The sequence below is a fragment of the Lepidochelys olivacea genome, assembly GCF_965140295.1.
Source record: "Lepidochelys olivacea isolate rLepOli2 genome assembly, chromosome: 25".
Lineage (NCBI taxonomy): Eukaryota > Metazoa > Chordata > Testudines > Cheloniidae > Lepidochelys > Lepidochelys olivacea.
Window position 1 is genome coordinate 6,216,320 of NC_140435.1, and position 71,927 is coordinate 6,288,246.

General features: G+C 49.3%; 2 long non-coding RNA genes across 4 annotated transcripts in view; one reads left to right on the plus strand and one right to left on the minus strand.

Moving 5' to 3' along the window:
* Positions 1-299: 299 nt before the first annotated feature.
* LOC311513096 lies at positions 300-42,481 on the minus strand. Of its 2 annotated transcripts, XR_014709652.1 has the most exons (4): positions 42,110-42,481; positions 41,460-41,732; positions 9,343-9,444; positions 300-449 (listed from the first exon to the last, which is right to left on the minus strand). It is a non-coding gene; the product is annotated as an uncharacterized lncRNA (long non-coding RNA). The 2 variants fall into 2 exon arrangements; XR_014709651.1 differs by lacking the exon at positions 9,343-9,444.
* A 20,650-nt stretch (positions 42,482-63,131) lies between these two features.
* The window catches only part of LOC311513191, a 15,552-nt gene continuing 6,756 nt past the window's right edge, over positions 63,132-71,927 (plus strand). The window contains exons 1-3 of one of the 2 annotated variants that reach the window (XR_014709688.1): positions 63,132-63,237; positions 66,502-66,642; positions 68,027-68,130. This is a non-coding gene — a long non-coding RNA (uncharacterized lncRNA). The remainder of the gene's footprint in view (positions 63,238-66,501; positions 66,643-68,026; positions 68,131-71,927) is intronic. The other variant, XR_014709689.1, reaches the window with a different exon arrangement.

Below are 71,927 nucleotides of genomic sequence, written 5' to 3' on the forward strand. Positions count from 1 at the left end.
CTATTAATTATTTACTCAGCTGTACTGTACATAGATACCCACCCCCGAGCAGGCGCCTCACTCAGGATGTGTGTGTGGGGGGGGGGAGAGAGAGCGTGACACACACACACACACACACATATACGCTGTAGACACAGAATATTTGGTGTTTTGCAGGTCAGCCAGCTAGAGCACTCGTGCAGTGCTGGACACAAGTAATTCGTCCAGGATTGCATGAAAAATATGGATTTACTTTGTAGAGTAAATTAAATCTGCCTAGTTGTATTTAAGTTAATGTGAAAGACATGATTGCAGTCAGTATGGCTTTTATTTAATAAAAATCAAAAGGTACAGGATGGGGTTGTTTACATCACTGCTCTTCAGAGGGGTACAGCTTACGCTGTCTGGCCTAGGCAGGCTCCATCTGTTACTCATGGAGAATTGGCAGGGACGGCTTCCATTGTCATCCGCTGTGTAACGAGAAACAATCATGGGTGAAACAAGCAATGTAATTAAGCAGGACTGCAGTAAATTGTGAAATGCACCCCCACTTGATGGAGAATGTGAGGGAGCTGCTCCAGGAACCTGTTGGGGAGCTTTCCACATTAGCTTTGGAATCCATCAGCGCTGACTTGTTTTATTCTGCTAACTATACACAGAAACAAACCCCATCATCATAGACGGGATGCCAGGGGAGCCTTTCCCTAGACCTCGGGGCAGGTGCAATGCCAGCCCCACCTGCCCATAAAGCTATTAGAGCCAAAACCTGTGAAGGTCACATCATTTGCCAATAATACATTGTGAGTTGAAATTAATATCAACCGACCAACAGCTATGATCCTATGTAGCATCTGTCACCCTACAACACCTCACAAATCACATGCAGGATTCACTTCCCCTACTGAAATGCCACTGTCTCTGACATGAAATATGGCAGTTGTTTCACAGTGCTCAGGAACATCACGCAGAAGTTTAGAACCGGAAGTGAAGAAGGGTAATGTATTAAATTGACAGCAGAATGTGCCTACCAAAACCAGAACTTGGCCAGGGCTCTGGGTTCAATGACCCGGCTCTCACACAAAGTGCTCTCAGATCTTTAATGATGATGAATAAGGAGGGCTTCCATCGCATTCAAAAGATGGCATGGCCAGCAAGAGTGAGGCCTCTAACCTCATGCTGGGGTACTGCACGACTCACTAGGCAGAGTGCCGCATTCTAACCCTAAGCAGTACTTCCGGCACCGCCTGCCGTAGATTTTCCTTGCTGGTCTCCCAGCCAAGTCCTTACCCAGCCCACCCTTGCTCATCTTGTGAGATCTGACCAGATTAGTCCAATAAAAGAGTGCTGTTAACTCCTCGGTAATCTGCCCATAGGAGAAGAGTTCAAAAATTCCTGGTGATCTGATCATTAGCAAACAAACCTCTACAGGCTCCCCTGGGTTTGATTTCTGGGCCCTCTTTGGCTTCAGAATATTCAGAATGACTCTATATTGCATGCAAAGTCAGTGAGGTGTGTGAGAATTGTGAACTAAAGCCTGCATGTTTGGACACACAACACAGCCAATGGGCAGCTGGGTGACATTTTGCACACACACAAGCATGGAACATGACCATGGATTTCAGTCCTGCACAGCTCTATTTTCCACCAACTCTCTGGATCAGCTTCTAAAACGATGTCAATGGTGCAGTAATTCAATTCTGAGCGCTCTCCTTTGTGGGCCTGGGTTCTACAGCCCCAGACGCTCCTTACACTTTAAGATGTTCTGGGTGTAGCACTCGGGGCAAAATGGGATTCCTCTGACTTTATTTTAGGAGCATTTCTCTTAACCAGCGAACTGAGCCATGGCTGAACCGCACCTATTCACTTTTGGGTGTGTTAAAATAGCAGCAGATTGGTCTAAGAGGAAATGTGGGGCTTCTGGTACAAATGGCAGCAAAGCCAGAGCTTGGGCACGCTCTTGCCATGGATCTGAGTGTAGAATCATAGAATATCAGGGTTGGAAGGGACCTCAGGAGGTCATCTAGTCCAACCCCCTGCTCAAAGCAGGACCAATCCCCAATTTTTGCCCCAGATCCCTAAACAGCCCCCTCAAGGATTGAGCTCACAACCCTGGGTTTAGCAGGCCAATGCCCAAACCACTGAGCTCTCCCTGTACCTGTGTAGGTACAACGCACTATCAGACATCTGAGATTTGGAAGCTGGGCATTTTAAATCCCATCTTTTAAAGTGCCTGTGGCATTACCTCTCAAGAAGAAGATTTTCCTTGCACGATGGGATTTAAAATGCCCAGCTTCCAAATCTCAGATGTCTGATCGTGCGTTGTGCCTTTGGAAATGTGCCCCCGAGAGGTTGGTGCTGGTATGTGGGAAGGAGACCAAGAGACTGTGGGATCAGAATGAATGTACAGATTAATGAGTGGAGAGGTAGATGAACAAGTAAGTGACTGTGAGCAGGGTACGAAGTCAGACTCTTACCTAGAGCTGGTGGGAAATTGGAAGACCCTTCCCATAGAAAAGACTGCTATTTTGACCTTGATTTCATCCACAGGCGCCAGTTTCCTTTGGATCCTGGGGGTACTCAACCCCCTGCTCTGCCCCAGACCCTGCCCCCACCTGACCCCTTCCCCCAAGTCCCTACCCCCACCCTGCCTCTTCCTGCCCAGTTCCTGCCCTCCCCCAAGTGTGCCCTGTCCCCACTCGTCCCCGTCCCCCACAGCACCTCCTGTACATGGCAGAACAGCTGATCCATGGCAGGCAGGAGGCCCTGGGAGGGAGGGGGAGGTGTTGATCAGTGGGGAGGGGGAAGGCACCGCACCCACAGATTCAGAGCCTATGGTTTCATCTCCATTTGTGATGAAAAACTGAAATATTTCACAGAATGGAAAATTACAACAACAAGAATCAGTACTGTCCTGGTGCTAAAGGCCAGAAGGAAGCACCAGACCATCTGACCACCTGCAGATCACAGGCCACCAGCCCCACCCAGCCCCCATGCACCGAACCCGACAACCGACATGAGACCACGGTATTACGGCTCACAGGAGACTAAACCTCTCCGTGCCACAGGCAGAGAACAGGACCGGGCCAAGGGGCCCCAGTGCCCGAGGCCCCGGAATGGCAGGGAAATGAGTAAGTGAGAGGTACCCAGAGAACCCTGGCAAGTTACCCGCACCCCCACACTGCAGAGGAAGGTGAAACTCCCCCCAAGGTCACTGTCAGCCTGACCTGGAACAGAATTCCTCCCTGACCCACGCTGGGCGATGAGTTAGCCCTGGACATGGGAGCAAGGGCCAGCCAGCTGCACACTTGAGCGAGAGCTCACGGCCCTGTCCTTGTCCCTCCAGTGACCCATCCTTGAGGCTTTAAAGGAGAGAGAGAAAGAAAAAGAGAATACACTGGGCGGGAAAGCCCCATCCTGACCCCTGCTGGCAGCGGGTTGAAACCTGGAAGCATGAGATTTTAGGAAAATCAGCGATGTTGGGATGTTTTGTTTAGGCTCACAGTATTACCAACTGCAAAAGTTCAAAAAACACAAGTCAGACCCTAAAAATCATGAGCTGGGCCCCAAAATCTTGAGATTTTTAAACCAGAAATGTTATTTTGGTCTTTTTGATCCCCACCATCCAACCCCAGTGCAGGGTCAACAGAACGGCGGGGGGGGCGGGGCAGAGGCCCATGGCCCTCCCACCTTTTTGTCGGCCATAAGGGTGAGCAACAGCAGGGAGCAGTTGGAGAGGAGTGAGTGAGGGACAGGTTTCTGGGGGGAAGAGATGGTGCGGGGGGAAGGGGCGGTGCAAGGGCAGGGCTCAGGGAGAAGGCGTGGTGCAAGGGTGGGGCTATGGGGAGAAGGGGTGGTGCGAGGATGAGACCTCGGGAAGAAGGGGCGGTGCGAGGGTGGGGGTCAAGAAGAAGGGGCAGTGCGAGGGCGGGGCTCAGGGAGAAGGGGCGGTGTGAGGGCGGGGCTATGGGGAGAAGGGGTGGTGCGAGGGTGGGGCTATGGGGAGAAGGGCAGTGAGAGGGCGGGGCTCAGGGAGAAGGGGTGGTACAGGGGTGGGGCTTTGGGGGCGGAGCAATGCAGGGGTCAGGGCTACAGTTCGAGCTCTGGTGGCTCCCCGACTTTTAGGAAGCTTCCGCCCCCTCCTGCCCCAGTGTGTATGTGACAATGACTTGTTGCCAGTTCTCCCAAATGTGCTGAGTAAGATCATGCAGGAAGCTCTTGCCGGATCCAACTGAGATCAAATTACACAGATTTGTATAAAATGTTCCCTGACCGTGTGGCTCTGTTGGAGCAGTCAAGCTAGGGTTGCCCACTTTCTGATTGCAGAAATCGAACACCCTTGCCCTGTCCCCTGCCCTGCCCCTTCTCTGAGGCCTCACCCCCTGCTCACTCCATCCCCCCTCCCTCCGTCGCTCATTCTCGTCCGCCCTCGCTCATTTTCACCAGACTGGGCAGGGGGTTGGGGTGTGGGAGGGGGTGAGGGCTCTGCGAGGGAGTTTGGGTGCAGGAGGGGGCTCGGGTTGGGGTGCAGGCAGCGATTACCTCTGGCAGCTCCTGGAAGCGGTCAGCATGTCCCTGAGGCCCATAGGCGGACGCGCAGCCAGGAAGCTCTATGTGCTGCGTCCGGCCGCAGCACCGCCCCTGCAGCTGACTGAAGCTGCCAGGGTCCCTTTTCGACAAGGTGTTCCAGTCAAAAAACAGACACCTGGCAACCCTAAGTCAAGCAGTCCAGCAAAGCAACAAGGGGCAGAGCAATTTATCTTGGGATCATCCCAAACTGCACAGCTAGGGTTGCCAATTTTGGTTGGACACATTCCCGGAGATTTCATCACATGACATAATTTTTAATGAAAGATTCATCTTTAATTCCTGGAGACTCCATGACAATCCTGGAGGGTTGGCACCCCTATGCACAACTCCTCTGAAAATGGGAGTTGTTATAACCAGAGGTGAGTAACCCTGGATTCTGGTTAGGCAATAAAACCACTTTGTCTGTTCTTAGACGCCTCACAGTCTCTTTGCCATCCCCCTTCTCCTGCAAGCACATTCCCAAACAACAAGAATGGTGGTTACGCAGAATCAGCTCAAGCCCCCACGCAGTAACATGGGAAAATTCCACACCACCCCGGGAGCCTCTGAGAGGCAATCCTTCCCCACTCGCAAGCACAGAGTTTGAGTGTAGAAAAGAAACTTTTAATGAAAGGAGGGAAGCCACCCAACATTAATTAGGGAAAATGCTGCAAGCGGGATTCATAATCATAACACTGTGAGCAGGACGCTCACCCCAGAGTGCGTGGGGCAGAGCCTTCCACCTTGGGTATCTGAGTCCTAAAACCAACAGTTCCTTTCCTGTGCCCCCTCTGCTCCCTCACCGTACCCCACTCACAGTCATTGTCCTTGGTCAGTGAGGACCCAGGGTTCAGAGGCGCATCTGTGTGAGTTCCCCTCCCACCTGGGGAAGAAGGTACCTTGCTTGCTCCACCATCTGAGCACTTGCTCTGGCTGGCCGTCCCACCAGCCACGGTTCCTCTCCACTCACCACGCTGCCAGCCGCTCGTTCCTCTCTGCTGGCCGCCTCGCCAGCCACAGTTCCTCTCCACTAGCTGCTCTGCCAGCTGCTCATTCCACGCCACTCCCCACCTCACCAGCCGCAGTTCCACTCGCTGGTCACCTTCTGCCACCTACTTCTCTGCTCTGACCTCTGCAGGTCAGTCTCTTGAGGTTCACCCAGCTCTTCGTGATTGTCAGCTCTGAGACTGGGCAGAGACACTGTCCCACAAGCACTTACAGTAACAAAAGGCTCCTAATGGAGACCATTTAGCTCTATCTTTGCACAGCGGGGAGGAACAGGTTAAACCAGACTGGGGACTCTAAGGGCATGTCTACACTTACCTCCGGAGCGATCGATCCAGCAGAGGTCAATTTATCGCCTTTAGTGAAGACGTGATAAATCGACCCCCGAGCGCTCTTCTGACTCCACCGGAGCGAGAGGTGCAGGTGGAGTCAATGCGGGGGCGTCAGCTGTCAGCCTACCACAGTGAAGACACCGCAGTAAGTAGATCTAAGTATGTCGACTTCAGCGACGATAGTCACGTAGCTGAAGTTACGTAACTTAGATCAATAGCCCCACCCAAGTGTAGACCAGGCCTGTCCACACCTCTTAGCTGGGACACCTGTTCCCACCCCTCTTTGCTTTCACAGGGGTCTGGCATTTGAGCCCGTGGCTTAACGAGGCCCTTTCAGCACAATTCTGCTCCCCTTTAGTCATACAATAAAGACAACAACATTGATAACAACATTTTACTACCTCTACATTCAGCACTAACGTGATTTGTAACCCAACACCAGCCAAAGCTGATCACTTGGAGCCACACAGTTCCTGTCTGCTGGGCACCTATGCGGGGTAGATTTGTTCATGTACATCGAGTTTGCTCCTGAAGTCTCTCCCCCATCCCCAACTAGCTGACAGACTCTGCTTACGTCTGTGCCATTAATAGCAAGGATGGAAGGGGCCCTCTCTGTAACCTGCTTCCTGAGTGCTACTGAACTTCACACCGAGTACAGCACAGAAGACAGATCAGTCTGAGATACCTACTGCAGGGTGAATGCTGCAATGCTGCAGGAAGATTGTATTTCTCTCATGACAGAAAAAACTTTTTGGGTGGTTTCAGTTTAGTGGAAAGTTTGCCTGCATTAACTTTCCCCTGAATACGTGAGCTAGCAGCTCAGGGCTTGGTCCCTCCATTTGAATGAAATATCACCCTCCTAAAATTCTCCCTTTGCATGAGACAGTGGAAGAGTCTTGGAAAACATCCCCACACACAACCCTCTGCCCCTCCCCTAGCAGCCATAGGTTGGAATGGAGCTCCGGTTCTCAGCACTCTGCAGCCTACTGTTTCCTGGGAAGCAGCTCACTGGCCCATCCCAGCCCCTGCCTTGCAATTCCTTTTATTTGTGAACATTTAGAATCACAGAAGATTAAGGTTGGACAAGACCTTAGGAGTGATCTAGTCCACCCCCCTGCTCAAAGCTGGACCAACCCCAACTAAATCATCCCAGCCAGGACTTTGTCAAGCCGGGCCTTAAAAACCTCTAAGGAAGGAGATTCCACCACCTCCCTAGGGAACCCATTCCAGGGCTTCACCACCCTCCTAGTGAAATAGTGTTTCCTAATATCCAACCTAGACCTCCCCCACTGCAACTTGAGACCATTACTCCTCGTTCTGTCATCTGCCATCAGTGAGAACAGCTGAGCTCCATCCTCTACGGAACCCCCCTTCAGGTAGTTGAAGGCTTCTATCAAATCCCCCCTCATTCTTCTCTTCTGCAGACTAAATAACCCCAGTTCCCTCAGCCTCTCCTCGTAAGTCATGTGCCCCAGCCCCCTGATCATTTTCATTGCCCTTCGCTGGACTCTCTCCAATTTGTCCACATCCTTTCCGTAGTGGGGGGACCAAAACTGGACACATTACTCCAGGTGTGGCCTCACTAGTGCCGAGTAGAGGGGAGTAATTACTTCCCTCGATCTGCTGGCAATGCTCCTACTAATACAGCCCAATATGCCGTTGGTCTTCTTGGCAACAAGGGCACACTGGTGACTCATATCCAGCTTCTCGTCCACTGTAATCCCCAGGTCCTTTTCTGCAGAACTGCTTAGCCAGTCGGTCCCCTGCCTGTAGCGGTGCATGGGATTCTTCCTTCCTTAGGTGGGACTGATACTAGCCATGCAGGAGCGGGGGGGGGGGGGGGGACGATCGCTAATCCACTACAAGGGAGTTTTGGGTTGTACTGCGTTAATTCCTACCGCACTCTTGGCACAGTACTGCTCCTTCACTCCTGTAGGGTGTGTCTACACTTCAAACACTACAGCAGCACCGTAGTGCTTCCGTGCCAACCCTACCTACAGCTAAAGGGGGGGTGGGGGCTTTCCCACCAGCGCAGTAGGTGAGCCACTTCCCCGCAGGCTGGTAGCTGGGGCGACAGAAGAATACTGCTCTTGACCTAGCACTGTCTGCACCAGGAGTTAGTTTTGCAGAGCTACGTCTCTGAGGTGTGGATTTTTACACGCCTGAGAGACGCAGCTATGCTGCTGTAAGTTCCCCGTGCAGACCAGCCCTGAGTTTCTGTGTGGGGTCTGTAAGCCCCATCACAATCTCCACAACAAAAACATCCTTTTTGAGATTTGCATGTCCTGTAGGTGGCATGGTTAAAAGGAATTTCCTCAAAACCTCTTTGTTGAACCTGTTCGTTCCAGAGACCAGTGGGCTGCATTTCTGCATTAAACCAGAGCCGTTAAGCAGCACGCAGTGCCACAGACACTAAATGGGGGATCTCAAGCCTTGCAGGAAATGCCATTTCTTTGGAAAATACTATGAAGGGTCCTTTGCAGATAAAGCTAAATATGGTTTAAACACAGAACTTAAAGGAGTTCTTTCAAAACACAGCCAGAGCTGGAAATCATGAGAGTGATGTCATATGCCAAGGGAGGTGTGGGTGGAGGGGGAAGATGACATCACTTCCTGTCTGATCTTCTAACACCACAGTAAATGAAAAAGAGATTGATCTGAAGCATGTCTCTTGCTGTCAGGACTTACGGAAATGTGCTGTCTGGAGCTCCCAAGGGACAAAGTTATGCAGAACAGCTGCATTCCTGACATAAGACATTTATTATGGCATCATTTTAAGGGGCAATGAACATGAGGAATCTGAGGGAAAATGTCTAGGTGGTTTTGGCTTAGCTGGAAGCCTGCAGAATTGTTGGCAGGGCCAGGTAGGGGGAAGCAGATGAGCTGACAACAGCTCTCTGTAACAAGGAGACACTGTGCCATAGTGTGACAGTCCGTTCCAGACCAAAACAATGTTCAGCACTTTAAAAAGGCAGAAATGCCAAAGCTAACGTTGCACATAAAACCTTAACTCTGCCCCCTTGTGTGCAATAGAATGATGTGAATAACTGATTGTTCAGTTCACTTGCACAGCTAAAAAACCAAAAATAAAAAAAACACCACCACAAAACCCAAAAAGTCATTTAGACCCAAACCAAAACCGTTTTTCAGAATTATGAGCGAATCAAAAAAGTTGGAATTTTTTTTAGCTGAATTTTGAGCATTTTTAACTTTTTTTTTTAATAGACACAAAAGAGCGGGGAGGGATAGCTCAGTGATTTGAGCATTGGACTGCTAAACCCAGGGTTGTGAGTTCAACCTTTGAGGCGGTCATTTAGGGATCTGGGCCAAAAACTGGGGATTGGTCCTGCTTTGAGCAGGGGGTTGGACTAGATGATCTCCTGAGGTCCCTTCCAACCCTGAGATTCTATGAAATGAAGGGCTGGAGTCACAAAGGAAGAGGTGCCCCTAGAGCACTCACTAGGGATGGAGGAGACCCAGGTTTCAATGGTGTCACTGGACTGGAACTCAGTTTTGCCTGGTCCTAAGGAAATGGTCCTTAACCACCAGGCTGTAGGCTATCCTGGAGAGAGAGAGAGAGAGAGAGCGTTAGTTTTAATCAGCACTAACCCAGTACTGTGTTTAAACTGAGCTGTTCAGGTAATTCCAGTTTTAGTAGCAAAGTGTTGTATAGTGATCTCTTACATTGCTTCACACTGACTCAGACATTCTAGGCTTCAGAGGGATGTTTGTGGTTGTTGAGTGTGGGTTGAGTTGTGCTGGAAAACTTGTCTTGATTTGTGTGGATGGCGAATGAGGGGGTATGCTGCCATGAGGGCCTAGGAGTATTTGGGATTATAGTGTATGCTGGTTGTGATGTTGTGTGGGTAGTTGTGTTGATTTGTTTGTGATCTGTGTTACTTTGCATGGGTGGTCATTGAGGTGTGCTGCTGTGAGGGGCTACATGCATTGTGTGTACACCTTCAAAAGACAAGCCTGGGAGCTTAAATTCATAACTAAGCATCAAGGACTGAACAGAGACACTGGATTTGTGACTTATTACAACAATCTGTAACCCACTAGCTCCCCTTTTTGTCCTATGACTACAGGGGTGTTAATGGGCCACTTCACCTGGAAAGGTCCCTTAGAATATGTGGTTTCAGAGTAGCAGCCGTGTTAGTCTGTATTCGCAAAAAGAACAGGAGGACTTGTGGCACCTTAGAGACTAACCCATTTATCTGAGCATGAGCTTTCGTGAGCTACAGCTCCCTTCGTCGTATTCATCATAGCAGATCATCATTCATCATAGAATATGTGCTAACTCCTCAAGCTAAACTGTCTGTTCCACCTTGTATTTAGCTGGGACTCTCTGAGCACCTTTCCCAGACCTGAAGAAGAGCTCTGGGGAGCTCGAATGCTTTTCTCTCTCCCCAGCAGAAGTTGGCCCAATAACAGGTATTACCTCCCCCGCTTTGTCGTCACAGCCATACTGTGTAAGCAGGGTCTGGATGAATGCTTCCCTGACAGCTAGCTGGGAGGGGAAGAGACTATGGGTGTGTTTATGTGAACACAGTTTGCTCCTGCTGTTTACATATTCATCAGATACTGCTTTGGCTGGTGTTGGGTACAAATGACCTTTGTACTGGCTGCAGGGGTAGTGAAATATACTGCCCCGCCCCGCCTCCACTCTACCCCTTCCCCCAGCTCCCACCCCGCCTCTCTCCAGCTTCCGACCCCTCCGCTGAGTGACTCTGGCTGCGGGGAAGGGTGGGGGCAGAGCAGAGGAGGATGGGCTGGGGCCAGGTTGCTCAATACTGCCGGTGCCAGGGCCCCCGCTGACCTCTCAGGCCACCCTGGACCTTGCGTCCCCCTGAAGCCTCCCAAAGCGCAGTAAGCCCAAACATTGGTGGAGCCGGGTCCACGTTCCTAAATATTGGTGAAGCATGGGCACCATGGTCCCATATGACTTGCCACCTATGGCTTGAATGTCAGAGCCCTGTGAAGGTGAGAGGCGGGTGGGCAGGCAGGCAGCTGCACATCCTTAAGGGTCTCCCCTAGACTGGTTTAACCTGTTCCTCCCCATTGTTCAAAAAATAGAGCTAAATAGGCTTCATTAGGAGCCTCTTCTGTTATTTTAATTGCTCAGTCAGAGCTGAAACCAGTTGTGGCAGGACTGTGTTTCCTGCACAGAGCTAAAATCACTCAGGGCTTGGCTACACTTGCGAGTTACAGCACATTAAAGCAGCCCCGGGTGCCCTAGCTCACTCCCCGTCCACACTGGCAAGCCACGCAGAGCGCTCTGACTCCCCAGCTAGAGCGCTCCTGGTAGTCCATCGCGGCGAATGGAATGACGTTTTGTGCACGCCTGCTGGAGCACCGCGGCACCAGTGTGCACGCCCTGGTCCTATAGTGCGCTCTGATCGGCCTCCAGACGTGTCCCACAATGCCTGTTCTAGCCACGCTGGTCATCACTTTGAACTCTACTGCCCTGCCCTCAGGTGACCAACCGTCAGACCCGCCCTTTAAATTCTCTGGGGATTTTGAAATTCCCCTTCCTGTTTGCTCAGCCAGGCGTGGAGTGCTCCCAGCGCATCTTCCCAGGTGACCATGCCTCCACGGGCCAGATGAGCCCCAGTATGGAACGATGGCGAGGTGCTGGACCTCATCAGTGTTTGCGGGGAGGAAGCTGTCCAGTCCCAGCTGCGCTCCAGCCATAGGAATTACAATACCTTCGGGGAGATATCAAGGGCCACCCTGGAAAGGGGCCAGGATTGCAGTGCAGGGTTAAAGTAACGGAGCTGCGGAATGCCTACCGCAAAGCCCGCAAGGCAAACCGCCGCTCCGGTGGTGCCCCTGCGACCTGCCATTTCTACACTACTTGGGGGCGACCCCACCTCCACGCCGAGTACCACCATGGACACTTCAGAGCCCAGTTCAACAAGGCAGGGGGAGGAGGAGGAAAGTAGGACTGAGGGTGCTGAGGAGGACGGGGACAGCCCGGCATCCCTAGATGCATGCAGCTAGGAAGAGGGTAGCCAGTCGCGGCGACCGGTGCTTGGGGAAGGGCAAACACCAGAGGAGGTTCCCAGTAAGCGGCTTTTGTTTAGGGAAGGAAGTTATTCGGTGCAGGCTCTTGGGGCGAGGAGGGTTAGGCTGCATGCATGCCTAGATGTGGAATAGGGCTTTGATGTGCTCTCTCACATCACGGTAATCGGCCTCAGTGATCTCTTCAAAGGTCTCAGCCAGAACTTGGGCAATGCACTTGCTCAGGTTTTTTGGGAGAGCCACTGTTGTTCTCGTCCCAGTCAGGCTAACTTGTCCGCGCCACTTTGCCGTGAGGGGCGGGGGGGACCGTTGCTGCACACAGGCAAGCTGCATATGGGCCAGGGCGGAAGCCGCATTATAATAGAAAACCCTCCCTTGCTTCCCAGGTCACCCTCAGCAGCGAGATCTCTTCCAGGACGAACTCCTGTGGAAAATGTGGGGACAGTGTTCAGTATAGGGGCCCCGTGCTGCTGTTGGCTCTCCCCAAGGCACAGAAACCCAGAGAGCATTACAGCTGTGAAGCAATCAGTCCCCCTTGACCCTGTGCTTACTCACCATTTTGGAGCTCCCGTGGGTTATGTGCACTCGCTTTGGGACAGGCAAATTATGCTATTGTGTAGACTGTGCTTGCCCTTAAGTACGGGGGAATCATTGCTCTGTCTGGTGTGAATGATGCTGCCTCTGTTAAGCGTTGCATTTTGTCTTTACAGACGCAACCTTGAGATCTCAGCCGTCCGTGTTATCACCGGCCAACAGACTCCAGAGAATTAGGAAGAGGCCATGTAGAAGCAAAGAAGACATGCTACATGAAGTCATGCAGCAGTCCCTTAACGAGAATCTAAAAGCTCAGGAGTGGAGGGAGAGTGAAAGGAGGATCCGCCAGCAGAAGGAGGCGCTGTGGCAGCAAAGCACAGCTCGGCGGATAAGCATCACGGAGCACCAAGCAGACTTGATCCAGGCGCTCGTAGCCATGCAGGCAGAGCACTACTGCACCCCCTCACCCCACCCCGCAGCCCTTGTCCCAAAATTCTTTCTCTTGTGCCCCCATGTCACCTCCAACCCACTTTCCCCAACATCCAGGTTCTTACTGCCACCAGCTGCCTCCCACACCTGTAGCTTCACCACCCAGCCCTGAAAACTTACGACTCTTACCCACTGCACTCAACCCCCATCACCGTGCAGTATAGCCATCCTGAAGTGCAGCACTCATTGACAGCACTCCAGACAAGAAGGCTGAGTACGATAACAAGACATACGCAAATCTGTGATTGTACCGTTCCCCACCCCCTTGCCCTTTGTGTTTCCCAAGCAGCTGTGTTTCTTTTCAATAAATGAATTTTCTTTTCAATAAATGGATTTTTTGGCTTTGAAAACATTCTTTATTATTGCATAATGTAAAAGATACCTTAGCCCAGGAAAGCAACAGGCACTGCAAGTCACTGTATCATACGTAGCAAACACAGATTCCTACTAACCGTGGAACTACTGCACTTCACTCCCATGCAGGGCACCAGACATTACTGGTGGCTTTCAGACTCAGATTGCTCCCTCAAGGCATCCCTAATCCTTGCAGCCCTGCGCTGGGCCTCTCTAATAGCCCTGCTCTCTGGCTGTTCATATTCAGCCTCCAGGTGTTGAACCTCCAAGTTCCATGCCTGAGTGAATTGTTCACCTTTCCCTTCACAAATGTTATGGAAGGTACAGCACACGGATATAACCGTGGGGATGTTGTCATTGGCCAGGTCCAGCTTCCCATACAGAGAGCATCAGTGGCCCTTTAAATGGCCAAAAGCACACTCCACAGTCATTCTGCACCAGCTCAGCCTGTTGTTGAACCACTCCTTGCTGCTGTCAAGGCTCCCTGTGTAGGGTTTCTTGAGCCACGGCATTAAAGGGTAAGTGGGATCTCCAAGGATCACAATGGGCATTTCGACTTCCCCTACGGTGATCTTCTGGTCTGGGAGAAAAGTCCCGGCTTGCAGCTTCCTGAACAGGCCAGTGTTCCGAAAGATGCGTGCGTCATGCACCTTTCTGGGCCAGCCTCCGTTAATGTCAATGAAACACCCACAGTGATCCACAAGCGCCTGGAGAACCATAGAGAAATACCCCTTCCGATTAATGTACTCAGAGGCTAGGCGGGCTGGTGCCAGAATTGGAATATGAGTGCCATCTATCACCCTCTGCAGTTAGGGAAACCCATTTGTGCAAAGCCAGCCACAATGTCATGCATGTTACTCAGAGTCATGGTCCTTCTGAATAGGATGCAATTAATGGCCCTACAAACTTGCATCAACACGATTCCAACAGTTGACTTCCCCACTCCAAACTGGTTAGCGACCGATCGGCAGCTGTCTGGAGTTGCCAGCTTCCAGACTGCAATAGCCACCCACTTCTCCACCATCAAGGCAGCTCTCAATCTCATGTCCTTGTGCCGCAGGGTGGGCACACAGTCCCATAAAAGTGGCTTTTCTCATCCAAAAGTTCTGCAGCCACAGCTCATCATCCCAGACTTGCATGACAATGTGATCCCACCACTCATTGTTTGTGTCCCAAGCCCAAAAGCAGCGTTCCACGGTGGTGAGCATGCCCGTGAATGCCGCAAGCAATCTCATGTCGTATGCTTTACTCGAGTCGATATCATCGCCGGAGTTCTCACTGTCAGTTTGGATCTTAAGGAGTAACTTGACTGCCAAACAAGACGTGTTGGTGAGACTTGTAAGCATACTCCTCAGCAGTTCGGGCTCCATTCCCGCAGACCAAAAGGGAAGACAGAGCGTGCAGTACAGAAAACGTTGAAGGATGGTGCCAAATGTGGATGGAATCACAGGGATTGCTGGGATGCAAAGCAATGCATCACGGGGCATTTGGACAGGACCCAGAATGCCCCGCCCCCTTCCCACAAGCCACAGTGCCAGAACGGGAAGAGGGGCTCTGTGGGATAGCTGCCCATAATGCACTGCTCCCAGTGCCGCGGCAAGTGCCGCAAATGTGGCCACACCAGTGCGCTTGCAGCTGACAGTGTGGACAGACTGCTGCGCTTTCCCTACTGCGCTGTACAAAGGCTGGTTTAACTCAGAGCGCTCTACATCCGTTAAGTGTAGCCATGCCCTAAGAGACTGGCAGGAGCTTGGCCAGTGGAGCAAGCATGGTGGCGTTTACCCTCCTGCTCGTGGCGGGAGGAGAATTCACGCAGACGTACCTATGCACTCAGGGTTTGTTCTGACCAAGCACAGCAACTGTGCGTGGGGTGTTGCGGGGGGCACACTACAAGAACTTGAGCGTTGGATTCAAGAACTTGAAGCAAAGGACGCTGCCCAGCGTACTCTGGGGAGCGTGTCTTGCTCATGCTTTTATGTTTCTGAATACCACGTGTGCTGTTTTCTCAGACTGATGCTAGGTTCCTTTCATTAAAGAAACTCTTTCTACCTCTGAATCTGTGCTTGTGAGAGGGGAAGAATTGCCTCTTAGAGGCACCCAGAGGGTAGAGTGAACTTTCCCAGGTTACTGGGTGGGGGCTTGAGACAGTTTTGGTTATATTCTTGAAAAGAAACTCCCTAAATATTGAACCCGGTCCTTCTTGCTGCCTGGTCCAACTGGCAGAAGGGTTACACTGTACAAAATGAAACAGCAGGACCCAGAATACTAGCACTGGGGGGCAGCCTCCCCTTCTCCCTTCCCATGGCATCTCCAAGGCCAGCGGCCTTGCCTGCCTGTGGTAGGAGAGCCTCTGCTTCCCCAGCATGTGTGCCCTCCAGGGCCTCAGGTCAGCGTCCCAGCAGAGGGAAGCTCTGAAGCACCATTGTCTGGCCAGGAATAGCAGGGCTCGGCAGCTTTAAGAGGTCTGTTGATAAAACAACGGGCTTGTCCATCACAATGCATTGCAGTTTGTGCCTAATTTTTGTAAGCCGCCTCCACGCAGTGGAACCTGAGCCCCAGGGGGGTTATGTGACCTGCCCCAGGCTCTGGAGAGCATCACTGTCCCAGCCTGGTATCCCTGGCTCCTGGCCACAGACCACTAGGCCACACCTCTCTCTCTGTTGCATCTGCAGCATGTGCCATAGCCGCAGGGATTGTGGGAAAGCAAAGGGGCCGTGTGTCTAGCAGTGACTTGGCAGCAGGGGGCTAACGCTTATAGAAAGAGCTAGAAATAGGCTTTGGGTTGGCAATAGCACCAAAGATTCTCCTCTCCCCCCAGCAAGCCCTGGGGGTTCTCCTGATCTTATGGCCCTGCCACATTGCTGCTCCTTCCCCTGGAGCCCCAGGCACCCCAGAAGTTCGGCGTTTGTTCTGGGGCAGGCATAGTCCCAGGTGGGAAAACTGCAAGTAAGGAAATACTTTCTGTTTAGAAATGGCAGGTAAGAAAATCCGGTGGAGACGTTCCCAAATCACAGCACTCCTTGTATGAGCGGAGCTGGAGCATGCAGGCTTCTCTCGACAGGGAGTCTCCGGCCCAGAGGGGCCTTGCTGGAATGATATTTGTTGGGATCAAATTCTTAGCTCTTCAGATACAGCAGTTGTTTCAGTGACTTTGGGGAGATGCCAGGAAACGCACTCACCCCGCTGCCCGGTCTTGTGTCTCGCTCCCATTCTCACCCCCTGTTGCTGGGTTGTTGCAGGGATCTGGGCTGCTGGGAGAGACTGTCCATGCCAACAATCACTCTCAGGTACTGGGCTTGGCAGCGGAAGACATGCTTTTTCCACATTCTCCTCTTTCCTTTCCCCTCCTGAACTGCAGAGACCACCCACCACTCCGCTCCTCACACTGCTTCCGCTAGGCCGGAGCCTTTTCCGAGCACAGCCTGAGCCAAGTGCAAAGGCTCAGCAACCATGTGCCAAAAGTCCTCGCAGTTTTTCCTTCCCCTCCCCCTCCAGTTCCCTTGTTCTGCATTTAAGCGGGAATGAAACATTCATTTTGTCTCTGACCCTGAGCATTCTTATTCAGATGCAAGTCAAGCTGCTGTGCCAGACACTCACAGGCCAGAATCCAGAATGCACGTGCTTCTTACAGAGCAGATACTCCTCCTTTGCATTTCCCACAACCATAGGTGGGGATAGATGACCTGGGTCAGATGAACCAGGCCCTGGTAACACCTCACTCCACTCTCTTTGTGGTTGGACACAGTACAGATGCCGAATGATAACCCCTTAGGCAGACTTTTTAAAACAATGAAGAATTATCCAGCAGAATTTATTGCTACAAGGTAGCATGGAGGCCCAGAGCTGGGTAGGATTCACAATGGGATTGACCAGTTGCCAAGGGAGATGGCATGGCCGTGAGTCAACTCCCTTGTAGGGCAGACAACTCGTTTGTTTGTTTGAGCCTTGATTAATAATGAGACCAATTGCCCACCTGTGCTGATCTGACCAATCTGTCTGCACAACATATGAGTCCAGGTGGGTGTGATGAAGTTGTTACTATCCAACTGTGCTAACAAGGATTATGTCAAGTCCCTCCCAGACCAGGTACAATGGAGGGTCAATGGCTGCCTATTCAGCTGGCAGTCCCTTGGAATCATGGGCTGGCTCAAGCTGAGGAGAACCCAGTGGGATTTCTGACCTTCTTCTCCAGCGGATATGTTCCTGTTCTCTCTCGTTCCTGAAAGTGGTGGAAATGCAGACAGTACTGAAGGATGCAAGTCCCCACCTGCATCTGCAGAAGGCGCAGCACTGCCCTTCTGAGAGGATGGCCTCTTTATCTCGTCCAAGTCCCCATATTTGATGCCACAGACACACAGCAGCACACTGCCTAGTGGCCCGGCTCACTGCAGCACCTTTCGCTGCTCTGTGGATTTCGCTGTGAGCCCTGCAGAGTAGCCAGACTCAGGACATGGGGGAAACAGACAGGCAGCTCATACTTCTCAAGGGCCACAGAACATTCCTGGCGAGGTTTTAATGCCCCCCCGCCCCGATGCCAGAAGAAGCAGCTTTATGTGTTGGGTCACAGTATTGAGGAGTTTCAGAGTAACAGCCGTGTTAGTCTGTATTCGCAAAAAGAAAAGGAGGACTTGTGGCACCTTAGAGACTAACCAATTTATTTGAGCATGAGCTTTCGTGAGCTACAGCATCCGATGAAGTGAGCTGTAGCTCACGAAAGCTCATGCTCAAATAAATTGGATAGTCTCTAAGGTGCCACAAGTCCTCCTTTTCTTAGTATTGAGGAGGACATTGGCAATTCAGTTTCCTCAGCCCGGCCTCACTTCTGACCCTCACCAGGAAAACAATCCAGGATTTATTTATGTGTAAGAGTCACGTCAATCTCCAGGGCCTATGAGTAGAGAGAGCCCTGCCCAGCACTAGCTCCCCCCGAACAGGGGAGAGCAGAAGGCTGCCCCTTCCCCCGAGCTCAGGCACTGGCTGGATGGTCTGTGGTCCATGCTGAGTTCTTTGCCCTGTGCTGAGATGGGCTGCACCATTCTCCTGGCTTATAGGAAGATTCAGTCACAGTTTTCCTTGTTAAGAATGATTATGGGCTGGCCCCTCAGAGAGAAACGAGAACAATGGGCCTGCTTTTCAGTTGTACAGTGCTTCTGGCAGCATACAGGGGCATCAGAGAGGGACTGGGCAGGTCCATGTACAGCCCCAGAAGACAGTGAGTGTGAGGGTAGCTTAAAGACGCCTTAAGGCCATCCTGTCCCCACCCCCGCTACAACATGTCTGCCCCAAGGCCAGGACCAGAGTCGCTGAGAGTCAGACCCAATATTTTCTTTCTATAAAGGGCAAGCAGAGAAACGCCATCATTGCAGCATGTAACCACTCCGCTGGCTCAGTCTTTGGGAGACCAGTAGTGTCTGCACACTGCAGTTTATTTACTGGGGGAACGAATGCTGCCCCTTGGGATGGATCCAAAGCCAGTCTGCCTCGGTTTGTTTGTCATCGTGATCTGAGAAAAATCTGAACCACGCAGTTTAGAAAACCAGCTGTTCACACCCCAGCAAGCAAGACATTCAGTTAAGATCAGGCCACTGATCCAGTTGCCCAAATTTCATTGCTGTACTTTGGCGTTAACAAGTCCTCTGAATATTGCTGACTACATCGAGAAATCAGATGTCCAGGAGAGTAGCTGCCAGGATCGTACATAGAATCATAGAAGATTAGGGTTTGAAGAGAACTGAGGAGGTATCTAGTCCAATCCCCTGCTCAAATCAGGACCAACCCCAACTAAATCATCCCAGCCAGAGCTTTGTCAAGCAAGGCCTTTAAAACCTCAAAGGATGGAGATTCCACCACCTCTCTAGGTAACCCATTCTAGTCTTCACCACCCTCCTAGTGAAAAAGTTTTTCCTAATATCCAACCTAGACCTCCCCCACTGCAACTTGAGACCATTGCTCCTCGTTCTGTCACCAGCTACCACTGAGAACAGCCGAGCTCCATCCTCTTTGGAACCCCCCTTCAGGTAGTTGAAGGCTGCTATCAAATCCCCCCTCACTCTTCTCTTCTGCAGACTAAATAACCCTAGTTTCCTCAGCCACACCTCTTCATTCCCTTGAAAGTTGTTACAGTTCATTTTCTCTAGCCTTTCAGGCCCCTCCCACCTGGCTAGGATTATTTGTAGAAATAATTATCAGTGGAAAAGTGCATCTGCTAGCTAATGCGCTCACTCCTCTCTATAGAGGGTCTCAGTAGGACAGTAGGTTCTTATTTTCTAAGTACCCCTTCAATGTCAAGGTTCCCTCCTCACTCTGAACTCTAGCGTACAGATGTGGGGACCCGCATGAAAGACCCCACTTAAGCTTATTTCTACCAGCTTAGGTTAAAAAACTTCCCCAAGGCACAAATCCTTCCTTGTCCTTGGATGGGTACTGCTGCCACCACCAAGTGAGTTAGACAAAGATTCAGGAAAAGGACCACTTGGAGTTCCTGTTTCCCTAATATATCCCCCCCAATCTCCTTCACCCCCTTTCTGGGGAGGCTTGAGAATAATCTACCAACCAAATAGGTAAACCAGGTGAGCACAGACCAGACCCTTGGTTTTTAGGACACTTGTGGGGCAGACAACTCATTCGTTTGTTTGAGCCTTAATTAATAATGAGACCAATAATGAGGACACTAAAAACCAATCAGATTCTTAAAAAAACAGAACTTTATAATAAAGAAAAAAAAGTAGAAGAAGCACCTCTGTAAAATCAGGATGGAAGGTAACTTTACAGGGTAATAAGATTCAAAGCACCGAGGATTCCCCTCTAGGCAAAACTTTAAAGTTACAAAAAACAGGGATAAACCTCCCTCTTAGCACAGGGAAAATTCACAAGCTAAAACAAAAAATACTCTAACGCATTTCTTTGCTGGTTTCAGAGTAACAGCCGTGTTAGTCTGTATTCGCAAAAAGAAAAGGAGTACTTGTGGCACCTTAGAGACTAAATTGCTCAAATAAATTGGTTAGTCTCTAAGGTGCCACAAGTACTCCTTTTCTTTTTGCATTTCTTTGCTATTACTTACTATTTCTGTAAGTTAGATGCATCGTTCAGTAGGAGCTAGATTACTTGCTTGGTCTCTCTCCTTGTCTCCGAGAGAACACACACAAAGAGACAAAGAAAAACCTTCCGCCCACAGATTTGAAAGTATCTTCTCCCCTTATTGGTCCTTTTGGTCAGGTGCCGACTAGGTTATCTGAGCTTCTTAACCCTTTACAGGTAAAGGAGGGATTTTATGCTACCCTTAGCCATATGTTTATGACAGGCTCTGTATCAATAATGTTTTTGCAGGGCTCCCATCCTTACCAGTCATTCAAACTTCTTTTCTGTAGTTTGCTTTTTTAAAAACAGATTTTAAAAAGGCTTTGACAAATTAAGTCATTTTTGGAGTCCTCTGTAATTTCATTCTCTTTCTCATTTATTAATGAAGCTGGGGTCTCTGGCACTTCCTTTTCCCTTGATATGTTTGCAGCCAGGCTGACAGAATTAAATCACTCTTCTTTTCTGCTGTTCTTGTCTTTTCCCTATAAGCCTCAACTGACTACATGTTCTGCCTGCCACAAAATAAGAGCTTATCTAAACTGGGGTTTTAAACCAGATCAAATCAAGTTAATCTGGTTTGAAAATGCTTGCATACACATGAGAGAATCCACCATTGTGTACTAGTTCCATATTTACACCAAACACTGGAGTCCTCTTGCAAAGTGGACCAGGATTGTTTCAAATTGAATAAGTTTAGCCTTTTGTTCATGTGGACACAATTGCTGCATTCCATTTTTTGCATGCTTACAATAGCTATCCCATAGTGCTTTGCACGTTGCCTATTACTGACCAGTCTCTTTACCTGTGTTGATACCAGTCAGCTCTGTGTTTTGGGGGAGCCAGAGCACAGTATCTACCCTGTCTGACTCATGAAAGACAGCACCTCCCCCCTCCCCAGTCTCTGCTTGAACCAAAACCGATCAGAGAAAAGGCTTGCAGAGAGCAGTGAAGGGCGTTGGGAGACACACCTAGACCCCTCCTGACAAGGGTGACAAGATTAAGACATCGCCCTTAGCATACAGAATGAAGAACAGAGACAACTCCCCTAGCCTCATCTGCATGAAAGATGGGACAGGAATTAGCATAAAGAATGAAGAACAGAGAACCGCACTGAACTCTGAGACCAGAAAAGCAGGGACGCACTGCATCATGAGAATCTCTGCTCCAGATGTTAATGAACCTACACCTGCAGGTGGGGAGGGATAGCTCAGTGGTTTGAGAATTAGCCCACTAAACCCAGGGTTGTGAGTTCAATCCATTTTATGGATCTGGGGCAAAAATTGGGGATTGGTCCTGCTTTGAGCAGGGGGTTGGACTAGATGACCTCCTGAGGTCCCTTCCAGCCCTGATATTCTATGATTCTATGCACACACCCAGCTCAGCAAATATCAGACCAATTCTAGTAATAAATCCATGATTGATATCCAAAATACTGAAGCAGCCTAGTTGCATTGTGAGCTCCCTGGAAGGAAACACAGCTCCTATTGTCTAGCCTAAAGAAAACCCAGAAGAGTAACCCTAATAAATGAGCATACGCCAAAGTAACAGACATATCTGGTAGCAGTGTGCCCTTCCCTGCTCTTATGAGGAGAGGCTGAGGGAACTGGGATTGTTTAGTCTGCAGAAGAGAAGAATGAGGGGGGATTTGATAGCTGCTTTCAACTACCTGAAACGAGGTTCCAAAGAGGATGGATCTAGACTATTCTCAGTGGTAGCAGATGACAGAACGAGGAGTAATGGTCTCAAGTTGCAGTGGGGAGGTTTAGGTTGGATATTAGGAAAAACTTTTTCACTAGGAGGGTGGTGAAGCACTGGAATGTGTTACCTAGGGAGGTGGTGGATTCTCCTTGCTTAGATATTTTTAAGGTCAGGCTTGACAAAGCCCTGGCTGGGATGATTTAGTTGGGGATTGGTCCTGCTTTGAGCAGGGGGTTGGACTAGATGACCTCCTGAGGTCCCTTCCAACCCTGATATTCTATGATTCTATGAAGTTGCCGGCGGACAGGAAAACACTCCTGAACTATTATATGGATCTTCACTGGACGCTGACACATAGGGAATACTTCAATGTCAATGATAAAGACCTGTATGTCAAATTGGACAACAGCCATCCCATTTTGCAGTATGGGAAGCTCTCTCCACTCCAAGTTCTCCAATTCGTGCATGATGCAGAGCTAAAGGACACTTTTCGTGATGTGTGGAAAGTGTTGAGGATTCTGCTCACGCTGCTGGTCACAGTTGTGAGTCATGAGCGCAGATTTTCAAAGCTCAGGCTGATTAAAACGTGTCTTCGATCAACAGTGGCCAATGAGAGACTGATATGGCTTGCTATTTTGAAAATGCCACTGGCCAGTCTTTGGATCTCTCCGACGCTGTGCTTCAGTTTGCAAGGGCAAAGGCTAGACGAACAACCTTGTGAACTAAAGGACTAGGTTAACATTCTACGGCTGTCACCTATTGTAACACCAGCTCTCCAACACCAAGCCGTTACCCGCTGATCCCACTGCGGGTTACCAAAAGGAACGACCCCATTTGCTCAAGAAACTCCCTGAAAAAGCACGAGATCAAATCCGCACAGACACAGCCCTGGAACCCCGACCTGGGGTATTCTATCTGCTACCCAAGATCCATAAACCTGGAAATCCTGGGCGCCCCATCATCTCAGGCATTGGCACCCTGACAGCAGGATTGTCTGGCTATGTAGACTCCCTCCTCAGGCCCTACGCTACCAGCACTCCCAGCTACCTTCGACACACCACTGACTTCCTGAGGAAACTATAATCCATAGGTGTCACGGAGTCCCTGGGCGATGCTCTGGAACTGCTCCCCATGAAGCCAGTCAGGACTCTGGGGAAAGTCTCCTCTCTGGGAGCAGACTGTCTTCAGGACACACAGCTCACACAGCTTCCACCTTCCTGGGTCTGACCTCGGAGCATTCAGCATCCTCTGCCCCTCCATGCGCTTCCCCCAGCGAGTCCGCTCAGGCAGGGCTCCTGGGGAAGCCAGAAGGTCCGGCACCCCAACTTCGCAGTCAGACGTGACTCTCAGCCAGCCAGTAAAACAGAAGGTTTATTAGACAGGAACATGGTCTAAAACAGAGCTTGCAGGTGCAGAGAATGGGACCCCTCAGCTGGGTCCATTTTGGGGGCAGTGAGCCAGACAACCACGTCTGCACTTCACTCCATGTCCCAGCCAGCCCCAAACTGAAACCCCCTCCAGCCCCTCCTCCTCTGGGCTTTGTTCCTTTCCCGGGCCAGGAGGTCACCTGATTCCTTTGTTCTCCAACCCTTCAGCTTTCACCTTGCAGGGGGGGGAAGGGCCCAGGCCATCAGTTGCCAGGAAACAGGGTGTTGGCCATTCTCTGTGTCCAGACCCCCTGCACACACCAGCCCTCTAGGGCTCTGCAATGATCATACACCCTTACCCCACCACCTAGATACTTAAGAACTGCATAGGGGAAACTGAGGCACCCCCACAATATTCGGAGGAAACATTAAGAACAGGCCCACTTCGTCACAATAGGTGATCTTCCAGAAAACACCATCCTGGCCACTATGGATGTAGAAGCCCTCTACACCAACATTCCACACAAAGATGGACTACAAGCCATCAGGAACAGTATCCCCGATAATGTCACGGCAAACCTGGTGGCTGAACTTTGTGATTTTGTCCTCAACCATAACTATTTCACACTTGGGGCGATGTATACCTTCAAACCAGCGGTACTGCTATGGGTACCCGCATGGCCCCACAGTATGCCAACATTTTTATGGCTGACTTAGAACAACGCTTCCTCAGCTCTTGTCCCCTAATGCCCCTACTCTACTTGCACTATATTGATGACATCTTCATCATCTGGACCCATGGAAAAGAAGCCCTTGAGGAATTCCACCATGATTTCAACAATTTCCATCCCACCATCAACCTCAGCCTGGACCAGACCACACAAGAGATCCACTTCCTGGACACTACAGTGCTAATAAACGATAGTCACATAAACACCACCCTATACCAGAAACCTACTGACCGCTATTCCTACCTACATGCCTCCAGCTTTCACCCTGATCACACCACATGATCCATTGTCTACAGCCAAGCTCTACGATACAACTGCATTTGCTCCAACCCCTCAGACAGAGACAAACACCTACAAGATCTCTATCAAGCATTCTTACAACTACAATACCCACCTGCTGAAGTGAAGAAACAGATTGACAGAGCCAGAAGAGTACCCAGAAGTCACCTACTACAGGACAGATCCAACAAAGAAAATAACAGAACGCCACTAGCCATCACCTTCAGCCCCCAACTAAAACCTCTCCAATGCATCATCAAGGACCTACAACCTATCCTGAAGGACGACCCTTCACTCTCGCAGATCTTGGCACAGAGATCTTGCCTACACAGTAACACAGACACAGGTAACTAACCGCTTTCATGTTCTCTCCACAGGTATCGTTGTGGAGAGTGGACCAGATGATATGTCTGGGGCGAGAAAGCAGAAGGAGACTCCGCTGGTTGGAAGGCATGAGATGCGCTGTCCTGAGGTTGGGGGTTCCACGACCACCACTCCCAAGAGGAGAAGGCGGGTGGTGGTGGTCGGGGACTCTCTCCTCCGGGGGACTGAGTCATCTATCTGCCGCCCTGACCGGGAAAACCGAGAAGTCTGCTGCTTGCCAGGGGCTAAGATTCGCGATGTGACGGAGAGACTGCCGAGACTCATCAAGCCCTCGGATCGCTACCCCTTCCTGCTTCTCCACGTGGGCACCAATGATACTGCCAAGAATGACCTTGAGCGGATCACTGCGGACTATGTGGCTCTAGGAAGAAGGATAAAGGAGTTGGAGGCGCAAGTGGTGTTCTCGTCCATCCTCCCCGTGGAAGGAAAAGGCCTAGGTAGGGAGCGTCAAATCGTGGAAGTCAACGAATGGCTACGCAGGTGGTGTCGGAGAGAAGGCTTTGGTTTCTTTGACCATGGGATGGTGTTCCATGAAGGAGGAGTGCTGGGCAGAGACGGGCTCCATCTTACGAAGAGAGGGAAGAGCATCTTTGCCAGCAGGCTGGCTAACCTAGTGAGGAGGGCTTTAAACTAGGTTCACCGGGGGAAGGAGACCAAAGCCCTGAGGTAAGTGGGAAAGCGGGATACCGGGAGGAAGCACAGGCAGGAATGTCTGTGAGGGGAGGGCTCCTGCCTCATACTGGCAATGAGGGGCGATCAACAGGTTATCTCAAGTGCTTATATACAAATGCACAAAGCCTTGGAAACAAGCAGGGAGAACTGGAGGTCCTGGTGATGTCAAGGAACTATGATGTGATCGGAATAACAGAGACTTGGTGGGATAACTCACATGACTGGAGTACTGTCATGGATGGTTATAAACTGTTCAGGAAGGACAGGCAGGGCAGAAAAGGTGGGGGAGTAGCACTGTATGTAAGGGAGCAGTATGACTGCTCAGAGCTCCGGTACGAAACTGCAGAAAAACCTGAGTGTCTTGGATTAAGTTTAGAAGTGTGTGCAACAAGAGTGATGTAGTGGTGGGAGTCTGCTATAGACCACTGGACCAGGGGGATGAGGTGGATGAGGCTTTCTTCCGGCAGCTCACGGAAGCTACTAGATCGCATGCCCTGATTCTCATGGGTGACTTTAATTTTCCTGATATCTGCTGGGAGAGCAATACAGCGGTGCATAGACAATCCAGGAAGTTTTTGGAAAGCGTAGGGGACAATTTCCTGGCGCAAGTGCTAGAGGAGCCAACTAGGGGGGGTGCTTTTCTTGACCTGCTGCTCACAAACCGGGTAGAATTAGTGGGGGAAGCAAAAGTGGATGGGAATCTGGGAGGCAGTGACCATGAGTTGGTTGAGTTCAGGATCCTGACGCAGGGAAGAAAGGTAAGCAGCAGGATACGGACCCTGGACTTCAGGAAAGCAGACTTCGACTCCCTCAGGGAACGGATGGCCAGGATCCCCTGGGGGACTAACTTGAAGGGGAAAGGAGTCCAGGAGAGCTGGCTGTATTTCAAGGAATCCCTGTTGAGGTTACAGGGACAAACCATCCCGATGAGTCGAAAGAATAGTAAATATGGCAGGCGACCAGCTTGGCTTAATGGTGAAATCCTAGCGGATCTTAAACATAAAAAAGAAGCTTACAAGAAGTGGAAGGTTGGACATATGACCAGGGAAGAGTATAAAAATATTGCTCGGGCATGTAGGAATGTTATCAGGAGGGGCAAATCGCACCTGGAGCTGCAGCTAGCCAGAGATGTCAAGAGTAACAAGAAGGGTTTCTTCAGGTATGTTGGCAACAAGAAGAAAGCCAAGGAAAGTGTGGGCCCCTTACTGAATGAGGGAGGCAACCTAGTGACAGAGGATGTGGAAAAAGCTAATGTACTCAATGCTTTTTTTGCCTCTGTTTTCACTAACAAGGTCAGCTCCCAGACTGCTGCGCTGGGCATCACAAAATGCGGAAGAGATGGCCAGCCCTCTGTGGAGATAGAGGTGGTTAGGGACTATTTAGAAAAGCTGGACGTGCACAAGTCCATGGGGACGGACGAGTTGCATCCGAGAGTGCTGAAGGAATTGGCGGCTGTGATTGCAGAGCCACTGGCCATTATCTTTGAAAACTCGTGGCGAACCGGGGAAGTCCCGGATGACTGGAAAAAGGCTAATGTAGTGCCAATCTTTAAAAAAGGGAAGAAGGAAGATCCTGGGAACTACAGGCCAGTCAGCCTCACCTCAGTCCCTGGAAAAATCATGGAGCAGGTCCTCAAAGAATCAATCCTGAAGCACTTGCATGAGAGGAAAGTGATCAGGAACAGCCAGCATGGATTCACCAAGGGAAGGTCATGCCTGACTAATCTAATCGCCTTTTATGATGAGATTACTGGTTCTGTGGATGAAGGGAAAGCAGTGGATGTATTGTATCTTGACTTTAGCAAAGCTTTTGACACTGTCTCCCATAGTATTCTTGTCAGCAAGTTAAGGAAGTATGGGCTGGATGAATGCACTATAAGGTGGGTAGAAAGCTGGCTAGATTGTCGGGCTCAACGGGTAGCGATCAATGGCTCCATGTCTAGTTGGCAGCCGGTATCAAGTGGAGTGCCCCAAGGGTCGGTCCTGGGGCCGGTTTTATTCAATATCTTCATAAATGATCTGGAGGATGGTGTGGATTGCACTCTCAGCAAATTTGCGGATGATACTAAACTGGGAGGAGTGGTAGATACGCTGGAGGGGAGGGATAGGATACAGAAGGACCTAGACCAATTGGAAGATTGGGCCAAAAGGAATCTGATGAGGTTCAATAAGGATAAGTGCAGGGTCCTGCACTTAGGACGGAAGAACCCAATGCACAGCTACAGACTAGGGACCGAATGGCTAGGCAGCAGTTCTGCGGAAAAGGACCTAGGGGTGACAGTGGACGAGAAGCTGGATATGAGTCAGCAGTGTGCCCTTGTTGCCAAGAAGGCCAATGGCATTTTGGGATGTAGAAGTAGGGGCATAGCGAGCAGATCGAGGGACGTGATCGTTCCCCTCTATTCGACATTGGTGAGGCCTCATCTGGAGTACTGTGTCCAGTTTTGGGCCCCACACTTCAAGAAGGATGTGGATAAATTGGAGAGAGTCCAGCGAAGGGCAACAAAAATGATTAGGGGACTGGAACACATGAGTTATGAGGAGAGGCTGAGGGAGCTGGGATTGTTTAGCCTGCAGAAGAGAAAAATGAGGGGGGATTTGATAGCTGCTTTCAACTACCTGAAAGGGGGTTCCAAAGAGGATGGCTCTAGACTGTTCTCAATGGTAGCAGATGACAGAACGAGGAGTAATGGTCTCAAGTTGCAGTGGGGGAGGTTTAGATTGGATATTAGGAAAAACTTTTTCACTAAGAGGGTGGTGAAACACTGGAATGCGTTACCTAGGGAGGTGGTAGAATCTCCTTCCTTAGAGGTTTTTAAGGTCAGGCTTGACAAAGCCCTGGCTGGGATGATTTAGCTGGGAATTGGTCCTGCTTTGAGCAGGGGGTTGGACTAGATGACCTTCTGGGGTCCCTTCCAACCCTGATATTCTATGATTCTATGATTCTACAGACAGCCCCCCAACCTGAAGCAAATACTCACCAGCATCCATATACCACACAACAGAACCACTAACCCAGGAACCTATCCTTGCAACAAAGCCCGTTGCCAACTGTGTCCACATATCTATTCAGGGGACACCATCATAGGGCCTAATCACATCAGCCACACTATCAGAGGCTTGTTCACCTGCACATCCACCAATGTGATATATGCCATCATGTGCCAGCAATGCCCCTCTGCCATGTACATTGGTCAAACTGGACAGTCTCTACGTAAAAGAGTAAATGGACACAAATCAGATGTCAAGAATTATAACATTCATAAACCAGTCGGAGAACATTTCGGTCTCTTTGGTCACTTGATTACAGACCTAAAAGTCACAATATTACAACAAAAAGACTTCAAAAACAGACTCCAAGGAGAGACTGCTGAGTTGGAATTAATTTGCAAACTGGATACAATTACCTTAGGCTTGAAGAGAGACTGGGAGTGGATGGGTCATTACACAAAGTAATACTATTTCCCCATAAAGAAAAGGAGTACTTGTGGCACCTTAGAGACTAACCAATTTATTAGAGCATAAGCTTTCGTGAGCTACAGCTCACTTCATCAGATGCATATCGTGGAAACTGCAGCAGACTTTATATATACACACAGAGAATATGAACCAATACCTCCTCCCACCCCACTGTCCTGCTGGTAATAGCTTATCTAAAGTGATCATCAGGTGGGCCATTTCCAGCACAAATCCAGGTTCTCACCCTCCACCCCCCCACTTTAGATAAGCTATTACCAGCAGGACAGTGGGGTGGGAGGAGGTATTGGTTCATATTCTCTGTGTATATATAAAGTCTGCTGCAGTTTCCACGATATGCATCTGATGAAGTGAGCTGTAGCTCACGAAAGCTTATGCTCTAATAAATTGGTTAGTCTCTAAGGTGCCACAAGTCCTCCTTTTCTTTTTGCGAATACAGACTAACACGGCTGTTACTCTGAAACTATTTCCCCATGTTTATTTCCCCCCCCCCCGCCCACTGTTCCTCAGACGTTCTTGTCAACTGCTGGAAATGGCTCACCTTGATTATCACTACAAAAGGTTTTCTTCTCCGCCCCCACCCCCCACCCCCGGCTCTCCTGCTGGTATTAGCTCATCTTAAGTGATCACGCTCCTTACAGTGTGTATGGTAACACCCACTGTTTCATGTTCTCTGTGTATATAAATCTCCACTGAATGCTCCAGTATTTTCCACTGAATGCATCCGATGAAGTGATCTGTAGCTCATGAAAGCTTATGCTCAAATAAATTGGTTAGTCTCTAAGGTGCCACAAGTCCTCCTTTTCTTTTTGCGAATACAGACTAACATGGCTGCTACTCTGAAACCTATTTAATACTGGTCCATCCAATGTTGGTGCATAGTTCAATTTCTTGCTGTTAGTACATTTCAGTTATTCTTAAAATTAAAAAGTTTATATAATCTTAGAGGAAACATTTTTTTTATTTGCTTATATATGGCATGAATAAATACAGATTTATAGATCCTAGATTGCAAATATATTGTCTTCTATGACAGGGATAAATCATGCATGTAAATCGTGCATCAAAGTTTTGAAATGGGCTACCAATGCAATAAAAAATAAATTATTGAAAAGTTTAACAAATGGAGGTGAGGGACACACTCCTCGCCTGGGGCACCATTTGGTCTAGGGCCGTCCCTGACTGTGATCATCTGATCTGCCCTTCTCTGTAACACAGGCCAGGGAACTGCCCTGAAATAATTCCTGGAGCAGAACTTTTAGGAAAAAATCCCATCTTGATTTAAAAATTCAGTCCAACTTGCCCCACAATTCTCCCGAAAACCTCCATCATCATAGGAGCACCAGCCCACCAACAAAACTTCAAAACCCAAATGGAAATATAGCTCCAACTCACCTCACTCCTCAACCTCCCAACCAGCTAACAGCCCACAGATGAGACAGAAATCCCCGGTCACCAGCCCCCTCCCCACACACAGAACACTTACCTTCTCTGAGGGTCCCCCAGGACTTGGAAGAGTCTTGGGGAGGTGAAGTTCCATAAACATATAAGAAATGCTATCATGGCCCATCTGGAATGTGATGGTAAGTGACTAGTTGCTGTTTTTCTCTACTCTCAAAGCCACAGCACCGGCAATGGCCAGACTGTCAAGGACAGGGCCTCTGTCTGCTGCTGAGAAGGGCAAACTTGAGGAGGTAGAAAAAGAAGACTTGGGACAACATGTTTGTAGCGCTCAAGGCAGAATCCCAGAGGGAAACCAGACTGGTGGAGGGGTGGAGGCAGTACATGGGGACTCAGAGGAACAAGGAAATGCAGCTCTCCCAGGAGATCATGGCAGTGGCTACGGACAATGTAGCAGTGGCCAGGGACAGCATCACCATGGCCAAGGAGAGCACAGAAAAAACAGGGAGATGCAGAGGCTATCCTGAGCCAGAATGCTCTCCTGCAAAACACGTTTCTGCTCGGCCAGAGCCCTGCAATCCCAAATTTAGGACTCAGTCATGTCCCTCAACCCCTGGGCAATACTGCCTACAGGAACCAGACTCAACTCCTCCACACTGTACCCCTACAGGAGTGCACCAGCAGCAATTTCCATCTCAAAACCAATGCCTGGGACCTGAGAACACTGGATCCTGGGAGCCCAGCATTGCTTAGCCCAGCAGTGCCCCTGAAAAATTTGAGCCACAGCGCTCAACCCCAGACTCCACATGGACAAGAAGAGGCAGAGGGAAGGTGAACACATGCTGCCTGTTACTTTAAGCACTCTTCCACACACCACAACCTTGCTCTGTTGCATGGGTCATACTGTTGCAATTTCCATTTTGTTTGAACTATTGCTTTAATTAAAGGTTTTTTTATAGTTGGTTAGTTAGTAGATTGTTTGGTTAAAATATATTTTCAAATATTGTTATTTTGCCATTGGTTTAATTAAAACTTTACTTTTGGTTCTGGAAGTGTTCCTTTATAAGAAGAACAGAAGAAGGGCCATACTGGGTCAGACCAAAGGTCCATCCAGCCCAGTATCCTGTCTACCAACAGTGGCCAATGTCAGGTGCCCCAGAAGGAGTGAACCTAACAGGTAATGATCAAGTGATCTCTCTCCTGCCATCCATTGCCACCCTCTGACAAACAGAGGCTAGGGACACCATTCCTTACCCATCCTGGCTAATAGCCATTAATGGACTTAACCTCCATGAATTTATCCAGTTCTCTTTTAAACCCTGTTACAGTCCTAGCCTTCACAACCTCCTCAGGCAAGGAGTTCCACAGGTTGACTGTGCACTGAGTGAAGAAGAACTTCCTTTTATTTGTTTTAAACCTGCTACCCATTAATTTCATTTGGTGGCTCCTAGTATTATTTACTTGTTCCCATAATATAAAACTTTTCCTTATTCACTTTCTCCACACTACTCATGATTTTATATACCTCTATCATATCCCCCCTTAGTCTCCTCTTTTCCAAGCTGAAAAGTCCAAGCCTCTTTAATCTCTCCTCATATGGGACCCGTTCCAAAACCCTAATCATTTTAGTTGCTCTTCTCTGAACCTTTTCTAATGCCAGTATATCTTTTTTGAGATGAGGATCCATATCTATACGCAGTATTCAAGATGTGGGTGTACCATGGATTTATATAAGGGCAATAAGATATTCTCCGTCTTATTCTCTATCCCTTTTTTAATGATTCCTAACATCCTGTTTGCTTTTTTGACTGCCGCTGCACACTGCGTGGATGTCTCCAGAGAACTACCCACGATGACTCCAAGGTCTTTCTCCTGATTAGTTGTAGCTAAATTAGCCCCCATCATATTGTATGTATAGTTGGAGTTATTTTTTCCAATGTGCATTACTTTACATTTATCCACATTAAATTTCATTTGCCATTTTGTTGCCCAATCACTTAGTTTTGTGAGACCTTTTAGAAGTTCTTCACAGTCTGCTTTGGTCTTAATTATCTTGAGCAGTTTAGTATCATCTGCAAACTTTGCCACCTCACTGTTTACCCCTGTCTCCAGATCATTTATGGATAAGTTGAATAGGATTGGTCCTAGGATTACCCTTGGGGAACATCGCTAGTTACCTCTCTCCATTCTGAAAATTTACCATTTATTCCGACCCTTTGTTCCCTGTCTTTCAACCAGTTCTCAATCCATGAAAGGCTCTTCCCTCTTATCCCATGACAACTTAATTTACATAAGAGCCTTTGGTGAGGGACCTTGTCAAAGGCTTTCTGAAAATCTAAGTACACTATGTCCACTGGATCCCCCTTGTCCACATGTTTGTTGACCCCCTCAAAGAACTCTAATAGATTAGTAAGATGTGATCTCTCTTTACAGAAACATGTTAACTTTTGTGCAACAATTTATGTTCTTCTATGTGTCTGACAATTTTATTCTTTACTATTGTTTTAACTAATTTGCCTGGTACTGACGCTAGAAGGTCTGTAGAGCCCTTCTTAAATATTGGCGTTACATTAGCTATCTTCCAGTCATTGGGTACAGTAGCTGATGTAAAGGACAGGTTACAAACCATAGTTAATAGTTCCACAATTTCACATTTGAGTTCTTTCAGAACTCTTGGGCGAATGCCATCTGGTCCCGGTGACTTGTTACTGTTAAGTTTCTCAATTAATTCCAAAAAGTCCTCTAGTGACACTTCAATCTGTGACAATTCCTCAGATTTGTCACCGACAAAAGACGGCTCAGGTTTGGGAATCTCCCTCACATCCTCAGCCGTGAAGACTGAAGCAAAGAATAATAAAAAAATTTATAATAAAAACCATTCACAATCCATCCACTATGAGTCATTATTGCATTTAACTCAAAAATCCTTTAAATAAAGCTGAAATAATTCATGGGGTTTTACAAAAATACTTAGGGAACATTCCACTTCTACCACCTATACGCAACACCAATACTCACAATGTGTCTATCCCGACACCCGCTCCATTGGCTGACAGCTGCACATCTTCAGGCCTGAGACTCAAAATATGAACCATAGGCATCCCTGATAATATTCCCCGGGGTGTTAGCACCAGGCTGGCTGCTTGACCTGCCAAGCAAGTCTCTGAACCTCAGCCTCCTATCCATTGTTAAGATTTTCTTCATTGCTCACCAATACTGTGTAGAACATGATATGCAGTTATAAAGCCTGGGATGTTTCTTCTGCTGCTTCCAACCTATTCGATAAATAGCACCATCTGCCTTTCAAACAGCCAAATGCACTTTCCACCACCATTCTGCGATAGTTAAATGTTCCTTCCTTCTGTCCAAGAGGCCTGTGCATAGTTTCACTAACCAGGGCATCAGAGGACAAGCTGGGTCTCCAGAATAACCAGATCAGCCTCTACACCATTAATGTCCACAGTACTCCTGGGGGGGGCAAACAGTCCTTCCTCCATTCATCTCAATAGAACTGAGTTTATAAATTCAGCCATGACCTCCTGAGCCTTACCCAGCTGTAGGACCTGGCTAGACAGCACCTTATCAATGGCATATCCCAGTGGCTCTCAACCTTTCCAGACAACTGTACCCCTTTCAGGAGTCTGATTTGTCTTGTGTACTTCCAAGTTTCACTTCACTTTAAAACTATTTGCTTACAAAAGCAGACATAAAAATACAAAAGTGTCACAGCAAAGTAATACTGAAAAATTGCTACTTTCTCATTTATACCATATCATTATAAAATAAATCAATTGGAATATAAATATTGTACTTACATTTCAGTGTATAGTCTATCAAGCCATATAAACAAGTCACCGTCTATATGAAATGTTAGTTTGTCCTGACTTCGCTCGTGCTTTTTATGTAGCCTGTTGTAAAACAAGGCAAATATCTAGATGAGTTGATGTACCCCCTGGAAGACCTTCGTGTACCCCTGATTGAGAACCACTGGCATAGCAGACCTGTCTGAGGATGGCCCCAGGAGCTGATCCCCTGCTTTGAATTGGTTGGCTCAAAAGCAGTAACACTCTGGGGTGCTCAGCTTCCATGTTGGTTCTCTCTGCACATTTCTGAAAAAAAGGTCATCCTCCCCACCCTGAAGTTCGAGGCCTGCAGAATGATCCTTTCCTACCAATCCACACTGGTTTCCCAGGCCCATAAGTGTAGGCCATGGCCTGACTACATCTCCCATAATGCAACTCGATCTCCCCAATTGCTGAGCCACCACAGTGCATCATGGGAGTCCCTGGACCTGGTTCATTATAGAAGATGTACAAATAGTTTTGATGAAAGATTTTAAACCAGCCCTAAGCAAAAGTCACAAATGTACAAGAGAAAATGGCAAACACCACAGGGGACATTGTTTTAACCAGAATAGATTTCCTTTGCAATATGAAAGCATCGTAAAGCCACATACAAATTAGACCAGCAGCACAGGAGAGCTGCTGCCTTTTATTAGTAGTATTTTGGTAGTACCTAGAGGCTGCAGCAAACCCCAGGCCTCCATTGTACATGGCACTGTACACACACCGAGTGAGAGCCAGTCCCTGCCACCAGAGAGCTTAATAAAGGCCAGGAAAGGAAATGGAGGCACAGATAGGAGAAGGGACTTGCCCAAGGCCACCCAGCAAGTCAGGGTCAGAGCTGGGAACAGTCAGTACTCCAGACCCCGTGCTGCCTCTCCTCTCCTCTCTCACTGACTTCTGCCTCAGCCTCTGCAAGCTTTAAACCAGCCCGAGGTTCTGTAACTTAGAATAATAGAACCACAGAGTTAGAAGGGACCGCAAGGGCCATCTAGTAAAATCCCCTACCAAGTTGCAGGATTTGTTGTGTCTAAACCATCCCAGACAGATGGCTCCAGCCTCCTTTTGAAAAACTCCAGTGAAGGAGCTTCCACACCCTCCGGAGGCAGTTTGTTCCATTGTCCTGCTGTTCATAGAATATCAGGGTTGGAAGGGACCCCAGAAGGTCATCTAGTCCAACCCCCTGCTCAAAGCAGGACCAATTCCCAGTTAAATCATCCCAGCCAGGGCTTTGTCAAGCCTGACCTTAAAAACCTCTAAGGAAGGAGATTCTACCACCTCCCTAGGTAACGCATTCCAGTGTTTCACCACCCTCTTAGTGAAAAAGTTTTTCCTAATATCCAATCTAAACCTCCCCCACTGCAACTTGAGACCATTACTCCTCGTTCTGTCATCTGCTACCATTGAGAACAGTCTAGAGCCATCCTCTTTGGAACCCCCTTTCAGGTAGTTGAAAGCAGCTATCAAATCCCCCCTCATTCTTCTCTTCTGCAGGCTAAACAATCCCAGCTCCCTCAGCCTCTCCTCATAACTCATGTGTTCTAGACCCCTAATCATTTTTATTGCCCTTCGCTGGACTCTCTCCAATTTATCCACATCCTTCTTGTAGTGTGGGGCCCAAAACTGGACACAGTACTCCAGATGAGGCCTCACCAATGTCGAATAGAGGGGAACGATCACGTCCCTCGATCTGCTCGCTATGCCCCTACTTATACATCCCAAAATGCCATTGGCCTTCTTGGCAACAAGGGCACACTGCTGACTCATATCCAGCTTCTCGTCCACTGTCACCCCTAGGTCCTTTTCCGCAGAACTGCTGCCTAGCCATTCGGTCCCTAGTCTGTAGTCTGTTCTTACAGGTAGAAAGTTTTTCCTGAGATTTAATCTAAACCTGCTAGCCTGTCGTTTGAACCTGTTGCCTCTTGTCCTGTGTTCTCTGTGTTTCTTCCCCTAAAGCCCCCGGGAAATCAGTGACCCTCATGGCTGTGAGAAGTCACCGTCCCTGCTCACTGAATGGTGCCTGCATGTCCCTCCCAGCTGCCCCAGACATGCCACTGTCAATTGAAAAGCTCCAGACAGGGACTCTGTGTCCCTACTCAGCTCTGGCCTCTCAGTGGGATTCTGGCAGAGGTGTATGGCTGGCAAGAAAACATGGATTTCTGGAAATAATCCAATTGACTAATTGGTAAGAAATCACTTAATCTCTTGGTAATTGATTTGCTGTGACCCTGAGAGGTGAGACATGGTGGGAACATGACAGCTGGGCTGGGCAGAGCCCTGGAGAACACATAGCCAGGACTGTCACTCAGCTGACAAGGGCTCAGCGAGGGAGGGGCAGAAGGCCTGTTGAAATTAGACAGACGTGAGGAGACCGAACCCACAGTGGATGAGGAGCTGGAAATAGGGTTCCCCCACAAACCTGGAGCTTTGCCCCTGCCCTGAGCATACAGAGACCTCTCCTTCTCCTCCTGGGACATGGAGCCCTTCCTGGCTGCACTGCTGGGACACCAACAGTGCCTGGGGAAAGACAACTCTGGAGTTGGAAACACCTTGTAAACTGCAGTCAGGGAGAGCAAATCCCAGGGAGGACAACAAAACTCCTGTCTTCACTGATGTGAAAGTGTAACCTGAGTGCTGCCCCAGCCCGACTCCTAAGCACACAGTAAAACCTCTCCCAAGAGTAAGGTGGGGCTTTAAATGTGAACTAGCTCATCCGTCAGGGATGGGGAGAACAGACTAAAGCTCAAATGCTGCTGATGCAGCTACTTTATACTGCTAATCCAATCACTCTGCCACGCTAATCCAACCACTCCATCGTGTTCTGCAGTGTGACTGCTCCCCTCCTGTGAGGCTAACTTGAGAGGAGTTAATTCTGGCTTTGTCTCCACTAGCACAATTGTTGGTAAAAATTTTGTCAGTCAGCGGTGTGAAAAAAACACCCCACAACAGACATAAATGTCACCGACAAAAGCGCCAGCATGGACAGCGCCATGTTGATGGGAGACGCTCTCCTGCCCACATAGCTACAGCCACTCTTTGGGGGTGGTTTCATTATGCCGGCAGGAGAACAGCCACACACGAGACCTTACAGCGGCACGGTCAGTCGTGTAAACATAGCCACGGTGTTCAAGCTAACACTGCAGGGAAGACAAGCCCTGAGAGTGTGAAACATCCTCATTTCTAAAGCTGGGTGGGAAATGTTTTTCCCATCCAAGGAAAACTTTTGAGACTTCAAAAAAATTCCCAGTCCTAAATCAGAACAAAAAGTCAAAATCTCAAAAAAAAAAAAAAAAAAAAAAAATCACAAAGCAATAATCAGAAATAAATTAGTTCAGGTCAATCAATAATTTGAAAAAAAGAAAAGGAGGACTTGTGGCACCTTAGAGACTAACCAATTTATTTGAGCATGAGCTTTCGTGAGCTACAGCTCACTTCATCGGATGCTGTAGCTCACGAAAGCTCATGCTCAAATAAATTGGTTAGTCTCTAAGGTGCCACAAGTACTCCTTTTCTTTTTGCGAATACAGACTAACACGGCTGTTACTCTGAAACCTGTCAATAATTTGAAAACATTTCATTTTGATTTTCACCTTTTTTGTCACAAATAACTTTAAATTTCGACATGAAAAGTTGTTTCAAATAAAAAACCCATTTCACTAGACTTTTCAACAATTTTGAAACTTTTTTTTTCAAAATTTTTGGCACAGGAATTTTGTTGATACCCACCTTTCCTGTAAAATGCTTCAGTTCTGATAAATCAGCATTTTTCAACAGAAAAACGTTTTATCAAAAAACTACCAAACAGCAGTACTAATTTCCCCATTCATAGAATCATAGAATATCAGGGTTGGAAGGGACCTCAGGAGGTCATCTAGTCCAACCCCCTGCTCAAAGCAGGACCAACCCCAACTAAATCATCCCAGCCAGGGCTTTGTCAAGCCTGACCTTAAAAACTTCTAAGGAAGTAGATTCCACCACCTCCCTAGATAACGCATTCCAGTGTTTCACCACCCTCCTAATGAAAACGTTTTTTCTAATATCCAACCTAAACCTCCCCCACTTCAACTTGAGACCATTACTCCTTGTTCTGTCATCCGCTACCACTGAGAACAGTCTAGATTCATCCTCTTTGGAACCCCCTTTCAGGTAGTTGAAAGCAGCTATCAAATCCCTGCTCATTCTTCTCTTCCGCAGACTAAACATTCGCAGTTCCCTCAGCCTCTCTTCATAAGTCATGTGTTCCAGTCTCCTAATCATTTTTATTGCCCTCCGCTGGATGTTTTCCAATTTTTCCGTATCCTTCGTGTAGTGTGGGGCCCAAAACTGGACACATGAGGCCTCACCAATGTCAAATAGAAGGGAACGATCACATCCCTCAATCTGCTGGCAATGCCCCTACTTATACATCCCAAAATGCCATTGGCCTTCTTGGCAACAAGGCCACACTGTTGACTCATATCCAGCTTCTCATCCACTGTAACCCCTAGGTCCTTTTCTGCAGAACTGCTGCCGAGCCATTCGGTCCCTAGTCTGTAGCGGTGCATGGGATTCTTCCATCCTAAGTGCAGGACTCTGCACTTGTCCTTGTTGAACCTCATCAGATTTCTTGTGGCCCAATCCTCTCATTTGTCTAGGTCCCTCTGTATCCTATCCCTACCCTCCAGCAGATCTACCTCTCCTCCCAGTTTAGTGTCATCTGCAAACTTGCTGAGGGTACAATCCACACTATCCTCCAGATCATTAATGAAGATATTGAACAAAACTGGCCCAAGGGCCGACCCTTGGGGCACTTCTCTTGATACCAGCTGCCAACTAGACATGGAGCCATTGATCACTACCCGTTGAGCCCGACAATCTAGCCAGCTTTCTATCCACCTTATCGTCCATTCATCCAGCCCATACTTTAACTTACTGGCAAGAATACTGTGGGAGACCATGTCAAACACTTTGCTAAAGTCAAGGAACAACACGTTCACTGCTTTCCCCTCATCCACAGGGCCAGTTATCTCGTCGTAGAAGGCAATTAGATTAGTCAGGCATGACCTTCCCTTGGTGAATCCATGCTGACTGTTCCTGATCACTTTCCTCTCCTCTAAGTGCTTCAGAATTGATTCCTTGAGGACCTGCTCCATGATTTTTCCAGGGGCTGAGTTGAGGCTGACTGGCTTGTAGTTCCCCGGATCCTCCTTCTACCCTTTTTTAAAGATGGGCACTACATTAGCCTTTTTCCAGTCTTCCGGGACCTCCCCCGATCGCCATGTGTTTTCAAAGATAATGGCCAATGGCTCTGCAATCACATCTGCCAACTCCTTTAGCACTCTCGGATGCAGTGCATCCGTCCCCATGGACTTGTGCTCGTCCAGCTTTTCTAAATAGTCCCGAACCACTTCTTTCTCCACAGAGGGCTGGTCACCTCCTCCCCATGCTGTGCTGCCCAGTGCAGCAGTCTGGGAGCTGACCTTGTTCGTGAAGACAGGTAAAAAAAGCATTGAGTACATTAGCTTTTTCCACATCCTGTCGCTAGGTTGCCTCCCTCATTCAGTAAGAGGCCCATACTTTCCTTGACTTTCTTCTTGTTACTAACATACCTGAAGAAACCCTTCTTGTTACTCTTAACATCTCTTGCTAGCTGCAACTCCAGGTGTGATTTGGCCTTCCTGATTTCACTCCTGCATGCCCGAGCAATATTTTTGTACTCTTCCCTGGTCATTTGTCCAATCTTCCACTTTTTGTAAGCTTCTTTTTTGTGTTTAAGATCAGCAAGGATTTCACTGTTAAGCCAAGCTGGTTGTCTGCCATATTTACTATTCTTTCTACACATCGGGATGGTTTGTCCCTGTAACCTCAATAAGGATTCTTTAATATACAGCCAGCTCTCCTGGACTCCTTTCCCCCTCATGTTGTTCTCCCAGGGGATCTTGCCCATCAGTTCCCTGAGGTTGTCAAAGTCTGCTTTTCTGAAGTCCAGGGTCCGTATTCTGCTGCTTTCCTTTCTTCCTTGTGTCAGGATCCTGAACTCGACCATCTCAAGGTCACTGCCTCCCAGGTTCCCATCTTCTTTTGCTTCCCCTACTAATTCTTCCCGGTTTGTGAGCAGCAGGTCAAGAAGATCTCTGCCCCTAGTTGGTTCCTCCAGCACTTGCACCATGAAATTGTCCCCTACATTTTCCAAAAACTTCCTGGATTGTCTGTGCACCGCTGTATTGCTCTTCCAGCAGATATCAGGGTGATTGAAGTCTCCCATGAGAACCAGGGCATGAAATCTAGTAACTTCTGCGAGTTGCCGGAAGAAAGCCTCGTCCACCTCATCCCCCTGGTCTGGTGGTCTATAGTAGACTCCCACCACGACATCACCCTTGTTGCTCACACTTCTAAAAACTTAATCCAGAGACTCTCAGGTTTTTCTGCAGTTTCATACTTGAGCTCTGAGCAGTCATACTGCTCTCTTACATACAGTGCAACTCCCCCACCTTTTCTGCCCTTCCTGAACAGCTTATATCCATCCATGACAGTACTCCAGTCATGTGAGTTAACCCACCAAGTCTCTGTTATTCCAATCACATCATAATTCCTTGACTGTGCCAGGACTTCCAGTTCTCCCTGCTTGTTTCTCAGGCTTCTTGCCTATAGGCACTTGAGATAACTTGCTGTTTGTCCTGCTTTCTTAGTATGAGGCAGGAGCCCTCCCCTTTTGTGTTCTCCTGCTCGTGCTTCCTCCCGGTATGCCATGTCCCCACTTACCTCAGGGCTTTGGTCTCCTTCCCCCGGTGAACCTAGTTTAAAGCCCTCCTCACTAGGTCAGCCAGCCTGCTTCCGAAGATGCTCTTCCCTCTCTTCGTTAAGTGGAGCCTGTCTCTGCCTAGCACTCCTCCTTCTTTGAATACCATCCCATGGTCAAATAATCCAAAGCCTTCTCTCTGACACCACCTGCGTAGCCATTCATTGACTTCCACAATTCGACAGTCTCTGCCCAGGCCTTTTCCTTCTACGGGGAGGATGGACGAGAACACCACTTGTGCCTCAAACTCCTTTATCCTTCTTCCCAGAGCCACGTAGTCCACAGTGATCCTACCACCACCACCCGCCTCCTCCTCTTGGGAGCAGTAGTCGTGGAACCCCCATCCCTAGGACAGTGCATCCCATGCCTTCCAATCAGCGGAGTCTCCTTCTGCTCCCTTCCCTCAGACGTATCATCTAGTCCACTCTCTGCATTAGTACGTGTGGGGAGAACATGAAAACAGTTGCTTACCTGTATCTGCATTGCTGGTACATGGATGCTCCCCTTTCTTCTTCTGGAGGTCACATGCTGCCAAATTACTTCACCGTCCTCCTGTCCCCACAGTGCAGCCTGCTCTGAATCATCAGAACCTTGTGCCTGTAGAAGCATATCCTGACGTCGGTCCAGGAAATCTTCAGTTTCTCTTATGCAATGCAGCGTCGATACCTGTTGCTCCAGACCTTGAATCTTCTGTTCCAATATGGAGACCAGCTTGCACTTTGTACAGACAAAGTCGCTTCTGTCCTGTGGAAGAAAGACAAACATGGCACATCCAGTGCAGGTCACAACAGCTGAACGCTCCCCATCCATATTACCTTCCTTCTATGAGCTTCTTCAGGAGTTGTAGTAACTACTAGGAGAAGCCAGCAAGTTGTAAGCCTCAGTGGGCTCTCCCCAGGTGAACTCCCTCTGTTAGCCTCTCTGCTGTTTGCTGCCCAGCTGGTTCACAGCTGACTGGCTTTTTATAACAGTCAGGCCCACTCAAGGCTCACCTGGAACAAAGCACTCCCAATTCACACTTTTCAAACAACCAATCAAGCACACGGTCAAACTGTCCCCACAACAGACACTCAGACACTCAGATAACCAACACAGCCTCCCTAATGCAGCCCTTAGCGTACCTCCTCTCAGGCAGATCCCAGGCAAACTCCCTCTGTTAGCCTCTCTGCTGTTGCAGTGTTGGTTCAAGGGCTTTACCCAGGAAGTACTTTTGGTCCTCCAAGCCCCACAAACTATGCTACCTACTATTGAACCCATCAGCTGGCATTTTATCTATGATCTGTTGTACATGGAAAGAGCCAGAGCATTCCTGTAACAGTCAGTAGTTTGGTTCTGCAGGAGCCTCTAAAAGATCTTGGCTTCCTCTCCGAGCTGCCAGAGTGATTTACACAAAAAAGGGCTATTCCCAGAGTACTGCAGATTCCACATAAGTCCCCTTGGAGGTAGTGAAGCAAAGACCATGGGACATACAGCTCCAGACCAGGTGCACAGGCTGTGGCTGATCAAACTGGCTGCTCTCAGCTCGCTAGGATATTTCTGCAAACAGAAGGGTTTAATTAAAGCCCAGAGCTTCCTGCAGAAGGGGAGGGATCCCTGTACAGGGAACTGCTCCTCCATCCGCCCAACCCCCATGCATCCAGATCCCCTCATACCCAGACCCTCCTGCTGAGACTCACCCCTCCGCACTTAGAACCCCCTCCTGATGAGCCCCATTCCCTGGCACTTGGACCACCCCGATGAGCCACCTGTATCCGGATCCCCACCCCACTGAGCCCCACCTAGCTGCACTTGGACCCCCCTGCAGAGCCCCATTACTGTTGCACCCAGAACCCCCCAACAAGCCCCTGTGCATCCAGATCTCCTCCCGCACCCAGATCTCCCACTGAGTTTCCAGCACCCAGATTGCCCCACCCAGAACCCTCTCAACCCACACCTGGATCCCCCACACTGAGCCCCTCCACACTTGGATCCCCCACACTCTCCGAGGTGGAGCACAGCCTGGTGCTGTCTGAACTCCTGCCTCCTGTTTCAAATGGATTCCAGCCACATTCTGGCCAGGCCCCCAGAGCAGGGCTGTGTCCGGGCCAGACCAAACAGCACTGTCTGCTTAACAACTGCAGTGCCAGGCGCGCATCAAAGGGAGCAGCCAGAAAGCACAGTGCACATTTACTGCCTTGTACCGCCAGGGGGGCATGTCCCACCTCAGCCAAGGGAGCCCTGTCCCTTCTCCAGTCCCTGCGACCACGCAGCCTGCCCAGGAGCAGGGGCGGATGGACTACAGAAGGTGTAATGAAGGGCATTCAACATTCTTTTGTCTTGACCCCTTACAGCTTCTTGCAGGTCCTGGGGAGCTGCTGTGCCCTCTGGCTCTGCACCCGTCACACAGGCTGCAGGGTGTGGGCCAGACAGCCTGCAGCGTCCCTTGGCTTGAGTCTCTGCCTTCACACTGTAGCTTGGGGAGCTTATTGAAGTTAATTGTTGGAACAGACTAGCTAAGAGGTTACACCCCCCCCCCCCGGCACTTCCCGCCTGCTCCCAGAATGCAGCAGTAGATTCCCATCGTTCTTATACACCCTCTGGGGCTGTTTATTGGGGAAAGAGGGAAGGGACTTCCGTTTTTCCTCACACCCTTTTCCAGACCCTGGTGGTAAAGGAGCCATATGTGCAAGGCAGCCACTGCCCAGCGACATGATGCCCCAGGCTGGGGAGCAGACTCAGGAGAGGTGGACTAACACTTCCTATATCCCGCACCTCATTCACCCAACTTGTCCAAGGATGTGGGAAGGAGACCGTTAATAGAATAATAAAATCATAGAAGATTAGGGTTTTTAGAGACCTCAGGAGGTCATCTAGTCCAACCCCCTGCTCAAAGCAGGACCAACCCCAACTAAATCATCCCAGCCTGGGCTTTGTCAAGCTGGGCCTTAAAAACCTTTAAGGAGGGAGATTCCACCACCTCCATAGGGAACCCATTCCAGTGTTTCACCACCCTCCTAGTGAAATAGTGTTTCCTAATATCCAACCTAAACCTTCCCCACTGCAACTTAAGACCATTGCTTCTTGTTCTGTCATCTGCCACCACTGAGAACAGCCGAGCTCCATCCTCTTTGGAACCTCCCTTCAGGTAGTTGAAGGCTGCTATCAAATCCCCCCTCACTCTTCTCTTCTGCAGACTAAATAAGCCCAGTTCCCTCAGCCTCTTCTTGTAAATCATGTGCCCCAACCCACTAATAATTTTTGTTGCCCTCCACTGGACTCTCTCCAATTTGTCCACATCCCTTCTGTAGTGGGGGGACCAAAACTGGATGCAATACTCCAGGTGTGGTCTCACCAGTGCCGAATAGAGGGGAATAATCACTTCCCTCGATCTGCTGGCAATGCTCCTACTAATACAGCCCAGTATGCCGTTAGCCTTCTTGGCAACAAGGGCACACTGCTGACTCGTACCCAGCTTCTCATCCACTGTAGCCCCCAGGTCCTTTTCTGCAGAACTGCCGCTTAGCCAGTCAGTCCCCCAGCCTGTAGCAATGCATGGGATTATTCCATCCTAAATGCAGGACTCTGCCCTTTTTTCAGAGTAACAGCCGTGTCAGTCTGTATTCGCAAAAAGAAAAGGAGTCCTTGTGGCACCTTAGAGACTAACCAATTTATTTGAGCATAAGCTTTCGTGAGCTACAGCTCACTTCATTGGATGCATACTGTGGAAAATACAAAAGATGTTTTTATACACACAAACCATGAAAAAACGGGTGTTTATCACTACAAAAGGTTTTCTCTCCACCCACCCCACTCTCCTGCTGGTAATAGCTTATCTAAAGTGATCACTCTCCTTACAATGTAACAGCCGTGTCAGTCTGTATTCGCAAAAAGAAAAGGAGTAGTTGTGGCACCTTAGAGACTAACCAATTTATTTGAGCATTGGTTAGTCTCTAAGGTGCCACAAGTACTCCTTTTCTCCTTACAATGTGTATGATAATCAAGGTGGGCCATTTCCAGCACAAATCTCTGACTCTGCCCTTGTCCTTGTTGAACCTCATCAGATTTCTTTTGGCCCAGTCCTCCAATTTGTCTAGGTCATTCTGGACCCTATCCCTACCCTCCAGTGGTAGGTACCCTCTACCTCTCCCCACAGCTTAGTGTCATCCGTGAACTTGCTGAGGGTGCAATCCATCCCATCATCCGATCATTAATGAAGATGTTGAACAAAACTGACCTGAGGACTGACCCCTGGGGCACTCTGCTTGATATCTGCAGCCAACTAGACATCGAACCGTTGATCACTTCCTGCTGAGCCCGACGATCTAGCCAGCTTTCTATCCACCTTATAACCCATTTATCCAATCCACACTTCTTTAACTCACTGGCAAGAATACTATGGGAGACCGTGTCAAAACCTTTGTTCAAATGCTCTGTCACACTGTGCCTCCTTTAGTCAAGCCAGATGTGGGTCCCACAGGGACTCACCACAGCTGGTCTGACTCTGAGCCCTGGCCAGTCAGAAGGGAAGCAAAAGGTGGGGACGTCAATCAAAATGGTGAATGGGAAAGGAGCCCCCCCAAACCTTTCACTTGACCCAAACCACTTCCACCTGTCTGAAAAGAGCAGAACTTACTCTTTCTTTCTTTCTTTCTTTCTTTCTTTCTTTCTTTCTTTCTTTCTTTCTTTCTTTCTTTCTTCAGTCCAAGGATCACAAACACATGGATTCCACTTTGCAGCACCCTAGTGTAATTCCAAAACCCATTTTAAAAATGGGTAAACTGAGGCACAGAGGTAACCTGCCAAGGGTTTCTTTAAAAAGTTGTCTTGGGCCCTTTGTAAAAATAAAGGAGACCTGAATGGGTTTGCCTTCTTTGCTTTGCTTGTTTTTTAGCTAGAAGCATCAGGAATGCCCAACCTGGTGTTGCTGGACTGCTGTTTGGAAAATATGTTATGTGAGGTCTCACCTCCAGTGAATTGTTAACAAAGAGTTTGTATCTCAGTAGTGTTGGTTAGTCATTGTTGTTCAATGGACACTCCCCCATTTCCGTCACATTAAACACCAGCATCTGTATCATGTTCCTGTGGACTAAGTCCCATTTTCTTAGGAGCTGCAGAGACAAGAAGGAACCTGAGCTGTCATGCCCTGGCTGGTCCCTGAGCTATGTGGCAACCACAACAATGGAGCCCTGAGCAGCTGGACTATCCGCTGATTCCAAAGAAAGTGTCTTGATGTTTTTCCCCACAGGCAGTGCATGGCTATTTCACCATTGGACCAGCCCAAGCAGGCTGGCTGGAGTTCCCCTGGCCTGTGCACAGGGCAGGCAAAGCAGGAATCAGCATTCAGGATGCAAACTGATCCATCACCAAACTGATTATTGCCCCCCTCAGAGAACTCCCGCCCACCTCACAGCCAGGCCTGGCTCCCTCCGGGCCCTGCCTGTCTGCCCTTACTGGCACACATGCTGACTCTCAGCAGTTCCCACCTCATCTCCAGGCCAGGGGTTCCCAGCAGCTTGCTAGGACCAGGTGCGGGCTCTGCAAGACACATAAGCCACAGAGGATGGAGGTCAGTGAGGGCTGAGGGGCACAGCCGATCTTGACCTGCTCCAGAACCTGCCCCACCTCACCACTGCAGGGAGCCCCAGTGAGCATCTGGATTAGCAGCGCCTCCCTGAGCCATGGGTTCCCTAAACCCACGAAATAACCAGTTCCCAGATAATATGCACCTGGCAACTCACCATCTTCCTAAGGAGAATGGGCTTGATGCTGCAGTCCTTACCCAGGCACTGGCTTCAATGGGAATTTGGCCTGAGCAAGGACTGCAGTGTCCAGCAGTGAGCTACAAAACCCGCCTCTCTGGAGTGTTAAATCTTGGCTCCGTGTCATCCAGGAATCTTCTCACTCCAGCGCTCAGAGCAGCACCAAGCCCTTGCCATGAACAGTGGGGCTCAGCCCTCCAGAGGTGGAGCCTTCCCAGGTGGGCCTCGGGGCAGCTTGTGCTTTGGCCATTGTTGGCCTTTTGGTTCTTCCCGTTAGGTGTACATTCCCTTAGTTGGCAACATGCTGGTGAGAAATTGCTCCCCATGAGGCTGTTTGTTCGACATGCAGGAATCAGTCAGTGCCCCCTCTGAGCTGCTTCACCCAATGCACAGTCAACCTGTGGAACTCATTGCCAGGGGATGTTGTGAAGGCCAAAAATATAACTGGGTTCACAAAAGAATGAGCTATGTTCCTGGAGGATAGGTCCATCAATGGCTATCATCCAAGCTGGTCAGGGACACAATCCCATGCTCTGGGTGTCCCTAGCCTTCAACTAGCAGAAGCTGGGACTGGATGACAAGGGATGGATGACTCGATAAATTGCCCTGTTCTGCTCATACCCTCTGAAGCATCTGGCACCAGCCACTATCAGAAGGCAGGATACTGGGCAAGATGGACCATTGGTGTGACCCAGTGTGGCCATTCTTATGCTCTACAGGACCACAATGGGGTGTCTGAAGTACCTCTGCGTTGGCTGAGGCACCATTACAGCCATTTGCCTTTGGCACTAGGCAGGACTCACAAATGCTGAGCAACACACACACACGGGCTGCATGGCCGTGTGGTCTCGTCAGCTGTCTGACCGCTCCTCCACTGGGTGCGAATTACCCAGGTGGACAAGTGAATGCAGTGGGCTGGCACACCTGGCTACGGCTGGGAGCCATATTCCATTTGGCGCTGATCCATCAGGAACAGCTAAACGCAGTAACAGTGACTGGATACCCTCACCTCACTGGGCAAGCTCTACAGCTGAAAGTCTGGCTCGTGGGCTGCATATAGTTCGTCCAGGTCTCTGCATAGCCAGCAACAGCTCTCATCCTGAGTCCTTGGGTCTGGCTTGTGGACACTATCTGTCCCACCATGCCGTGCTGCCGCTGGTGAGGGGTTCCCCTTTCGTTACACTCTCCAAGCAGGCAGCAGTTGTAAGTCAAGAGACATTTGCATTCAGCCCTGCGGGGTGCTGAGAGTCAGCAAAACACAGACAGACAGACTGACCTGGGACCTTTCTAAGAACAGAATGGAAAAATGGAACAAGAAAAGAGGGGCGGGCAGACAGAAGGGGGCACATGTAACATTTCCAAACCATCTGTTGGGAGTTCTTCTTTTTGAATGGGCTCTTTCTTTAACTGTGTTTATAGTAAGTGGCCTAACTATTCCTACGCTGTATTTTGAGTAAAGCTGTGCCAGGCTACTTGAACCTCATTCAAGTAATCACAGTGCTTCAGCTCTTAGTTGGTGGGACCTGTGGGGAGCACGCTGGCCATGTACCGTAATCCATAAACCCACCGCCTCAGGAATGGGAAGTGGATCTAAGTGGCAGATTCATCATAAACCACTCAGAACAGGGTCCTTCTGCCATAAAACGAGCCAGTGGTTTCTGATGCAAAGCAGGAGATGTAGATTGTGAAATGTGGAAGTGCTTAAATGAAGTGGCTTTGTGCAGTACATGCCTCAAGCGGCACTCTGCATGCAGCACTTGACTGTGACAAGTCAGGGAGGAATCTGCTGAGATCTGATCTGGTATCACCGTTCCGAGGTATGTGCCAAGCCCAGGGATCTCTAAGGCATCCTTGTTCTGAGGTCCTTACGGTTGTACAAGTGTCTCCATCTTCCTTGGACCAACTGAACTTTGTCACTTGGTACGATTCCTGCATGGCTGCTGTTGCTCAGCCCCATCTGGCATTTGTTCCAGTTCAAGGTAAAACTCGTTTCTGTTTCGCGCTGCAGAGCACGGTGTGGCCTGCCCCTGCGGGGTGAGGCACTTTTGCCTCAACTCTGCAGATCATCAACAGTTATTTCCACCTGTTTCAGACTCTTGAAGCTCTGGGACATGGGGCTTTCACGCTTCATGGGTGGAGGCAATCCTGAAGGGAAGTCCCATAAACATCTCCCAATGGGGGTGTTCAGTTTTTACAGTTTCTTTACCAAGCTGGACCTGCCCAAACCCAAGCCTTGCCTCCTGAATGGAAATATTCCTGCAGTTTGAAGTGTAGATCCGACTTCTTAAGCTGAGGTAGTGCCCACCTTTGAGGGCCTCCTTCACATCTCTTGGGTCTATACAAACACTTCCTTTCCTGCGTGTTGTTTTTGGGACAAAGCACAGCAGCTATTGCCCAAACATCTCTGCAGACAGAATCCTGTCCATGTGACTGCTACAAAAAACGGGGCTCAAAGCTGCTGTATTTAACCAGCTCCAGTAAAGGTCTGGACTCTGTACCGACCGGAGCCAGCTTTGACCCACTGCCCCAGAAAGGTGAGGCGCCATGCCCCATTCTTCTGACATCTCCTGACACACTTTAGTCTCTCTGACCCTGGAATCCTGAATTTATGCCCCGATTTGTCAAATGGCCTGTGCGACTTCATACTCCCCATCCCATACCACTGAGGCAGCCCTGCTGAGTCCAGCAGCAGCAGCAAGGGGCTGGCTTTATGGAGCTTCTTATACAACAATCCCAGCCACGCTCATGCCAAGGGCTAGAATGTCAGATCCTCCCAAACTCCTAAGCAGCAGCTAACACTTCTGTAACAAACCCCAGCTGGGGAACTCAATCCCAAGAAAGCCGAACCCCAAAAAGCCTTGGATTATAACTGAGACCAGGGATTGGCTCATGGCACATTCAATACCCTCACCATCCCAAAGACGGATGATTTATTACCATGATTATTTTCACTTTGGCTCCTAGAATCCAGCTGAAAAATGTGGCCTTTCCTCAATTCTGCTGACTAATCCAAACATGGTTAATTACTCCGCTTACAGTTCCTGGGGTGATCAGGGGAAGCCAGGAGAGTTTCTCAAAGGCAGAACGTTTTCCTTCACAGCTTCACGCTGCTCTGTGGACACATTTCACCAGTCATTGCACTGAGCTAACAGTTCAGGTCAGCATCCAACACTCTGGGTGCTGCTCCAAACAGAGCAAGCCTCCAGCCTGTGGAGGGGTGCAGAATAGAGGCCCACGCTCGCCTAAGTGACCATGGTTTTAAATTGAGTTTGGATATTAGCATGAGTAACAGGTCCAAAAGACTGAACTAATGAGAAAGGATTGTTAGTGACTCTTCCAGAATAGCAGCACTACCTTATTTAAGGGTTGGGCTGAGCAATAAAAATAACGAAAACATGGTTAACTAGGCACCAGCGGAGTAAATAATTGGTTAGAAATGCTTAGTTTAATAGCTGGGAAAATATGGCAATGTGAGATAAAGGAAAAAACTTTCAAGAGAGCAGAGCACAGCCCTAAACTGCTTAAGTTGGCGTTAACTAAGGGCCAATACCAGCAGTGACATCACCTGTTCATTGGGGTGTACAGAAAAGCAAGGCTTTCTAGGGGTTCTTTGTCAGAACTTCCCATACTCTCTGGAGCCATGCGGGAAGGGAAGGTGTCTCCAGACCAGATCTGCTTGCGAGTATTCGGCCAATGCTTATCACTGTACTGTTGCTTGGATATAGAGTACAGGTGAACATGTATGCTTATATTCCTGTTTTGGTTGTGACCTACACCAAGTGGCCTTTGGGCTAATAAGGAACTGCTTGGGTGGAAACTGAGTCGTGGCAAACCTCCATGAAACTATTAGGAAAATTATTTCTCACGTTGGGTCACTGTTCAGAGCTCAGTGCTTCCAGCCCCTTTGCTGGGCTTCCTGCAGGATTCATTCCCACTCAAGGTGAATTCATTCCCCCGCTTGCCAGAGTGCTAAGAGATGATTTGATCCTGCTGACACTACAGACAGACCCATGCTGAGGAACAATGGTGTGGGACTGGTCGCCCCGATGTGGGGTGAGGGAATGGGGCCATGTAGAATGAAATGGCCTTTGGTGTGGATCTGGATCCCATGGCTTTGCACCCGCTCACACCAGGTCTGGATCCCATGGCTTTGCACCCGCTCACACCAGGTCTGGATCCCATGGCTTTGCACCTGCTCACACCAGGTCTGGATCCCATGGCTTTGCACCTGCCCACACCAGGTCTGGATCCCATGGCTTTGCACCCGCTCACACCAGGTCTGGATCCCATGGCTTTGCACCCGCCCACACCAGGTCTGGATCCCATGGCTTTGCACCCGCTCACACCAGGTCTGGATCCCATGGCGTTGCACCCGCCCACACCAGGTCTGGATCCCGTGGCTTTGCACTCGCTCACACCAGGTCTGGATCCCATGGCGTTGCACCCGCCCACACCAGGTCTGGATCCCATGGCTTTGCACCCGCTCACACCAGGTCTGGATCCCATGGCTTTGCACCCGCCCACACCAGGTCTGGATCCCATGGCTTTGCACCCGCTCACACCGGGTTTGGAGTCACCCTCAGGAGGGAAATGCAGTTACATAATCAGGTTCTATGCAGTGTTGTTGTTGTAACAGTGTTGGTCCCAGGATACTGGAGAGGGAAGGGGGGGTGATATCATCCCTTTTATGAGAAGTTGGTCCAGTAAAAGGTATTACCTAACCACCCTTGCTCTCTAAGAGGGTCTGTTGAGCCTCACGGGTACAGGAAAGCCTAAATCCACATTCTGGCCTCGTTCCAGCGCTTTTGCTTAGCAGTGCCCCCTGCCACACACACTTCTCACTGTGCTAGAGTGGAGTCCGTCCCGCATTTCTGGCCAGGAGCCAGGGATCAGCAGTTTCCTTTCAGGCTGGTTTTATTTTCCCAGGTTTGCTGCTGCAGACAGAGCCTTTACTAAGGTTTGGCACCCACAGCTCAGGAGCCCTCTGGGAGTGTTTGTAGCAGCCAGGGCTGGCATACAGCCGGGCAATCACTGGGCCAGCTGGTGTGTGTGCGGGAATGTCTGGTAGACTAAGGGCGTGATGGGAAATGGCCCTTTTGTTAGCTAGGAAACCTCAGGGACCTTCACTGTGCACTGAGGGCAGCTCCTCTAGGAGCTGGGGAGGCGTGACCCCAGGGGGCTCGTGTAGATCCCTCTGCCTGCAGGCCTGCATCTCACACCCACAGCTCCCTCGGGATCACCTTCCTGAGACATCATCCATGATCCCCTCCATGATCAGACGCTGCTGGAGTGACCATGTGCATGAGCCATGCTCTCCAGGCCCCAGCCCTGCCAACCCCTCAGCCCTTCTCTCCACAGACACAGCCTCCCACCCCCAAACACATGTTCTCCCTGCTTCCCCCCCCTCCACTTCTTCCCCCACAGACACACTCTCTGCACTCCCCACTCCTCCCACCCCACGGCAGGGCAAGACACGTTCAGCTGACACTGAGCAAGGGACTGTCTGAGTAGAAAGGTCTCAGCAGCCTTACCCCAGGGCAGCTCTGCCTGCTTTGGTGCGGCGCTGCGGATGAGATGTCCCCTTCGCCTCCTGCCTGGCCTCCTGCTAAACTTTAGCAGAACAAAAGCGATGCCCCTTCGTGTCCCCTGCTGCCCCACAGCATTGCTGCTAACAGGCGGCTTATCCTTGCAAGACTAGAACAAAGGTGTCAGTGATTAGTGGCAAGTGGTAATTAACCCTTGAGGCAACTTCCCGAGGGTCACGGTGGATTCTCCAGCACTGGCAATTTTTAAATCCAGCCTGGATGCTTTCTCACAGATCTGCTGTAGCTCTGACAAGGAATTAGTCCCTGGCCCATGTCACACAGGAGGACAGATGATCACAGTGGTCCCTTCTGGCCTGGCAGTCGATGAACACACCCTCTGTTTCTTCTGTGCTGAGCTACCTCGATCAACCTCATTCCTAGATTCCCAGATTGAGCCACGCAGGGCACAGCTATGCCCGGAGACAATTATTATTAATTACGATGATTTTTGACAGCGGCTGTATCCACTCTTTTTCCTCATCTACTTGTACCAAGGCTGCATGTCCTGGTTGCAGCTTGGCTGAGCTTTGGGGTGCTCTCCAGTGGCTAAAGACAGCCCGAGCCCTACACTACAGCCTAGGTTGGCCTATATCGCCCCCCCCCCCCCCCGAGCAACGGACATACATCAACGTAAGAGCTGGTGTGCACAGTACTAGGGCGGGAGAGTGTCTCCCACCAACATAGGTTCTGCCATTGGCAGAGGTGGTTCCATTATGCTGTTGGCAGAGCTCTCTCCCGTCAGGGTAGAGCATCTTCACCAGATGCGCTGCAGCGCGGGACGTGTTGACATGCCCTTAGGTACAGCGTCTCTCAGCATCCGGCCCTTCAAACAGCACAAAGCTCCACCTCTCCCTGCCCACAGGCAGCCGGGGTCTCCTCTGGGACAGGGCTGGGCCAACCCCTGTCACTCCAGCCACTGTCTGAATACCCCTGGCTCAGTCACAGTTTGTCTCCCCTGTGATGCTGCCTCCTTCCTTGGCTCTGGGGGTGGAAAGCCATTTTGTGATGGCAGACAGTCCAAGTCTGGTACTAGGAAGACAGGGCTAGAGCCACAAAGGGACATAGGGGATTGTGACGTTCCCCTCTGGTGTTATTGGGACTGGTGATCTGCTAGGTCACTCCAATCCTTGACTCTGGGAGCTGGCCTTACCCTGCTCTGCTGTGAGAACCCCCACTCCTGTGCTGTTCACTCACAGCCTCTGGCATGTAAGCTGCTCCTTGGATTGTGCAAGTGAATGAAACTAGCCGATATCTCCTGTCCCAGACACAACCCTAGGAACCTCTGTCTTGCAGCATCCAGTTATGCCTGCTGGACGCTGCAAGCTTATATGAGTTCAGCAATTTAACAAAGAAATTGATATGTACCAGGCTTGTTATCCCCAGGGGAGTCTGTGACACGCTTCAAACCAAATGCACTGCTTCAGGTAGAACAAACAAACAGATTTATTAACTACAAAGTTAGATTTTAAGTGATTATAAGTCAAAGAACAACAAGTCAGATTTCGTCAAATGAAATAAAAGCAAAATGCATTCTAAGCTGATCTTAACACTTTCAATGTCCTTACAAACTTAGATGCTTCTCACCACAGGCTGGCTGGTTGCCCTTCAGCCAGGCTCTCACCTTTGATCAGTTGCTTGGTGTGGGGTCTGTAGATGTAGGTGGAAGAGAGAGAGGAAGAGCATGGCAAACGACACTTCCTTTTATCATGTCCTTTCTTCCCTCTTGGGTTTGCCCCCTCCTTCAGAGTCAGGTGAGCATTGCCTCATCGGAGTCCCAAACTGACAAAAGGAAGGGGGCTGACTCACTTGAGAGTCCAACAGATCCTTTGTTGTTGCCTAGGCCAGTGTCCTTTGTTCCTGTGAGGCTGGGCTGGGTTTGTCCCATACCTGCCCTGATGAGGTGTGAACTGCCCCTCTGCTCTTGGAGAGTTTTTGCCTGGGCTTGCTTTAAGCCATGAGGACACATTCTCAGCTGCGTAACTATATACATGAAATTACAACCTATAACATCACTACAACATTACTGTAACAACAATTACTATAACATTACCATAACATCAATACTCAGTACATCATGAGCCTTCCGAAGACACTCAACATGACAAACTTTGCATTAGATACCACACAATCGTATTATAAGGATGAACATAAGAATGAACATACAGAACTTCACAGGGATATCTCTGCCGGAGCTGGGAGACAGAATTTCCAGCATACCCACCCTAGCAAGCACACTGAACCCTGCAGTGTAGCACGAGTGCTTGTTGCCCCAAGCATGGCCTTGTGGGAACAGACTTGGGGCCGCTAGCCTCTCCCACCACTCGCACTGCCCCAGCTGCATTCCAGTTATAGTGGGGAGCACACACCCAGCCAGCCAGCCAACCCCAAATTCCCAGTCTGGTAGTCCCAGCTGCCTGTGGTACATGGAAAGTGTGCACTGGAAACGCCTGCCAGCTCGGGCCCTGCAGGCGAGACAGATGGAGAAAATCTCGCCAGAATTCGATCTGCAATAGAGCCAAGCTGCTCGTGGCATCACGACCTGGGCAGCTTTGCACATGGCCACCAGCTGGAACTTTGGCACCCAGGAAAATTAGATACCTTTGAGGTTAGGTGGCAGCTGAGCAGAGGTTTTGAGGATCTCAGTGGCACCTAAATATTGGACTAAAGCAGTTAAAGTGAAAGTTAGGGGCTTTGAGGTAGGTCTGTAACAGAGGTAGGTTGTAACTTCCAGCTCCAGGAGACATACTCAAGCTAGCTGATTGAGCTAGCATGTGATTAGACTGTGGAACTCACTGCCACAGGAAGACATTGAGGCCAAGAACTTAAGATGTTTCAAAAAGGAATCAGATATATCTAAGTGTGACAGAGAACTGGGAGTTAACAGGTGAGCTGGTACTCTGATCACTCGGGCACTCGTTACTTCCCCCAGAGCAGGCTGTCTGGGCAATTGAAGATAATTATCTAATCAGGTGGCAGGTGGAGGGGCTGGGTGAGCTAAAGAGCCAGTTAGCTGATCAGCTCAAGACTGATCAGAAGGGCACAGGAAGGAAGTGAAGGACTGGCTGCGCCCAGTCTCACAGAGACCTCAGAGAAAGGAGACTCTGCTCCTCTCAGGCCCTGAGGAAAGAGCCGAAAGCCCAGGAGACGCTGTAAACAGTATTGCTGCACGGCACGGTAAAGGGATTGGTGGAGGGACCAGGGTGTGGCTACCCTGAGCAGTTTTCTGCTGTCCAAAGGCAGGCGAGGGGTGCGCCCTGCTACCATCAGGGTACCAAGAATATCCCACATTATCACAGCTAAAGGAACAACTGGGTGGGATGTTTGAGCCAATCTCCATCAGGGATCAGGATGAGACCTGATGGGCGGGGGGGCGGGAGAGTCCCCGTCTGTTACTGCAGGTATCTGAGCCAGGACAACTCCCTGGCTGGGATGATTTAGCTGGGGTTGGTCCTGTTTTGAGCAGGGGGTTGGACTAGGACCTCCTGAGGTCTCTTCCAACCCTGATCTTCTATGATTCTATGACACTGGCTAGATGGCCTGATACAGTCTGGTGCGTCCTCTGCTCCTGATGTGTGTGACTCCCTTTGGGTTTGTCTCCGCTCAGGGTGGACTGGCTGAGTGGGAAAATGCTGGAGAACCACAAAGGCTCATTATTCTGCAGGGCCCTGGGCTCTGGCACAAGGAGGGCTATGCAGGGGCGTTCCTTAGAGCTCTGTGCCTAGGGCAGCCCTGAGCCCTGTATATCTCAGGCATTCTGGAGGCTGATGCAGCTCTTTGAATAAGCAGGACTTGGCTCCCCTGGGTGTACGGCCCTTTCATGTGGATTAAAGTCAGAGCGCTGGAGAGCAGCCTGTCTGATTGAAACCAAACAAGTCCTTCCCCTCCAGCAGAAAGGCTTTTGGCAGGGATTGGAAGAGAGAAAAATGCGAAGACGATATGCAAATGTTCTGTAGTGTGCCGAGCCAGCTCTTCCTCCCCCACAACCTGCATCCAACCCTGCCCACCGTCCAAACCAGCGAACGCCCAGCAGAGCACAGTGCTGCCCGAGAGCCAGACTGCTGCCGCTGGGCCGGCTGCTTGGGACTGGGCCTACTACAGCTCGTGTCTCCAGACAGCAATGGATGACAACGGCCGTGAAGTCAAACTTTCCCCCTGTGCTGCCAGCAGAAGAGGCCACAGGAATAAACGGAATCTGCCCAAGCGTCCATTTGCAGAGGCATATTATCAAGACCGTGGAAAAAAAAGCAGGCAGGAGGTTTCCTGCGCAAATAAGCAGCTCCCTGGGGCAGTTCTCGCAGAACCAGTTCCTGCCTGACTCCTCTCTGAGACCCTGGCTCACAGCAGAGGAGAGCTCTGTGTCCACCATCCCCTGATGTAACGTCTCTTGGCAGGGTAGGGGGACAGACCCGGGGGGGGCGGGCTTGGAGGGGGGCGAGGAATGGGAGCACCTGCAAGGGGGAGAGGAGGGAAAGGAAAGGGGTGAACTAAACCTGACAAGCAAACCCAGCACGTGATAAAACAAAATAGAGCTCCATACTGCAAGACACAATAAACTACATGCATTGCTCCCACGTCCCATGGCACAGAGCCAAGCACTGCTACAGGGAGGGACAGTTACTGCACCCGGCTGCACAGAGCCCAGTTCACTGCTGTGGGGAGTAACACTGTCACTGCACCCCACTGCACGGAGCCCAGGGTGCTGCTGCTGGGAGGGACTTTGGCACTGCACCCTGCTGCACAGAGCCCAGCACTGCTATGGGGATGGACAGTCACTGCATCCCACTGCATGCAGCCCAGGGAACTGCTATGGGGAGGGACACTGTCACTGCACCCCACAGCACAGGGCCCACTTCACTGCTGTGGGGAGGGACACTGTCACTGCACCCCACAGCACAGGGCCCAGTTCACTGCTGTGGGAAGGGACACTGTCACTGCACCCCCACTGCACAGGGCCCAGTTCACTGCTGTGGGGAGGGACACTGTCACTGCACCCCCACTGCACAGGGCCCAGTTCACTGCTGTGGGGAGGGACACTGTCACTGTAGTTTGGTGTCACTGAGTCTACAGAAGCATCCTAGTTTTTGCTAGAGACATTAATTTCCCCAAAAACTGCATACTTTCAGTACAGCTGGTAGAATAATTTTAAAAGATCTGAGAGAATGTGTGTGACCAGGGCCCCCAGCTGCTCTTCCCTGGGGCCACATTACCCATTACTGCACATAACCACGAGGATTCATGATGATCTCACAGACCAGCAAGGACCCCAGACTTTGTACACGGAAGGGCCTTACACATTACTCTTTATCCACTCTTAGTTCTGTGTCATATGTTCCTCTGTTTAAAAGATTCAGTCATCCAATCAGGCAGCAGAAAATAAGCATGTGACCAATCAGACCACACCAATAGTGTGAAATTCACCCCTGTGCAGAGGGCCAGTGTAAAGTCCATGTAGCGCTGGAGTGGGACCAAAGGGATGCCTAGATTTCAGGTTGCTCTCTTGCACAGGGGTGATTTTCACCCACAGTGAGTAGCAAAAAGTGACCCGTTCATGAACAACCCATAGTCACAAAATAGTTCTAAGCCACTTGGCAAATACATTGGAAAGGCAAACACAGTCACAGGAATCAGGAATGAACTCAGGAACCAAAAAGACTGCGTTCATTTGGTTCAGCAATTACTATTATTTGATGACCAGCTCTAGTTTTCAGAAGATCAGGGCAACCCCTGGCTGTGCCTTCAGAAAACCCTCCCAAACAGCCGTTTGGACTCATTGCTGAGATCCAGGTCACTTCCTTTCCCCTTGTTTGCTTTACCTCAGTGGTTTACTTTTCATTAAATAGCTTCACCCACTTACTGCAGTGAGGTCACCCATTGCTATGCAGAAATGAGAGATGTAATCCAAGCTTATAACTTGCCATGTGAACATGACCAACAAAAAGCAAAGTATCTAGCAGAGGAATATCAGTCCTCACGTCATGTCTCAGAAGCCAAGGACTGATGGCGGAAGCAGCTCTCTGCATATATTTCTCCAACAGGCATGCTTTTTGGTGATGAATTTTCCATCCGTTCATCTGGAAGCCATGAAGAGAAAGTCTCTAGGTGACTCCATTAGGGCTCCCGGGTGGGTATTTGTAAATATTTCCTATGGCGGAAACAGGAAGTTTTGTCTCAGAGCGACGAGGTTCAGCTCTCCTCCCGCAAACCATGCCACTGCAGAGTAATGTTTAGAATACACTCAGGACTAGCTTTTGAATTCACACCTGTGTCAATCTTTAGTGACTGCACTGAAGTCAGGGGAGTTGATCCTGTGTAAATCAGAACAGAATGCGGCCCTGGGGGAACATCTGATGGCTTTGTGATCATGAAACAGGATGGAATTATCGTGTTCAGAATATAACCTGGGCTCAGCACCAGACAAGATTTCCTCTTTAGCAATGTGATAGGCACTGGACCCTCCCACCAATCATGCCGCTTCCTTTCCATGGTGGAAACAATTTAAAACTGGGCTTTTACTACATGTCATGGGATGTGGAGCTTCCTTAAGAAGAACAGAACTGTCTTCCCCAGGAGCTGAAAAGTGCCTGGATCTTCAGTGCTCTAGTCCCAAGGCAAGATGCACTTCTTACCTGCACCAATAACAGCATATTGCACAGCAGTGTAATCAACATGCATGCAAATTTCCTCCAGGGCAGAGGAATGGAAAAGGGACCACACATAACAGTTATCACTTTGATTAATTTGTCAGCTGCCATGGTGATGGGCGTGGAATAGGAAGAGAAGAGTTAGGTGTTTCTGTTCCCCTTTCAGTAATGAAAATAATCAGTCCATAATCCCCAGCTTCCTTCAGAATTATTGAGCTGTGATTTATTTCTAGTAGAATGAGTGGAAGAAAGAAAAGCAGATTCATGAATTTATTTTTACACAAATCAGCCACCTTCACGCCATTGCTGTCAGTCAGGTCCTGTCACTTGTTATTTCTCAGAACTCAGCTGATCAGAAACAGTTGTTTGCAAATCCCCAAAGTTTCATGAATTCTAGAATGAACCATTGCTGTGAATGAAACAAACTGTGGTTCTTGGTTAATCACTATTTAGCATTCCTCATTCCCCTGTTTAAAACATGCAAGTCGTCAATCAGGGAGCAGAAGCAACACCATGTGACATGGGTGAAAACCAGCACATCCATAACCAACAGTGTAAATTAAATAGCCAAGGGGGACAGTTTGCAAAGCATCTGTAGTATGACAATTATTCTTCCAAACTTCAAGGCCAATGCCCAGGAACAGCAGACACGTTTGCAGAAATCAGCATGGGTCTGAATGACTCGCAAACAGACAAGGGCAAATTTGCAGCAAATATTAATAATAGTAAATACTTTGACCAGTTTTTGTCTGTCTGACCTGTAAATCTGGATCCTAAAGCAACTGGAAGCTGGTGCCTTCTTATTGCAAATTATGTATATTACAGCAGCACCCCTTTGTGCTGTGTGCTGTTTAGATACATAAGCAGACACAGACCCTATAGGACACCAAATCATACTGCTTCCTTTGTCCTTCTTGGCCCTTTGGCTAAAATGCAAACTGGTTTAGTGCCTCGTGGGCTAGGTACATCGCCCATAGACATTCCCATCTCTGTTATGTTGCTGTAATCTATTCAGAGATTCAAGGCCCTTTACAAAAAATACCCAGCAATTTTAATGAGACAATCTGCAGAGCTGAACTAATTACAGAGGCCAAAGGCGAAATGAATGAGTTTCTGGATTTGAAATCACAGCAGCGCCCAGAAACTTGGTGGGGCAGTTCACATGACTGGAGCACTGTCATGGATGGGTATAAACTGTTTAGGAAGGACAGGCAAGGGAGGAAAGGTGGAGGAGTTGCACTGTATGTAAGAGAGCAGCATGATTGCTCAGCGCTCCAGTATGAAACTGGAGAAAAGCCTGTTGACAGTCTCTGAGTTCATTTTAGAGGTGAGAGCAACAAGGGTGATGTCGTGGTGGGCATTTGTTATAGACCACCAAACCACGAGGATGAGGTAGACGGGACTTTCTTCGGACAACTAACAGAAGTTTCCAGATCAGAGGCCCTGATTCTAATGCGGGACTTCAATCACCCTGACATTTGCTGGGAGAGCAATACAGCAGTGCACAGACAATCCAGGAAGTTTTTGGAGAGTGCTGGGGACAACTTCCTGGTGCGAGTGCTGGAGGAACCAACTAGGGGCCATGCTCCTCTTGACCTGCTGCTCACAAACAGGGAGGAATTGGTAGGGGAAGTAGAAGTGGGTGGCAACCTAGGCAGCAGTGACCATGAGATGGTCGAGTTCAGGATCCTGACAAAAGGAAGAAAGGAGAACAGCAGAATACAGACCCTGGACTTCAGAAAAGCAGACTTAGACTCCCTTAGGGAACTGATGGGCAGGATCCCCTGGGAGGCTAATATGAGGGGGCAAGGAATCCAGGAGAGCTGGCTGTATTTTAAAGAAGCCTTATTGAGGGTGCAGGAATAAACCATCCCGATGTGCACAAAGAATAGCAAATATAGCAGGCGACCAGCTTGGCTTAACAATTAAATCTTCAGTGAGCTTAAATTCAAAAGTTTACAAGAGGTGGAAACTTGGACAGATGACTAGGGAGGAGTTTAAAAATATTGCTCGAGCACGCAGGGGTGTAATCAGGAAGGCCAAGGCACAATTGGAATTGCAGCTAGCAAGGGATGTGAAGGGGAACAAGAAGGGTTTCTACAGGTATTTTAGCAACAACAAGAAGGCCAGGGAAAGTGTGGAACCCTTACTGAATGGGGGAGGCAACATAGTGACAGATGATGTGGAAAAAGCTTGAAGTACTCAAGGCTTTTTTTGCCTCGGTCTTCACAGACAAGGTCAGCTCCCAGACTGCTGCACTGGGCAACACAATATGGGGAGGAGGTGAGCAGCCCTCAGTGGTGAAAGAACAGGTTAAGGACTATTTAGAAAAGCTGGACATGCACAAGTCCATGGGTCCAGATCTCATGAATCCAAGGGTGCTGAGGGAGCTGGCTGATGTGACTGCAGAGCCATTGGCCATTACCTTTGAAAATTTGTGGCGATCGGGGGAGGCAAATATAGTGCCCATATTTTACAAAGGGAAGAAAAAGAACACAGAGAACTACAGCCTCACTTAAATCCTCAGTAAAATCATGGAGCAGATTCTCAAGGAATCCATTTTGAAGCACTGGGAGGAGAGGAAGGTGATCAGGAACAGTTAACATGGATTCACAAAGGGTAAGTCATGCTTGACCAACCTGATTGCCTTCTATGATGAGATAACTAGCGCTGTGGATATGGGGAGAGCTGAGGATGTGATATATCATGACTTTAGCAAAGCTTTTGACATGGTCTCCCACAGTATTCTTGCCAGCAAGTTAAAGAAGTATGGATTGGATGAATGGACTATAAGGTGGATAGAAAGCTTGCTGGATTGTCGGGCTCAACGGGTAGTGATCAACAGCTTGATGTCTAGTTGGCAGCTGGTATCAAGTGGAGTGCCCCAGGGGTCGGTCCTGGGCTGGTTTTTTTCAACATCTTTATTAATGATCTGGATGATGGGATGAATTGTACCCTGGGCAAGTTTGTGGATGACATTAAGTTGGGGGAGAGGTAGATACGCTAGAGGGTAGGGATAGGGTCCAGAGCAACCTAGATAATTTGGAGGATTGGGCCAAAAGAAATCTGATGAGTTCAACAAGGACAAGTGCAGAGTCCTGCACTTAGGAAGGAAGAATCCCCTGTACTGCTACAGGCTGGGGACCAACTGGCTAAGCAGCAGTTCTGCAGAAAAGGACCTGGGGATTACAGTGGATGAGCAGCTGGATATGAGTCAGCAGTGTGCCCTTGTTGCCAAGAAGGCCAACGGCATACAGGGCTGTATTAGTAGGAGCATTGCCAGCAGTTCAAGGGAAGTGCTCCTCCTTTCAGCACTGGTGAGGCCACATCTGGAGTACTGTGTCCAGTTTTGGGCCCCACACTACAAGAAGGATGTGGAAAAATTGGAAAGAGTCCAGCGGAGGGCAACAAAAATGATTAGGGGCTGGAGCACATGATTTATGAGGCGAGGCTGAGGGAACTGGGCTTATTTAGTCTGCAGAAGAGAAGAATGAGGGGGGATTTGATAGCTGCTTTCAACTACCTGAGAGGGGGTTCCAAAGAGGATGGATCTAGACTGTTCTCAGTGGTGGCAGATGACAGAACAAGGAGTAATGGTCTCAAGTTGCAATGGGAGAGGTTTAGGTTGGATATTAGGAAAAACTTTTTCACTAGGAGGGTGGTGAAGCACTGAAATGGGTTACCTAGGGAGGTGGTGGAATCTCCTTCCTTAGAGGTTTTTAAGGTCAGGCTTGACAAAGCGCTGGCTGGGATGATTTAGCTGGGGGATTAGGTCTTGCTTTGAGCAGGGTGTTGAACTAGATGACCTCCTGAGGTCCCTTCCAACCCTGATATTCTATGATTCTACCTAATGGGGGGTTCCAAAGAGGATGGAGCTTGGCTGTTCTCAGTGGTGGCAGATGACAGAACAAGGAGCAATGGTCTCAAGTTGCAGTGGGGCAGGTCTAGGTTAGATATTAGGAAACACTATTTCACTAGGAGGGTGAAGCACTGGCAAGGGTTACCTAGGGAGGTGTTGGACTCTCCATCCTTAGAGGTTTTTAAGGCCCAGCTTGACAAAGCCCTGGCTGGGAAGATTTAGTGGGTGTTGGTCCTGCTTTGAGCAATGGATTGGACTAGATGACCTCCTGAGGTCTCTTCCAACCCTAATCTTCTATGATTCTCTGATGTGTCTGGTCAGAAATGCACTGAGAGAGAGATGGAGCTGAACGACTGACTTGATCCTCTTGCCCCAGTCCTGGGGAACACCAGCAGGCAGACGCACACAGCGTGGCTTTTATAGGGGGTGAGTAATGGCTGGCATTTTTTCTAATGATTAATGAGTTTCCATTGTCCTCCATCAGTGTTTGCATTAATGCCCTGCTGATGGCTCGCACTGGAAATGAGGCACACATGTTTGACAGGCGAGAAATGTACCATTGGGATTCCCCGGGGAAATGGTTGGTTCACTGGGGTCACTTGGAGTCTTTACATCAAGGCTGAACATTGTTTTCTAAAGGATACGCTCTAGCTCAGCCATTAGCTTTGGCCTGTGCGCAGCAGGAGGTCAGGCTAGAGACTCATGATGGTCCCTTCTGGCTTTGACATCTCTGACTGTATGACAGAGACAGAATCCGTGGGCTAGACAGTCTGGTACCCTCCGGCAACTGGTCTGCTCCCTCTGCACAGCCCTGAGGTGGCTCTGCTGTAGGACAGCTGGCGAAGCGTATCCCTCACTGATCCTACCTGCGGGGCGGGCCACGAGCCTGTTAGAGCTTGTCAGCCAATGTCCTCCAGTGGTACTGGGCTCCTCCCAGTGACCCCTACTGGCAGAGTGAGCAGAAGGTCTTGCTCAGCGTGTGTCTCAACAGCCCAGCCTATGCTCCATGGTGGCGGCTGGGTGGCCTCGGCCTGCTGTCTGGGATGAGTCTGTGCACCTCTTTCTCCTTTTCTGCCTCATCCTGCAGCAGCAGGACCCCTGTAAATCGTAAGGGAAAGCCTGGAGCACCTGGTGCACCCTCTAGTGGTGACTCTCACGAGCGTACCCGGCACAGATGGCGTCTTGTTGACATTGTACCACTCAGACTCCCTGCACCAGCAGTCGGGTGCATCTGTGTCTGGGGAGTGGACGCGAACCATGGCACAGTGTTAGCAAAGGCGACTGCTGCGGGGCTCTGGAGCCTTCAGATTGGGCGAGTGTTGGGGCTCATTTTAGACCAGCAGCCAGGCACACAAACCTTCTCTGAGCCACTCCAACATGCCTGGTACTGTGGCCATGGCAGTGGGTTAGTCTGCGCAGCTGTTTGGGAGGGTGGGAAGGGGGCTCTCGGGAAGTGAGGGGCCCAGAGGGTGAAGGAGGTGCCACCTAGCAGACATGGCTAGGCAGGGCCAGATCCACACACACCAGTGAAGGCAGGAGATCTCTGGCCAGCAGAAGAGCTAGAAGCTGAGAGTCAGATTCTGAGCTGGCGTAAACAGGTTTCCCATTGATTCCAATAGCGCAACGACGATTTACCCAGCTGAGACCCTGGCTCTTACTTCACATGAGAACTTAATCCCGCCGAAGCTCATGAGTGGGGACACAGCTGCATGCCCCCCCGACTCCTCCCACCAGCCACTGGTCCCCAACCCCCATCAACCACTGCTCCCCAAACCCCCACCTACCACTGCCCCGACCCCTCCCACCAGCCACTGCCCCAATTCCCAGCAGCCACTGCCTCCCAAATCCCCCCCAACCACTTCCCCCCAATGCCCATCAACCACTGTCCCCAACAGACCCCCCATCCCACCCACCAACCATTGCCCCTCAATCTCCACACAAACCACTGCTACCCCACACCCACCACTGTCCTCCTAACCTCCCACCCAGCACTGCCATCCCAAAACCCTTCACCAACTACCAATCACTACCATCCACACCTCACCCCCACAACTGGCTCATCCCACCTGCCACGGCCACCCACTGACCTCCCATCTGCCCCATTGTCAGCAGCTGCCTGTGCCATGTCTGAGACTGGCTGCTGCTATGTGGCCCTCACAGAGCCCCTGGAGAAGACAGTGCACCAGACCTGCCTCCCCTTTCCCAGCTGTGCGTGCCCCCTCTCCTCTGCCTTCATCTTTTTGGGATGTTTCCTTATAGCCCAATCTCCTGCCAGAGCCCCTTTGTGCCGCTGAGCCTAGTGGTTCCAGCTTGCTGTCAGTGGAGAGTCTCTCCAAGCCCCCTGGCTTTCAGGAGACCCCAGCTGTCTGCCACAGCTTCACACCTTCACCTCCACAGCTACCTGACACAGAGCTACGTGCTGCTATGATGTTCATGGTACACACACTGAGAAGTAAGATAAATACATAAACAACTCTGGCTGGAAGGTTGCATCAAAACATGACTTTTATTCTTAGAATCCTGAGCAAACACGCACGGTAACCAAAACCAGAGAGAGACAAAGCAGGCTGCTCCCTGAGGCAGAGAGACACAACTCACTCCACCTTGCTGCAGGCTGGCTCTTTCCAGACTGACTCATCCCACACTTCCCTACAAAGCCCCCTAGACTCCTTAGAAATGTAAAGCGATAGTTTACAATTTAACAGTTTTCAATACACCCTGGACACCAGCAGCATCACACCCGGGCTCGGGCTATCTCCTTTCATGGGTCTCACAGCAGTCACTGACTCACAAGAGGAGCCATAGGCTGGAGTGCAGATCCCAGAGACAAGCATTGCTGTGCTCTGACAAACTGGCTTCCTAAAATAGCCTCTCCCAAGCTGTGATGCATAGAGGCTGCTGGTGTTTAGCAGAGAGTGAGCTATTTGCGTGGTGTGGGCCTGGCTTCTAGGGGTCCTCAGGCTCTTCATGGCAAAGAAGTGCCTGGAGGCCTGTAGCAGCAGCTGGAGACAAAGGGGAGGAGCCCGTCTAGCTCCTTCTATTAGAAGCGGCTGCTGCCTGAGAGGGGGAGAGGAAATAGGGGCTTCCATTTGTTACATGTTAGCCCCCAGCTGATAAGCATTGCCCAGGGGAGCAGGGAGTGCACTGGGAGAGGGGACCAAGCAGCAGGAAGCACATCCAGCGTGGAAGAGAACGGCCAGGCCGGTGCATATGGGGCAATGAAGGGCAAAACTGCACTGGACAGCCCAGAGTCCCCTCCCCACATGTGCTGGGCTGTATTTGCCACAGGGGTATTCCGGCAAGACTGCGTGCCAGCTAGGGGTGTGATTCCTCTGCTCACGTACACATACCTGTGGGAGCTCTTACTGAGCTGGTAGCCATGGTAGCAAGCCTGTCGGTACGTTCTTGGCATGCCTGCGGTCCTACTGCCCATACTACCATGGCTACACTGGTAGTGCTAATTCTCATCAAGCTACTGCAGGTGTGTATGCACGAGGAGAGGAGTCACACCCATCGCTCCCAGCCTAGACACAGCATAGAAAGGCTGGTGGTACCAACCCAGTGTGGGTCACCGGTGCCACCTAATGGTAAGGCTGGCCCATTGCATGGCAGGGAATAACTTTCTTTTTTTGTTTAAGCTCCCTTCCATAAGGGAAAGTGCTAATCCTCTGTTCATGTGAACGGTTTCAGAGTAACAGCCGTGTTAGTCTGTATTCGCAAGGGAGCCAAAACTGAAGGGAGAAGGAGGAAGCAACCGCAACTGCCTCTGTGACTGAGGCATTTCTAGCCAGCACAGTGCGGGGCCTGGGGAGTGTCATGTTCCTGTACCAGGTATGGACCAGTGTGATAAATGAAGGTGGTGGGGGAGGTAGCTTCCTTTTATGGACATCCAGCCAGGCAGTAGCTATAAAATCCCTCTTAGTAGCTGTTCTCTAATTGCTCTACCTCTAAAGGGTTAAAAAGTCTCCCTGCTATGCATAGGTAAGAGGAAGGGAGTGGGCACCTGGCCAAAAGAGCCAATGGGAAGGCTAGAACTTTTTAAAATTGAAAAACAACTCCTCTTTTGTCTGTCTGTGGTTCTCCGCGGGGAGAGGTGGACAGGGCAGCAGTTATGCTGTAAGAAGCTTGGGCCAGGTATGAAAAAATCATCAGTATCATACCTAGAAACTACTCATTTAAAACCCCAGAAATGTAAGCAGATCAGGAAATGTCTCGGAAGATGCGATTAGGTTTATCCCTCTTATTTCGTTATGGCTTGTGGAGTCCTCTGTGCTAACCTCAGGTGCTTTGGTTTTGCTTGTAACCTTTATGCTGGACCTCAAGGAAGCTATTCTTGGTGCTTAATCCTTGTAGTTGCTCTTTTAAAATCTAGAAATAGCCAGAGATCGCTGATGTATTTTCTTTCTTTTTTTATTAATAAAATTTACCTTTTTTAAGAAGAGAATTGGATTTGTGTGTCCTAAGAGATTTGTGCAGGTTGTTTAATTAGCTGGTGGCAGCAGCTGGTTTCCTTTTTTTTTCCTTTCTCAGCTCTTCCCTGGGGGGACAGGGGATGAAGGGGCTTAAGGGTGCCACACAGGAAGGAATTCCCAACTGCACCTTCCTGGGCTCTCAAAGCGGTTCTGCACTTGGGTGCAGGGCCGATCCACAACATTTTGGCACCTGAGGCAGGGAGCTCAAAGGATGCCCCCCATGTCCCCTCGAATGGGCCAAAACTTTGAAAGGTCTCAATTCTGCCTTCTTCCTGCTCTATTCCTGTCATGGTATCTTCTTGAATATGTCCAGAGCTCTTCCAGTCGATTTTGTGACCAATGTGGTCATCTTGTGAGCATCAGGAATTTTATGGAGTGTGCACAGTCTCTCAAAGGTGAGAAAATATTCAGCAATATCACTGGATTCATCATACTGTGGACCTAGTTGCTCCCATTTGTGGATTGTTAGGGTTATTCTGTATATTCTGCTGAGCCCTTGCCTTCTCTATCTCCAGTGCATGCTTCCTCTCTTTTTCCCTCTCCTCCATTTCTTTTTCCTTTGCCTCCATAGCTCTCTTGTGGGCAGCTTCTTCTGCCTCCACCCTGGCTTTTTCTTTGGCTGCTTGTGCATCAATCTCCATCTGTCTGAGTTTTACCCACCTTTCATGTTCAACTTTGAATTGTTGTTTGGGTCTCTTATGGGATTATCCTGTGCCTTGTAATCAAAATGTCTTCTTCTTCAGTGACTCTTGTATTCTTGAATGAGTGGGAAAACAGCTTCAGCGTGAAGTTCCTCTGCCAACTTCTGTGCACTCTTCAGAACGTTTTCAAATCCCTCATCTGACCGGTAAGACTGTAGGTATGACTTTACTTTGTCCAGTTGTTTCATTGCGCCAGATATATCAAGGTCAACACCTTGGAGTCTCTTGCTTACAACATTTATTTCAAACAGTATGTCATGCCACAACACTAAACCACACAGAAATTTGAAGTTATGTATGGTTCTGGTGATTCCATTTCCCGCTGACACTGTTCTCCCATGAACAGTTCCTGTCATAGCATTATCCTTCATAATGGCAACTATGGCATCATCTATCTTCCCAATTTGGTGTTTGATAGGCTTTATTGCCTCCACTCGACTTTCCCATCGTGTGGCACTCAGTGGTCTCAGTGTCAGAGAGGATGTTCCCAGATGTTGCTTCAAAATTTGCCATCAATGAGTTGATGCAGAGAAAAATACATAGATGCTTTGAATTACATTAAGAAATTCAGCAGCCTCACTAGAAGCTGATGCTGCATCACGGACCACCAAGGTCAATGAATGAGAACTGAACGGGACAAAAAAGCTCAAGGGTTTAACTCTTGGATCCATGTCTGGACTCCTCTGTTCCTTCCTCTCATGTTGGCACCATTATCGTAGCCCTGACCTCTCCTGTCAACCATCGCAATTCCCGTCTCTTCCAGCTTTTTAAGAAGCACATGTGTCATACCAGCTCCTGTAGTATCATCAATGTCAATAAATTCTAGAAAATGCTCTCGGACCGTCACCATTGCAGGGAGATTTTCACGAGGTTCTGTTGTTGTTACAAAACGCACCATTAAAGTCGTTTGTTCCGTATGGCTGATGTCAGGTGTGCAGTCCAGAATAACAGAGGAATACCTTGCTGACTTCAGATCTGCCACAATCTTCTGTTTGACTTTTGTTCCCAGTAACTGTGTGATCTCATTTTGAATTGTTTTTCCAAGGTAGTGGTGTGTGTACATTTCTTGGGTGGTGACTCTTCTTAGAGGCTCCTGGAGTACAGCAGCAAACTCAGCCAACAGCTCCACAATTTTAGGAAGTTTCCATTGTTTGGCACATACAGCTGATCTGAAGTGCCACGCAGGGCTAGGTGTTGGGTCGCGAGCATTCTCACAATGGCAACGAGCCTTTTCAGAACATGTTGCCAGTAAAGAGTGTGACAAAGCTCTGTCCTTGTCTCAGTGGGTCCCGTGCTTTCTGGAGGATTTCACTAGACTCAGAGGCTCACTGTGACCCTCCAAGTAGCCCTTCTCTCTCTAGAGGCAAGGCTCACAGCCTACTGATCCATTTTCATCATAAGCCAGCAACGGAGGTGAGGAGAAGCCACCCTCCCTGGCACAGTCTCTGTTGCCTCCGAATCTCAGTGATTAATCGGGGAGGGGTCTAGAACTGATCAATGAAATTGTTTTTAATTGTTCACTTTATTAATATAACTTCATAAGCAAAGTTTTATGAATGAAACAACATTCATTCATAAAACCAGTTACCCCAATAAGTGGCTAATTGAGTTTCACTTTCAATCCGATGGCTGCTTAGATCGCTGAAACTTACACTGACTGACAGAGCCAGAAGAGTACCCAGAAGTTACCTACTACAGGACAGGCCCAACAAAGAAAATAACAGAACGCCAATAGCCATCACCTTCAGCCCCCAACTAAAACCTCTCCAACGCATCATCAAGGATCTACAACCTATCCTGAAGGACGACCCATCACTCTCACAGATCTTGGGAGACAGGCCAGCCCTTGCTTACAGACAGCCCCCCAACCTGAAGCAAATACTCACCAGCAACCACACACCACACCACAGAACCACTAACCCAGGAACCTATCCTTGCAACAAAGCCCGTTGCCAACTGTGTCCACACATCTGTTCAGGGGACACCATCATAGGGCCTAATCACATCAGCCACACGATCAGAGGCTCGTTCACCTGCACATCCACCAATGTGATATATGCCATCATGTGCCGGCAATGCCCCTCTGCCATGTACATTGGTCAAACTGGACAGTCTCTACATAAAAGAATCAATGGACACAAATCAGACGTCAAGAATTATAACATTCAAATACCAGTCGGAGAACACTTCAATCTCTTTGGTCACTCGATTACAGACCTAAAAGTGGCAATTCTTCAACAAAAAAAACTTCAAAAACAGACTCCAAGGAGAGACTGCTGAATTGGAATTGGAATTAATTTGCAAACTGGATACAATTAACTTAGGCTTGACTAGAGACTGGAAGTGGATGGGTCATTACACAAAGTAAAACTATTTCCCCATATTTATTTCCCCCCCTCCCCTGCCCCACTGTCCCTCAGACGTTCTTGTCAACTGCTGGAAATGGCCCACCTTGATTGTCACTACAAAAGGTCCCCCCCAGCCCCCCCGCGCTCTCCTTTGCTGGTAATAGCTCACCTTACCTGATCACTCTGGTTACAGTGTGTATGGTAACACCCATTGTTTCATGTTTTCTGTGTATATAAATCTCCCCACTGTATTTTCCACTGAATGCATCCGATGAAGTGAGCTGTAGCTCACAAAAGCTTATGCTCAAATAAATTGGTTAGTCTCTAAGGTGCCACAAGTCCTCCTTTTTTTTTTGTTTCAACATTGTAACTTCTGCTCACTGTTTCTCATTCATTATACTTGTCTATATTGTAACTTCTTTCACTGTTTGCCATTCCTTTCACTTGTCCATATTGTAACTCAAACTCCATTTTAACTTGTCCCAAACTCCATTTTAAAATGCCCACTGCATTTTGTAAAAGCTTTCTGCAACCTTCATTTTGCAAAGCTCACCGTGAACATTTGTGTCTGTGTATCTCAGGAGAGCTCCTTCCTGCTTAGATAGAAAAGCTTCCTTTGCTTGCTTGCTTTTTCTGAGTGATGACCCAGAGGGGCGTTTTCTTCTTTCACTCATGACTGCTGTCCTGTGCCAGCTACAGTGGCTCTCAACACTCAGTTGAAGGGGACAATTAAGCAGGCTGGTAGCAAGTGAGTGAGGGAAGATATCAGCTTCTTAAGGGCCTTATTGGCTCCTTCAGTTGACTGCCTGTTCTCCTCAACTGGGTTCAGGGAAGCAGCAGGAAACAGGAAGCTCGCTGAGAAGCTGGGGTTAATCAGTCCAGGCTCCTGGGGTGCTAGAGAGGTACATAAGAGGCTCCTCCTCCTCTCTCCCCCTGCAGCTCCCTGTTATTCCCTCTCACCTTTTCTCCTGCCTGCCTGTTCTGTCTCTCGTGCCCTCCTCCCTCCAGCACAGCGCTCCCCCATCTCTGTGCATCTAGAGCAGAGAGAATACATATGCGCCAGCAGCAGAAACAATTTTCTACACTCTGGGTCCTAGTGGCACCCCCCACTCCCAGTCTGGCACCTGAGGCAGTCACCTCAGTTCACCTCATGGTAAGGCCAGCCCTGGCCCTAATCCTCTAATTTGTCTAGGTCACTCTGGACCCTCTCTCTACCCTCCAGCATATCTATCCCTCCCCTCAGTTAGTGTCATCTGTGAACTTGCCATTCATCCCGTCATCCAGATCATTAATAAAGATGTTGAACAAAACCGACCCCAGGACTGACCCCTGCGGCACTCTGCTTGATACCAGCTGCCAATTAGACATCGAGCTGTTGATCACTACCCATTGAGCCTGACAATCGAGGCAGCTTTCTTATAGTGCATTCATCCAATCCATACTGCTTTAACTTGCTGGCAAGAATACTGTGGGAGACTGTATCAAAGGCTTTGCTAAAGTCAAGATATATCTCATCCACCACTTTCTCCATATCCACAGAACCAGTTATCTCATCATAGAAGGCAATCAGGTTGGTCAGGCATGACTTGTCCCTG